Source organism: Brassica napus, chromosome C2 (genome assembly GCF_020379485.1).
Source record: "Brassica napus cultivar Da-Ae chromosome C2, Da-Ae, whole genome shotgun sequence".
NCBI lineage: Eukaryota > Viridiplantae > Streptophyta > Magnoliopsida > Brassicales > Brassicaceae > Brassica > Brassica napus.
In genome coordinates, this window is record NC_063445.1 from 11,767,087 (window position 1) to 11,839,175 (window position 72,089).

A 72,089-nucleotide genomic window follows, 5' to 3' on the forward strand; every position below is an offset into this window, starting at 1 on the left:
ATCCGACGGGCCAAAACCCAATGACTAGTTCCCTGGGGTCTGACCACCAGTAGTAGTCAAACCCGGTTGCTCGCAAGGAAAATTAGATATTCATGTTGCCTGGCCACATGGATAGTAAATCTGAGTTAGCGCGAATTCAAATCCAGGTCCCTTAGGGACACTGAGACGCTATGCGCCACCCGACCACACCCATGTGGTTAGGCGTGGACGTTCGGTTCTTCGGTTCGGCTCGGATCGGTTCTTTGGGTTCTCGGTTCTTTCGGTTCTTGTAGTTTGGTAACCATTAGAGAACCATTAAAATTCCGGGACAGATCGGGTCGGTTCTTTCGGTTCTTGAATTTTGGTAACCATATTAGAACCAGAATAAAACGGTTCCAATTGGGTTCGGTTCTTAATGGTTACTTTACCCAACTTAATCTGATGTACTTGCAAATAATTGAATCAAAACCAATACCAAAATAGCATTCAAACGATTTTCTCATTCAGAAACCACAATCCAAATTGTGAGAATAAATTGATGATCAATAAAAAAAGGTAAAAGCGTAAGAGTATAAAATAAAGTATAAACTATAAAGATATTACGTAAAAGGTAATTATATAAGGGTTTTTATCCGGTTCTATATGGGTATTATTCGGTTCTCGGTTCGGTACGGGTTCGGTTCCGGTTCTTCGGGTATAAAATTTTAATACCCAATTGAATAATTTATAAATTTGGTTCAGTTCGGTTCAGGTTTTTTTCGGGTCTGTTCGGTTCGGTACTTCGGTTCCGGTTTTTTTGCCCACCCCTACATGTGGTTATCTTATAGTTTGAGCCAATCAAAATAATTATGTAATCTAAAAGAGTAATACAGTTCCCTTATTAAACAGACATGAACCTTTTTTTTTGACCCTAAAGACACTACACCATATAATATTCCTGTAAACAAAGGGCTTTAAGTTAATAAAACTAACAATGATCATTGCAAACAAAGCGTAATTAAACGCGCGTCTGGTGTGGTGGTATCATAGTACCCTCCCACGGTACTGACCCGGACTCTTTTCCATAGATGAGCATATTTATGTTGTTTCTATTATTAATCTGTGTGTTTTCATAAAATTCCTTTATATTTTAAACGAGGGCAATTTTTCTAAATAGACTATTTTCAAATTTTTGTCACAAAAATAGATCCAAAGAAGGAAAATGACCAAAAAATTTCATTTAATAAATAAAAAGACTCTAATACCTAGATATTTAAATATAAATTAAAAAAAATTATAGTTTTAGATTTTATGTTTTCAAATTCGAACTTTTTATATATATATTTTTTTTTAATATTTTTTTCGATTTTTTCCAATTTTTTTTTCAATTTTTTTTTTGTAATTCGAAAATACTTTTTGAAACTATTTTTCAAATTTTTATTTTCAAATTTTTAATATTAATTTTTTATTTTATAAAATTTTAAACCTCAATCCCAAATCTTCACCGTTAACTCTAAACTCTAAAGTTTGTATTAGTTAACCCTAAAAGTATAAGTGTATATTTACCTCTTTAATAAAATATTTTGGTCATTTTAATTTTTAGAATCTATATTTGTGACAAAACTTTTTTAGTACTATTTTAGGGTATTTCTCTTTGAACAAAACCACACCACTCTTTAATTAATCCGATATAACATAAAATAAGAACTATATATGTCAATCAAAAAGATGATAATAGTTAATTCACGGTTTAGTTTTTTTTTTTGAAACACACTTCATTTAATAGAAATTAGTTAAAGGTCATTAAAGCCTCACTTACACCCAACAACTGCTTTGCTACTAAATCAACAGCAAATTTTTTTTCTCTAGAAATCCATCTAAAAGAGATAGAATCAAACAAAACAGAGCAAAGTAGAATATCTGCGACTATTCCGTAAAGTTCCGGGACATCGTTGCCGTTTAAGATGCTGTTGATAAGAATTTTCGAGTCTGATTCCACCTGCAAGTTCTTTACTCCCAGTTCCACGCTTTTTTGAATAGCATCCCGTAATGCAAGTCCCTCTGCCATGAGAGGAGAGGGTACATTGTTCTCCAACCGTGAGAAGCCAGTTGACACATCATTCTGTGTTAAGATCCATCCCAGACCAGCTCGCGAAAGTGTTTCACTCCATGCTGCATCAGATCTAAGCATAGCACCTGAGACAGTAGTCACGTCAGCCTTGGTTGCAGACCTCACCTTTGGAGTTACTAATTGTCCTTCTTGCCGTTCCCTTGCCATCACTATAGCTCACGAAAGAGACTCCTCTGCTCTTCCTCTGATGTTTGAAAACACACATCTATTCCTGGATGTCCATAGTTCCCACATTATCCATGGCGCCAACTGACCTGATGAGATACCCGAAGGTGGTAGGCAGGTTTTATTCTTCACTTGGTTCTAGATTTCCCTTAAATCTAGCGTTCCGCTACTATCAACTTCTCTTGCGAAAGGAGATGTTTGCCAGACAGCTTTTGCATAATCACATTGATAGAACAGATGAATGATAGATTCTGGGCTTCCACATCGCTTACATCGAGAATCCACTCTAATATGTCGATCTTCTAGCCTCGTTCCTACAGGTAATGCTCCTCTCAACACTTTCCATATCAACATTTTGAATTTAGGTGCTGTTCTTAGGTTCCAGACTTCTTGATTCCAATTACCAGCTAGTTCTAAGTTCTCCGCATCATTTGTCTCATTGAAAGCAGCATGGTACCCTGATTTGGTTAAATATACTCCATTCTTTGTTCCCAACCAACATAGCTTTTCCAGAGCCCCCGACCTACTAGCTTTAATCTTGAGAATTTGCTCCTCTGCGAAAGGGCATATTTTTCTTATTCTGTCAGTATCCCACTCTGTCGAGTTTGGTATAAACAGGTCGGCCACTTTGACGTTTTAATCACTTTCCCGTGGTGGTCCCATCAGACATTGTTGCTGCTTCACATTAAGCCAGGGATCTTGACAAATATCAATGGTAGTTCCGTCACCCACAAGCCATCCTGAATTTCTCGAGGCCAAGTCTCGGCCAATTAAAATACCCTTCCATCCATGAGACTCAGAAATTCGGCTCTGGCATGTGAGGATGTTCCCGTCTGGGCAGTACTTCCCGGTGAGCACACGGCTAAGTAGGCACTGCGGGTTATTTATCAGCCTCCAGCTTAGATTGCCAAGAAAGGCATCGTTAAAACTTTCAAAATCTCGTAGCCCCAGCCCTCCTTTTTCTTTTGGTTGGGCCATTTTGTCCCACGCCACCCACGCCATCTTCTTATTTCCGTCTCTATCGTCCCACCAGAAACGAGTTACTGCAGATTGGATCCTTTTAATCAGCGAAAGTGGCAGCTTAAAGCATGTCATGGCGTCAATGGAATTGGAGAGAGCACACTCTTCAGCATTACGAGCTTTCCCGCTGTAGATAAGAACCGGTTAGACCACCCACTTGCCTTCTGTTTTATTCTGTGTACAATCCCGGTAAATATATCTCTCTTCCGTCTTCCAAACTGCTCCGGCAGTCCCAAATATTTCCCGGCACCTCCTTCTTTTTGGATCTGCAGATCATTCTTCACAGCCTGTTTCAGAGATAATGGTGCCTTTCGAGAGAATGTTATTTCAGATTTCTCAGCATTAATCAGTTGCCTGGAAGCAGCCTCATATCTAAGCAGAATTCCTTTTAGAGCTTCTCTACTTTTCTTGTCGGTTTTGAGGAAAAACATAGTATCGTCCGCAAATAAGAGATGGTTGATGTAAGGGCTTCCTCGAGCAACTTGGATTCCTTTTAAAGATCCATCTTCTTGTGCTTTGTTACATAATCCCGAGAGCACCTCACTACACATGATGAATAGATAAGGTGAGAGGGGGTCTCCTTGACGGATTTTCCTACTCGGTCGAACTCTTCCTCTAGGCGAGCCGTTGATGAGGAAAGAGTACGTAACAGAAGCGACACACTGCATAATCCAGTTTATCAAAACCGAATGGAACCCCATTCTATGTAGAACTGCACCGATAAAATCCCACTCAAGTCTTTCATAGGCCTTGCTCATATCGGTTTTAACCGCCATTGCACATCTGTAGAGTATGCAACACTTCATGTGTGATTAGCACATTATCCGAGATTGCTCTGCCGGGTACAAAAGCTGATTGGTTTGAGGAGATTATCGAGTCTAAAACTGGCTGCAGTCTCCTGGTAAGAATCTTAGACACGATCTTGTAGTATACATTGCAAAGAGCTATCGGTCTATAATCGGATACACGCTGAGGACTTGCGCCTTTTGGTATGAGTCGGATATTATAATTCATGGTTTAGTATATAGGAGAATTGGGCTGTATAACCTTCAAACAAATTATAATTCATTAGATAACTAAAACTCCTAACTTTCATCTACATTATATGTATTTATGTAATAATGCTATATTACCATTCAATTCAACATGTGTAACCTGCTAAGAATTATTAATTAAAAGAAATATTAAATAAATGATTTAATAGATTGTGGTTATCATTGGTGCACATCTCTTTCTCTTTTTCTTCCTCTTCTCCTCCAATCTCTGTTTCTTTTTCATACATACGAACACAAACCACTTCATCTCAAGACGAAAAAAGAGCATGGATTATGGGCTTGTGGAATTGAGTTTGGAGGAGAAAATGGCACCGTAGAGTATGACGAGGTGACGTCACGATTTTCTTTTTTGAGTTTCTTTAATTTTGTTGATCTTGATTTTTTTGTTGTTATTTAAATTGTTATAGTATGCTGTATTGATATGGTATGGTGAAGAATAATTACTCTGGACCAGTGAATGCGTGTATCACCATGTCTGCAAAAAGAGAAAGATGTGAAGAAGATGTACTCGCCGACTATACTATATGTAGTGAAAGAAAATTATAGTCTAGTACGATTCTTATATTTTTGTACCATTTGCAAGTATCAAACTAAATAGTATGCTACGTTGTTGTATTATTGTACCATCGATTGTTTGATAAATTCATTATTTATCAATTTCTAGTTTACAACTATACGTACTATACTATGTATTTTGTTCTATACTATTTGGGTTTATAGTTTATACTTGGTTTAGGGTTTAGTGATCAAGATTTAGGATTTAGTATTTGGAAGGTGGAGGTTGAGGTTTGAGTTTAGTGACCTTGTTATGTATGTTCCATTTAACGATTAATAAAGAGTGTTCTATTTTGTTCACCAATTTGTACTATACTATGTATTTTGTTCCATTCTATTTGGGTTGAGGTGGAGGTTGAGGTTTTGGTCATACCAATCACCACCCATTTCTCTCAAATCGGCGAGATTCAAACAACAGCGAAGGAGGAATCAGAGTGAAGAAGAAAGACCTAAACTTTCAGTGAAGGGTCACAAGAACGAATCTCCAGAAACAAAAAGGAGCCATCTTTTTTCTTGTTTTCGCCGCTTCACTCAAGACAAGACAGAGGGAGATTAGAAAATGACCAACACAACCAATACTTTTTTTCTCGGTTCGAGTTGGTTCGAATATCTTTTTCAATGTGGTTTTGTTTATGCCTAGCCATATACAGTAAACTATCAGAACCACCCAAACATATTTGAAAATGATCGGTATAATCGAATTCAATATTTTAATTTGGAGTATTTAAATAATTATTAATATAACTATTATTTTAAGTATGCATTTTTATTTTGAATATTAATAATTTTTCTGTTCGGAGGTCTATTTAGATATTATGTTATATTTAGACCATGTTCTTTTTTTGTATTCATCCATTGAATCTAGATGCAAATTAATATTCAAATGTTATTCGTTTGGATACTATTGAATCAGTATCTAGATATCATATCCCAATGCAAATAATAATTGTAAAATGAAAAATGTTTTAGATACGATATAGAAAAATTATATTTATATTTAGATGTTGTATTTAAATGTTCCTCAACGCAAGTTATCATCACTAAGACCAAGCCATTGGTCACTTGTTCGTAGCTCTTAATTTAGCCTCAAACTCTGATTACACAAAGTCTTCTTTATAGCTTTTAGGGCTATGGATTTGTGGATGCTCTCCATCAAGACTAGTTTGTTCTTGAATACATTACCCTTAACACGCATGTGCTTTTCAATTCTACTCTTTGTATTCTTCAGGAGACGCTTTAGAACACGCATCCATAGGACCTTTGTTGCCAACCTAGCCTTTTAACCTTTCAAGACCTGTAAGAACATCCTTAAATTCATCTGCGTTCTCAGCAGAGATAGTGAGATCTTTCTCCAGCTTAAAACTTTGAGCAAGCAAGTGGTCCACACGATAACATGTTCCAGTTTTCATATCCTTGGCCGCAAAAATACTGAATTTATCAACATTCCTTGAGAACAATTTCCGGTGTCACACATGAGGATCTAACTTTCAGTTATTAACTTATGTTTTAATTTATTTAACTTACGACTTGATTAATTTGTCTAATTTAAACATTCCTCAGTAATAAGTTAATAACTTTTTTTTTCTGATCAACCATAAATTCTAACCAAATGTTTTTCATATTTAAATTATCAAGAAGTGATAAGGAAATATAACAGTTGATCTTTGCAATATCACTTTGTTATTGAGCTGAATTGGGCTAAATTTTAATACTGGTTAATTAAGGGTATATTAGTAATTTTAACAAACAGTTTCTTCCCTTTTAACAAACATATTCATCCTTTTAACGTTGTCATTTATCTTCTCCAAACAAGAAAAAAAAAACTAGAGCTATCTCTTAGAAAAAATGATGTTTTTTGTGAAAATTTTCTTTTCCAAGCCTATTTTTGGTGTTGGTGTTGTGTGGGTGTGCTTGGGTCAACGTTTGTTGTCACACAAAACATGTCTTCAAGAGCACAAAAAGATGTGGAGAGGGAGAAAGCAAACACCTTCTTCCTTGCACCTTTTTCCTTGCACCTTCTTCTTTTTAATGTCGTCATTTCTCACTCTCATCTCTCAGAAAAAATGATTTCTTTCATAAAAAATCTTCTTTCCAAATCTAAGAATGTTCTTGTTGGTGTTGGTGTGGAGAACATACAAGAAAGTCTTTTTATTAAATAAATATTATTAAGTGAACTAATAGCATAGATATGTATGTACAGCTTAAGCATGAAAGAATCCTTGTATGGAATTGTTTAGTCAAATCTACACTCTTTGTTTAGCTAGCAAATGTAGCTAAACCTTATGCACAAGTATTGTTCAACAAGTTTTTTTTCTCTTTAACATCTCCATCTTTCTCTCTTAATTTGTTTGTCATCAACAAAAAAAACTCTTGATTTTTATAACATCCAAAATTATTATGGTTGTCAGTTTTAAGTTTTTTTCATAAACAGCCTTAAACATTGTTTAATCATCTAAATAACATATTTTTTTTGTTTATTAGCATATCTTCTGTTTATAATATTGTTTGTCATATTATGTTATTTACTTTTATATGAATTTAGTTAGGAATATATCGATGGAGGCAATACCTCATCTTGATTCACATACAAAAGGATGCTTAAGCAAATGTATGCTTAAAGAGCATCCAAGCAAACAAGAAACGACACCAAATCTCTAACACATTTTGTTCATGTTGCTTCTTATCTTGATAGATTAATCATATCATCGTGTACTAATGTTATGTTATCTTGTTCTTTTGAAATCATATGTCCATTAAATCAATGAGTTTTCATCGGAAGTCTTTGGCACAATAAAATATTTATGTTATTCCATTTAGTCTGTAGCAAGAAATCGTATAATCTCAAATCAAGAGACGGTTTATAATTCGTTAGATCATGTTCAATGCGGGAATGTTGCATTTGAGTTAGTAATATACTACAAGACTTTTGATAAGTTGTCTTTAGAGGAACAAGCCCATTTTTGTTTCCTTACAATATATATACAGCATCAACATAATTATGACACACTTGTTACAAAAAAAAATATACAGTAGTCAGTAGTTGTTGTTCACATCTGAAATTCGGGTGATTGTTAAATGAGCATTGCCCATCAGAACAAGTGTATAGGTCTGATGGGTATGCATACACTTTTCTTTGAGTAACAAGTCAACAAAGTTTGCTTTTCTACGTGAGCAAATGAAAAGGGTGGAAACTTCACCTGAAAACAAATTAATCACGACATAAGTGATGACTGGTATGTGCTTTAGAAGTGCCGTAGAATTTTTCTGCAGGAAATTTTTTTTCTAAACACAAATATTCTTATTCAAAGCAATTATTTCAGGTTGCTTCCAAAAGAAATAATTCCTAATTACGGTGATCATGTCAAACCTTAGCACCCGGCTCTGGTCCAGGCCCAAAACTTCGTTAAGTCCAACGTTTTCTAGGTCCAAGAGACGATAAATATCCTACCTACATGTAAAATATAGTACAATTTACCTCCCCAAAAACTGGTTAGTATGTATGTGCCGTGACGCAAGTGGTTATGCTTTGTGACAAGAAAACTCGAATATCATGATTTTCTTTTATGTTATAAATCTTTGGGAAATGGGGCAAGAATGTTAATTTGATAATATTATGAAACAATTATTATGTTTATTTTAGAAAACAAAAAACTGTTCAAAATTATTTTAAAAACTAATTAACTAAGTTAAAAAAGAAAAATCAAATGAGACAAAGAGTCCCTAAGGCTAATGAGCAGAAGTACAACAAGATGGGATGTAATTATGATCAGACGGTCTAAGCCTAAGAAAAATCAAATGAGACTAAGAGTCCCAAATGTTTAACCGCGTAGTCTATGGCTTGCATCATTGCTGTACTGAATGGTATTGGGGATGACTGAACCACGTAATGAGAGGAAACTGATTTCTCTTTAGCGACTTCGAATTCATCCTGTTTTAAATACGATATTATTTTACCTTCATAGCTTAGCTTAAAATTGGTTTCATCAAACAAAGCAGGAGCCTTCGCATTATCGTTCTCTGTACGAATCACAATTGTTAACTGCATCTGCATGACTCTAACTATGTCATACCTGGTTCAATAAAAGCAAAGAACACAAGAAACCGATCTCTAATGCTCAAGATTTCAAGAAAAAAAAAAGGAGGAAGAGTTGTGGAAACCCGTTACTTTAAGAGGTCGAGGTGAGCATACTCAACACTAATGATGGGAACTCGCGGGTGAATCACCATTAACCAACAAAGATTACATTGCCACCAATTATCACAGCAATAAAGATGATGGCACACCAGATGAAAGGGCTTGTAGCATGGGTAGATGACAATCTGGGCATTATTATGTGGCTCTTGGACTTGGGTTTTGGTTAAGGATTGATGAGACAGCATCAGGGCTGCAACCAACTTCTTAGCTTTTTGGTGAGAGGTTTGAGAAAAGATATAGGTACTTGACATTAATTGTTGGGGAAAGCCTTGGTATCTTTCTTTCCTGGCTTGTACTCTAACAATGTCAATTTCATAGATTTCGATGAATCAGATTTTGTCAGTCTCAGTTCCTCCTATATCTGGAGTAGATCTCCACATTGTTTGGCCCCTTACACATTCCACCTCAAAATATTTCTGAGTCTTGGTTTTGGATTTTGAGTCTGTTTTTCTTTTCTATTACACCACACAAAGTGAGAACAGAGAATAAAGCAAGCAGTTACAATGTTGCTATGCATCATGCAGAACAATGAAGATAGCAGATGGATCATTTACCTCATTTTTTCCTTACCATATTATACATTAAGATTCCTCATACAAATTCTGTTGGGATTATGAAATCTCATGTCCAACTCTTTATTATCCTATTAGTACGATATTGTCCACTTTGGATCTTAGAGGCTGACCCGCATGGATTTACTTTTGGTTTTCTTTCCAAAATACCTCGTACTAATCAGAGTTGGACATCTTTTTATATATTAGATTTGTCTAATTTCCAGTGTGGGATTTAGATTGATATCTCACATTCTTCCCCCCTCCCCCCCCTCCTTAAACTAAGGACCACACTCATACCAATTGTTGGGATTGTAAAATTCTATGTCCAACTCTTTATTATCCGATTATTAGTACGATATTGTCCATTTTGAGCCTTAGAGGTTTGCGCCTGCATGGATTTACTTTTGGTTTCTTTCCCAAAAAATCTCATACTAATTAGAGTTGGACATCTTTTTATATATTAGATTTTTGTTTGTCTAATTTTCAATATGAGACTTAGATTGATATCTCACAAATTCAGTTGGGTAGCTTCAGTCTCGCATATTGTAAAAAAAATGTTCAAGGACCAACACCAATAATTGTCTTGCCCCATAAGGCCGTAACTCAGTATTCTTATCTAGAAACATCCCGCTACTTTCGGATCTTTCGTGCAAATTTCTACTTACTTTCAAGCTTCCTTTGAGATCTTACATGAGCCCTTTTAATGAAACAAGTCACCCATGATTTTCATGTGTTTCTCGTTTTCTTACTTTCAATTGGTTGATTTCCATCAATTTAGGATGATTACCAGCAAACAGGTTGTGCCATATGAGCCCTTTTTTTTTTGGCAAATTTCCAAAATAGCACATTTCTAAGTTTATATCACAAAATAGCACTAAATAACTAAAATGACCAAAATAGCACCTTTCTAAGTTTATCCTTTGAAAATTTTAATTTTTTTATTTTTCAAAATTTGAAATCTTATCCCCAAAACCTCATTTCTCAACTCTAAACCCTAAACTCTAAACCGTAAACCCTAAACTCTAAACCCTAAACCCTAAACCATAAACCCTAAACCCTAAACTCTAAACCCTAAACCCTAAATTCTAAACCCTAAACCCTAAACCCTAAACTCTAAAATCTAAACCCTAAACCTTAAACTCTAAACCCGAAATCCTAAACCCCACCCTTTAACTTTAAACCCTAAGTTTGTGACTTTTGATAAAACATTAAGTGCTATTTTTGTGAGTTTTGACCTTGAGTGGTAGTTTGGGAACAAAAACTTGATTTAGTGATATTTTTGTCTTTTTCTCTTTTTTTTTCTTCGCTTTCATCCCAAGTAACCACGTTTACTTTCCATTTTTGATTTACTCATCCAACGAAATTGATTAAAAAAACATGGACTCTCTCGACTTTTGATTTGAAAAAAAACAACTAAAAAGGCCAAGTTGAGTTATGTATTCGAGGAAAACTACCTACCAAATTGATGGAATTCATATCAGTTTATAACAATTTATAAATTAACCTATGAATTCATATGCCTAGAATCTCATGTCAATACCGAATCAAATCTACGTCTTAGGGTTTCAAATATTCCTGGTTATTTTACAGCGGAAAAATGAATAAAACAAATCGAAGTTTCTTAGCACTCCAAAAGTCGTGCCTCTACCGGTATCCACACGCACACAATCTGAATTAAAATGGGATGCTAGTACCGTTGATATCATATCTCGAAACTCGACGAACACCTTCGTCTATGTTGGATCTCTTTAGTTACTTGGCTAAGAAGAAACTATTTTCTTCTTTACTACGCACACGTTCACTTGTCTCACACAGATGTTATTGTGTGTGCGACCAAGTATATATATATATATATATCCCACTTTGCTTCATTAAGCAAGGCTATATATAAATAAAAGGCACATGACCTAATTCATTTAGGTTTACTAATGGACCGTGTCATTATATTAATAATCTCAACTCGCCCCATTATAATTATAATCTTAATCACATTAAGATAATTCATGTCCAAATAAATATATATACATTAACATATAATATATCTATCATATATATATTATATCTTCCAACATATTTATTATTCAGTTTGCTCAGATGTGTGATCCTATAGGATCATATAATATTAGCAATGAATTCTTAATTCATAGATCATAAGTGGTTTCTAACAAAACATTACAACCACCTAATATTATATGATAGTCGAATCTCGACGTTACGACTTCTACTAGAGTTAGTACAATAGATTTCAGGACATTCCCAACAATCTCCCACTTGTACTGGAATCATCCATTCTCATAATCCCTTTGTATCTATATCTCGATCTCAGCATAAGGCAAGAACTAGTGTCATCCTTATTAAGCTAGATCATGTTTATCGAACTCTGATTTATACTGATAAACAAACGACTGACATTCACCTCGTTTGAGCACGGCCATGCATTTCTCAGTATCAAATCTTTGATAGGCCCATAGATATTTATCTCCCGTTATTTAAGAGGGACAAATCCCATCTTGTTCCATCCATGTTCCTTACAAACTTCATAGAACACCTAATCAATGTCTTTATAATCACCAGTTACGGCTGACGTTTGACAAGGTCAAAGTGAACTAATCTACAAGTAAAGACTCATGACGAACTCAGGTCTAAGGACTATACTCTATAGTCGTAATGAGAAACTCTTATGACACTCATATAACAATCTTATCATAGCAGGTCAGTCCGATACTGTGTTCCCCAACACATATCTATGTGATTGACTTCAATACCACATATTGAATGACTCCATGAAACTTAGTCATCAATCACCTCACATACTAGTCATTTTCGGTTATTAATGTCCCAAGTTAACAACCTTGACTAGGGACCTCAATAATTTATAGCATCTTTCACTTATAAAGTTTCATGATCAAGTCACGTACTTGATGACCTATAAGAATGATATAAATTATTTTGGGACATTTATTTAATTATCCAATAATCAAATAAATCTGAAATAATTTCATTTGTTTGAATACATAATCAAATGTATATCAATATGAACATCATATCATACACATAAAGCCTCCCACTAAAATCAAGATCACAACTTAAGATACTTAATACCCATGGCTGCAGTATGACTCTCATACTTAGGCCATGGAAGAGGCTTGGTCAATGGATCAACAACATTTGCATCCATTGAGACTATCCTATGGTGCTTTGCTTGGAACTCTTCTAACCCACTACTCTACATTAAGACAAAAGATGAAACCAACTTGTGATCGAAAATCATCTTTGTCAGTTTGAAAAACTGGCATCGTTGTAACCACTTACAATAAGCTCATAAATTCTTCCATAGACCAAGAATTTATCCTTAGTATTTCTCAAATACGTGAGGATATTCTTGACTGTTGTCCAGTGACTTTCACCTATCGACTCGTCATGCTCAAAGAACATGCAACATCTGGACGAGTACAAATCTGGCATACATGATAGATCCTTTAGCAGAAGCATATGGGATTTTACTCATGCGTTCTCGCTCATCCTGTGTCGAATGACACTGAGTCTTGCTAAGAGTTATGCCGTGAGACATTCTTGGAATCATGCATTTTGAATCTATGTAAGACCTTATCGATATAAGTATCTTGACATAATCCAATAGTCTTATTTAATCTATCTCTATAGATTCTTATTCCAAGGATATACGTAGTGTTGATATGCCTTGAATCTGGATGTTACATCTAGGCGATGGATGTTACATCACGTATATCATACCGACTCGGTTGCATCAAGAGCGTTGCATCAAGTTATTATGGATGTTACATCTGATCGTGGGCTTAGGCCCATGAGTTCATAAAGTCTAGGGTTTTAGATACAGGATGCTACTATATATATCTTGTATTTGAAGTAACCCTAAAGTTGCACTTTGTGAGCTCAATATCGCCTCCAATAATAAGATCTCTCTTTGCCCGTGGACGTAGCCCTAGGGATGAACCACGTTAAATATATGTGTCGTAGTTACATCACTTTTATTCATCTGTTCCTTCTCACATCCGTTACAACAAACTGGTATCAGAGCTCGGGGTTTGTGATCCGGTGAGAAGATGTCTGGAATAATCGCGAAGATCGACAAGTTTGATGGGAGAAATAGCTTCAGTCTTTGGCAGATCAAGATGCAGGCGTTATGAAGCAACAAGGCATCTGAGGATCATTGTCAGAGAAGAAATCTGAAGCAATTGATTTGGAGGCTCTGAAAGAGAAGTCGTTCTCAACAATTTTGTTGTGTCTAGCAGACGAGATTATCACCGAAGTATCGGATGAAAAAATGGTTGCTAGTTTGTGGCAGAAGTTGGAGAGTTTGTACATGACAAAATCTCTGAAGAACAAGCTACTTCTGAAGCAACGCCTCTTTGCCTTGCGACCATCTTGAGAAGCTAAATTCGATATTACTGGAGCTGCGTAACATCGATGTTAAGGTGGAGGATGAAGACGCGGCACTAATCCTGTTGGCATCTCTGCCGAACTCCTTCGAGAACTTCGTGCAATTGTTCATTGTTGGCAAAGATACAGTGAAACTGGAAGAAGTTGGATCGGCGTTTCATAGTCGGGAATTGCGCCATAAGGCATCCAGCTCCGGGACATACAATCAAGCATCGGGGTTGTTTGTCAGTGGTGTGAAGGGACATGGGAACATAAGGACTTCGAAAGATAGGAAGTCGTTTCCAAGGGGTCCTAAAGCATCTGATATTTGCAACTATTGCATAGAGAAGGGACATTGGAAGTCATAGTGTCCCAAGATGAAAGAGCAACGGTTTGGGTCTGTTGCAGTAGCTGAGGATGAAACCAAGTCTGACGACGACATCGCTCTTGTTGTGCACGGACACACACACTCTTCTGATGTGTGGGTTCTTGATACGGGAGCATCCTACCATATGACACCGAGGAGAGAGTGGTTTTCAGAGTACACAGAGGTACTTGACAACAAGATTAAGATGGCAAACGACTTTGCCTGCAAGATTGTTGGGATCGGCCCAATCAAGCTCAGGACACATGATGGTAGATTCTGCACATTGAACAAGGTTAGGCATGTTCCATCAATGACAAATAATTTGATATCAGTGAGTCTTCTGGACAGCAGAGGGTTCAAGTATTCGGATGGCGATGGAGTTCTGAATGTCTACAGGGGTTCTGATGTGATTCTGAAGGGTTTCATGAACGGTACTCTGTATTTGCTGAAGGGTACAACAGTTACCGGTTCAGCAAATGTTGCATCGCCAGAGATCCCAGAGAAAGATATGACTAAGCTATGGTATATGAGGCTTGGACATATGGGTGAGCGTGGGATGCAACATCTGTCGAAGAAAGATATGCTTCATCCTGATATTGGTTTGGAACTCTGCTCGGAAGAGTTCAAACAGTTTTGTAAGGATGCAACATCTGCCAAGCATCTTACAGACAGGGGAACACCACAGTGGGATGGTGTTACAAAATGGATAAACTAGATAATGCTACAGAGAGCGATGTGCATGCTCTCGAGTGCTGGTTTGGAGAAGCGGTTTTGGGCTGAAGCTGTCAACACGGCTTGCTTCTTGATAAATTTTGGTCCCCACACAGACATCGAGTGCAGGATACCTTCTGAGGTGTGGTCAGGTAGATCTGCTAAATATTCACTTTTAAGAGTGTTTATGGGCTACGGTGATGGAGTCAAGAGATACATGGTCTGGTCTCCATCAGAAAACCGAATGGTTCTAAGCAGGAATAGTGTCTTCGATGAAGCATCTATGGTTAGAAGCTCAGGGTCCAGTTCACAAGCAGAAAAGGGTACCACTGATAAACAGGTGGAGCTGCAAGATGATCATGAAGTGATCGATGTGAAGGCACACACAGAAAATCAAGAGGAGCGTGTAGAAGATGTTCAGTTGGAGTCTACGAAGATTCAACCGCTTGATGTTACAGAGTGTAGCACCGTGAAAGATCGACCAAGAAGGGTTGATGTCAGGCCACCAGAGAGATATCACTTTGATGATATGGTGGGTTATGCACTTCAGGTTGCAGAGGAAGTGGATGCGTCATCCACTTACATGGAAGCTGTTTCTAGTCCCGAATCTGAGAAACGGCATGTTGCAACGAGAGACATGGAGTCTCATCAGAAGAATCATACATGGGATTTGGTCACATTACCATCGGGGAGGAGGGATGTTACATACAAGTGGGTCTTCAAGATAAAGGTTGAAGCATCATCGGCAGAAAGAGTTAAGTATAAAGCTCGGATTGTTGCAAGAGGGTTCAGTCAGAGAGAGGGAGTAGACTACAATGAGATGTTCTCACTTATGGTCAGAGATACTTTCATCAGAGTGTTGCTAGCACTGGTAGCACGTCAGGACTTGGAGCTTAAGCAATTTGACGTGAAGACAGTGTTTTTTCATGGAGAGCTAGAGGAGATATACATGACTCAGCCAGATGGTTGTCGAGTTCCTGGAAAGGATGACTATGTGTGTACGCTTCAGAAGTCACTTTGTGGATTTATGCAGTCTCTCAGACGATGGTACAAGAGATTCGACAGCTATATAATCAAGTTGTGCTACATCAAAAGTCCTTTTGATTGGTGTGTGTACGTGAGTAAGTTTAAGGATGCGACGTTCATCTGTCTGGTACTCGAAGTGGATTACATGATGATAGCTGAGGAGAAGTGTGACATCGAGAAGCTGGAGCTTTTGGGTTCTGAAGTTGAGATGAAGGACTTGGGTGCAGCAAAGAAGATTCTAGGGATGGAGATCTTCAGAGATAGGGAGAAGGAGTTGTTCTTGTCACAGAAGGCCTATATTAATGAGGTGTTGACAAGGTTTGTGATGTCTTCAGGTAAACCTATCAGTACTTTGTGCACTGCAAATGATCATCTCACCATGTATATGGTTTAGCCCGTTAAGGCATTTGGCCCGTTGGGGCATCTGGTCCGCAAAGACATCTGGTCCGTTGGGGCATCTGGTCCGCAAGGACATCTGGTTCGTTGGGGCATCTGGTCCGCAAGGACATCTTGTCCGCAAGGATATCTGGTCCGTTGGGATGTCTGGTCCGTTGGGACATCCGGCCCGTTGGGGCATCTAGTCCGTTGGGACGTCTGGTCCATTGGGACATCTGGCCCGTTGGGGCGTCTGGTCCGTTGGGACATCTGGCCCGTTGGGGCGTCTGGTCCGTTGGGACATCTGGTCTGTTGGGACATCTAGTCCGTTGGGACATCCAGCTGATGACGAACGTCTGGCTCTAGTTGAGCATTTGGCCGTTAAAGGGCGTCTGGTTTGTCATAGCAACACATCTGGTCTTAAGGGACATCTGAGGCAAAGAGAGCGATGGTACATTTGGCGTTAAAGAACGCATCTGGTACATTTGGCGTTAATGGCGCATTTGGCACTTGAAAGTGCATCTTGTACATCTGGCGCTGATGGCGCATCTGGTACATCTGACGCATATAAACGCATCTGGTACATCTGGCACTTGAAGGTGCATCTGGTACATCTGTTATTGGGAGGATTCAAGTCAAGGTTGAGATTTGTTGATATGCCTTGAATCTGGATGTTACATCTAGGCGATGGATGTTACATCACGTATATCATACCGACTCGGTTGCATCAAGAGCGTTGCATCAAGTTATTATGGATTTTACATCTGATCGTGGGCCTAGGCCCATGAGTTCATAAAGTCTAGGGTTTTAGATACGGGATGCTACTTCATATATATCTTGTATTCCAAGTAACCCTAAACTTGCACTTTGTAAGCTCAATATCGCCTCCAATAATAAGATCTCTCTTTGCCCATGGACGTAGCCCTAGGGGTGAACCACGTTAAATATATGTGTCGTAGTTACATCGCTTTTATTCATCTGTTTCCGCATCTGTTCCTTCTCACGTCCGTTACAACACGTAGCTTTTCCCATGTCTTTCATTAAGAAACAACCTCAAAGTATGTCATCTACATACAACACCAAGGAAAACTGCGCTCCCACTAGTCTTCTTGTAAACACAAGGTTCTTCTTTATTTCTAATGAAATCAAACTCTTTGATTGCCTCATTAAAACGAATATTCCAACTCTGAGATGCTTGCTTCAAGCAATATATTGGAGTCAGGGCCCATCATAGCTTCCTCAAAGGACGTAAGTTCATCACTCTCTATTATCAATAGATCATGTTGATCTGTTACCCAAACCTCATATCTATCAGGTTCGTGACTTGTCTTTTCGGACCTACGCACTTCAGGTTCCACGGGTGTAGTTTCTACGATTCTTCGTAAATCTAATTGATCATCTTCCTAAGATGATGAAACCATCTCCTGTGTATCTCGAACTTCTTCGAGTTGTACTTTACTCCCACTGTTCTTCTAAGAAAGAAATTCTCTCAAGAAAAACACCACTATGAGCAACAAACACTTTGTTCTCGGTGGGGTAGTAAAAGTAATAACCTTTAGTTTCTTTAGGACAACCAATGAAGTAGAATTCATCAGATTTAGGTCCAAGCTTATCAGTAAACATACGTTTGACATAAGCATTAGAACCTCAAATTATCAGAAAAGACAGATTTGGAACCTTTCAAGTCCACATCTCATATGGAGTCTTCTCAACTGATTTTGATGGACATCTATTCAGCGTAAACACAGACGTTTCTAGAGCTTATCCCCAAAAAGATGGTGGAAGATCTGCATGACTCATCATAGATCGAACCATATCTAATAAAGTTTGATTTCTCCTCTCGGACACACCATTCCATTGTGGTGTTCCTGGAGGAGTGAGTTGTGAAACAATTCCACATTCTCTCAGATGATCATTAAACGCTTGACTCAAATATTCTCCACCTCGATCAGATCGAAGAGCTTTTATTTTCTTGTCAAGCTGATTTTGTACTTCATTCTGAAATTCTTTGAACTTTTCAAAAGATTCAGACTTATGTTTCATTAGATAAACATAACCATATCTACTGAAGTCGTCAGTAAATGTAATGAAGTACTGATAATTTCCCCTAACATTTATATTCATTGGGCCGCATACATCAGTATGTACAAGTTCCAATAAGTCTTTGGCTCTTTCACTTTGTCCAGTAAAATGAGCCTTAGCCGTTTTACCCAATAAATAAGATTCTCATTTTTCATATGATTCATAATCAAATGAGCTCAAAAGTCCATCACTATGAAGCTTTTGAATGCGTTTCTTATTTATGTTGCCCAAACGACAATGCCAAAGAAAATTCTGATTTGTGTCGTTAGACTTGAATCTTTTGGTACTGATATTATAGACAGGCACGCTTTGGTCTAGAATATAAAGTCCATTCTCTAATGGACCGCTACCATAAAAGATATCATTACGATCAAAGGAACAACACGTGTTTTTTTTGATCGAAAACTGAAATCCTTCCAAATCCAAACAAGGAATGGAAATAATAGTCCTACTTATAGCAGGTACATAGTAGCAATTCTTAAGTTCTAAAACCAAGCCTCAAGGTAAAGATAAGTGAAGTGTTCCCACGGCTAATGCAGCAACTCTTGCTCCAATTCCCACGCGTAGGTCCACTTGTCCTATCTCCAAAATTCTACCATTTCTTAAGCCATTCATACTCGTACAAATATGAGCACCACAGCCGGTATCCAATACCCAAGAAGCAGAACCAGAAGTAGTAACATTTACTTCTATAACATAAATACCCCTAAACGATGTTTCAAAAGTCTTTTTCCTTTTCAGATCTTCCAAGTAGGGTTTAAACTCTTACTTGAGAACAATTCTCGGGTTTCGATACCATTGGAGGAAATTTGATCCATTCAATTTGTCCTTCTTAAGGGCATATTGGAATGAAAATGGGTTGTGAGGAGTTAACATTGCTGGAATAGAAGAATATGAAATATTAATATGATGTTCAGAAATTATAGAAATCTCAACAATTAAGAAAACTCATATTATATTCAAACAATTTCCTCAAATGAATATAATAATCCAAGATCCATATTTCACTAAAATTCGAGTGAGCTTTGGCTCATCGCCCGAATATTTAGCTATTTAAGAAAGCAACACTTTGCTAATTATATCAAATATAATTCTTGGTTGTTAGACGACATCTTATGTCTTATCCAACCTATGTCTCTAAGCCCAAAACCGTTTTGATAGCCTAGTCAAGTAAACCAGTCTTCTATTCATATGGTAACTGTTACCATCTACCTCACTTATGTAATTGCAGACATCTTGCTTTGACAAACCCATCTTACAACGAAACAAGCTTTGATAGTTGATAAAATTGGATAGACATCAAAAGTACTTGAAATTAATTGAGGAACAAATTTTAATTCAATTTTAACTTATATTTAAAATTTATATCTAATATAAATATAAATATAACTAATACATATCTTATGTGTATTTTAATTGAATTATAAATAATTGTATTAATTTAATCTAATTAAAATAATTAATTATTTATATATTTGATTTTAGAATTTAATCTAATTAAAATCTAATCAAACGACCAAACCAATTGGACCAAACCAATTGTATTAAACCAATCAAACCAAACACTTGATTCAATCGGTTTCACATGCAAATTAATTATAGAATCACTTTATGTATTACAATAATACATGATTACCTTATATTATACGATTCACATTGAATGAATATGCATATTAAACTATTCAAAAATCAACGACCAAATATTACTATAATATATGCTGACTTTTAAATCAAATATGCAATCACCTTATGAACATATGCATGCATAATCACTATTACACATATTCAAACTACACTACGAATCACATGCGTATGTAATTATTATTATATGCATGCGGTTAACGTATACGTTGGTATGGGGTAATCGTAATATACAATATCAAAATTAAGATATGAACCTTTCTAAAATACATGTATATCTAATATACCCATATCTTTATTTTGGAAATTGATGAACATTTTCATCAACTTACGATTATCACAGGCTCGGTTGATTAACAATTTAAACAAGATCGAACAAAATTATTTATCTATATCAATATATAAATTAAATAAGATTCAATTTCAGTATTAAACAAGTAGGCTCTGATACCACTGTTGGAATTCATATCAGTTTATAACAATTTATAAATCAACCTATGAATTCATATGCCTAGAATCTCATGTCAATACCGAATCAAATCTACGTCTTAGGGTTTCGAATATACCTGGTTATTTTACAGCGGAAAGATGAATAAAACAAACCGAAATTTCTTAGCACTCCAAATGTCATGCCTCTACCGATATCCACACGCACGCAAACTTAATTAAAATGGGATGCTAGTACCGTTGAGATCATATCTCGAAACTCGACGAACACCTTCGTCTATGTTGGATCTCTTTAGTTACTTGGCTAAGAAGAAACTATTTTCTTCTTTACTACGCACACGTTCACTTGTCTCACACAGATGTTATTGTGTGTGCGGCCACCACTTTGCTTCATCAAGCAAGGCTATATATAAATAAAAGGCACATGACCTAATTCACTTAGGTTTACTAATCGACCGTGTCATTATATTAATAATCTCAACTCGGCCCATTATAATTATAATCTTAATCACATTAAGATAATTCATGTCCAAATAAATATATATACATTAACATATAATATATTATATCTTCCAACATATTTATTATTCAGTTTTCTCAGGTGTGTGACCCTATAGGATCATATAATATTAGTAATGAATTCTTAATTCATAGATCATAATCGGTTTCTAACAAAACATTACAACCACCTAATATTATATGATAGTCGAACCTCGACATTACGACTTCTGCTAGAGTTAGTATAATAGATTTCAGAACATTCCCAACACAAATAAGATGACTTTTTCAACAAAAAGAAAAAGAAAACGAGAAGTAAAGTTAAAAAAAAAGTCTTTGAGATAAAACACACATGAGATCGGGTCGTTAATATCGTACCATTACCATGTAAGTTCCATAGTTCCTGGAGATTAAAAAAATCAAAAAGAAGATAACAGGGGAGACTTTTTTGTTTGTTTTGTTTTTGGTTTTAAAGAGAAAACAGGTTGGTTTCAAAAATTGAAAGAAACCAACCAAACAAAAAAAACAAGGGAAATTAGGCTTTATAACCATAAAAAATCATCAATTAACCAAATGAAATTTCAAAAATTGAAAGAAACCAGCAAAACAAGAAAAAAAAACAAGGGAAATTAGGCTTTATAACCATAAAAAAATCATAAATTAACCATATAAAGCCATAGGTTTTGATGATACACTTTATATAATTATGTAATAGTGTGATATAATGCCCTTTTACACACACACTTATGTATAAACAAATATTTTTCTTTTGTTACAAATATGTTTTCCTCCTTCAACTTTTAATTGTTTTCACTTTTTGTAAACCAATTATTAAACTATATTTTACATATTAAAATATAGATTTTTCTACACATTACAAATTTTTTGAAAATTTCAAAACAAACATATATTTTTATAATTTTATACAATATTTCTGATAAATCTATTTTAAATTTATACTATTTTACACATGTAATATAATTAGATTTTTCTTACAAAAAAATCACAATTTTGTTATGTTTTATTTTATTTTATTAATATATAATAGAAATGTACATCTCTCTTTCTCTTTCTCTCTCCCACTCCCTCCCTCCATCTTCTTATTTGTATCTAAATCTGTTCTAAATGTATAGAAAAATAGAATCGTATGCGACTGAATGTAATATACCCATGTGCATGCCAAAGAAAAAGATCCAAATGCATGTCAAAGTTTCACGTTTTACAATGTATGATTATTTTATTAATTTTGTTTCCATAATAATTATTTCACAAATTAACCTAAAACAAAGAGAGATTCGATCCCAAAAAAAGGAAGAAAGGCATAAAGAGCATGTCCAACGGTGGGTTGGACATAGTATCTTAACTTTTTTTTTAAATGAAAAAATGGCAAAAAAAGGTAAGAAAACGTCAGAACCTATGTTTGCAGAGATGCATGTTTTAACAACTTCATTAGAAACTGTCAAATGTCATACATGATTAGTTAGATTTTTGTTATCAAACAAAACTTAATTCAATAATCTATCTAAATTTAAAATATTATTATTACTATTTTTTACATACCCATTAAGTTTCCAAACCGTTGGGCATGATCAGGTAGCCTTACTACTAAGGCATATTACGGTAGCCTGATGCTGCATGTGTCATGTTCTTTTTTTTCGTAACACCAAACTTATATGAAAGGCTTAAGGAACATAAGAGTTTACAACTGAAGCAGAAGATCTCGGAACCATACTCGACGGTTCAACGAAAATAGAAAGCATTATGAAACACAGATAGATAAAGTCTATAAGAGGCGAGTCAAGCTCAGCAAGACGAAAACCCCCATGGAGAAGTTTCACCTTAATCCCTAAGGCGATTGCTCTTACGAACAATTGATAGTCGACATCAACGTTGATACACCAATAAGAAGCAGTTGAACTGTTACCTGCCAATAGCTTTTAGTGAGAAGCTCCAGGACCTTGGGCAACACCGAGAAGAAGAAGTCCTATATGACTGTATTTGATACTGAATTTGACACGATAAGTTCTAAACTCAACAAAGCTTCTCACTGAGACCAGGTGAATCTCAAAAGCTAGCTTAGCCTTCATAGGGACGCTTAGGACAATGGAGTAAGATGATGGACTGAATGGTTTAGTCGTGTCAAAACCTCGGACCTCAAAATTACCGTGTCGAAGCCAATAGTTTGTAACCGTGATAAACCTGAGCATATTATCATCACACTTGTTCTGGTTGAGCTTGTTTTAGCAAACGTCGGATAAGAGGCAGAGCATTTCAGTACGGTCGAGTCTCCTTGCACAAGACTTTGGAGTGTTCCTTCGATTTGTTGGAATGAGAGCACATAGCAGTGGAGAAGGAGATATCACAAGGAACACCCCATTAGGGGGACGTCTAGGTGAACCGGAGGTACGCAAACAGATAAGTATTAGATGCATTTTGAGGTACAGTACATTCTTGTCCTTGAGAATCATAAGCTGGCCAGACACGCCAATCACAGAAATTGATGCCATCCTGCAGGTTTTGGGCTATGAAGTAATGCAGCTAATGGGCTATGTTGGTGCTGTATAGAGACGGCGGCGTTGGGTTATTGACCACGGAAGGAGGATGTCGACGGTGAGAAAGCTGTAGTGGTCGTTTGGAAGGGATGTACCAGTAACTAGGAGAGGTATGTTGCCAAGGTAGAGGAGCCAGTGAGCAGAGGAGAAGGAAACAGTTTCCTGGGAGTCCTCGATAACTAGATCTGGTTGAGCATAACAGATAAGGTATATGGGTAAGAGTTGAGCATCGACAAAACAAGTCACTCCCGATACTTTGACAATCAGAAGCCAGTCCTCAAGACCTTGATTTGTTGTGTACTGGAAGGAGACTAGCTTGAAACTGATACTGTCTTCAACCCAAAAACTCACTTCTACATCCATATCTTGCACAACTATAGACAAGGCCCTTGCGGCTAGGTTTAGAGATGAAGTTTGGTGTTCAAACTGAGTGTTCTTTGTCGAGAGTGTTTGGAGATGAAGATCAGAGACATCAGAACTCACAGATCTGAAGTTCATCCTCTTCACGTCATGGCTTACAGAGCTGGGACACGGGTTCCTAGCGGAGTAAGAGCAGAGACAGTGGTGAGAGGGAGTGAAGTTGAAGCAGACTGTTTGGGATTCCTTAGCAGCAGCAGAAGAGGAGCAGGCGAGAAGATGTACGGCGGCTACATGGAAGAGAGCAATGTCTGGCGGGTCTGGTGGTTCCGAAGGGATGACAGGAGAGAGAGATTCAAGCGGGGCGTTCAAACACGGTGACGGCAGGGGATCTGGAGGAAGCCGAAGACATGACGGAGGAGTAGTCATCATCATGGCCATGAAGAGGAGCAGAGCTGCTTCAGAGGGAGGAGGAAAGAGCGGCATGGCTGTAGCAGGAGAGATCCATTGGAGGAGTCTTGGGATGCGTGCCTGAGAAAGTTTTCTCTAGGCCAAACTCGTCCACCATGCATGTGGCATGTTCTTCTGGTCATATTCTGGGACAGAGAATGAAAGGGTATGTGTCTGTTGTCTTCTTGTATGTTTCTAAAAGCTGCTTGTTGGAGTATTGTCCTTTTGTTAACTTGAGTATGTTGTAACTTGTAACAGGACTATGCATGGGTTAGAAGGGGCATGATCTTCCCTGATCGCTAGAATCAAGAAGCGATATTCCTCTTTTTTTATAACCATATGTGAATGATTAATTATTAGTCGAGCGATATTCCCCTTTCCTGTTGCATCCACCACTACTCAAACAAACAGAAAGTTTCAGAAATATTATACTAAACCACATGTCAAGACTGTAGCAAGTGAATTAAACTCACATAGCAATCCCTTCCCTTTACCAACGATATATTGATTCCCTTAAATTTGCAATGACTCATCTTACTTGTTTCCCACGGTATTCAAGAACCTGAAAAGAAGTTACATTTCAACACTTGACACAACAGAGGAAAGGATGTTCAGATGGCTCTTCTTACCATTTCTCCTTCTTGAATATTTCTTCTCGCGAAAAGACCCCCATCCGCCTTTCGTCCTCTTGTAGAAAGTATTGTTGTGCAAGATATGGTTGTAGAAGTGAGTTTTTATAGTTGTGCAAGATATGGTTGTGATACCCCCAATAGACACCCATCACACCGCACCTGATTCACCATATGTGATTAAACGCTAAGATTTGCAAGAAAACATTACCTGATTCTTACAAATATAACATGATTCGTATGTGTTTTTTACCCACCGCTGACTATCAGAATGATTCCATGCCTTGGTGTATATAACCACAAACCTGTTTTGGTTTATAAACTACAACCAAAAGTAGTTGAGTTCACTGAGTTCAACAACTGCAACCAGAAGCATTGCAAAAAAATTCACGTACCCTTGACCAAGGTTTACACAGTAACTGATCTCCGGGAATCAGAGCTTTCAGTTTCTTGGATTTATGTATGTCTTCAACATGTCTTGTAGACAAACAAAAAGGAAATGTAAAATTAGGATGAGTAATCTAAACAAAAGAGAAAACTATGATTAACAAATAATCTCAAAAATACCTCATTGTTTGATATAAAAACATAAAGGGAAGTAGGAAAAGGTCTTAATATTTTAAAATCTGAAAAGGAAAACATTTTGCTTAGATTTTATGGTTAACCAGAGAATAAGTTACTAACTTATCAAACAAGGATGTTTAATACAAATTAATCAAGACATAAATTAAACTAAATTCAGTGGTGTAACAGGGAGGAAAATATATTTAATCTTTGTATTTTGGTATTTATATTATTTATGTGTGAAGACAGAATAAATAACAAATATTCAGAGTATTCAAACATTTTAGACATAGCCACTAGAGATGTCATCACCAATGTGGTGCTGCCAAAATCTTATATATTAAAACAGAAGTCACAACCTTGATTTATGTGTGATTTTTTAAAAAAATAGATCTAATAGACCTATTACTAGAAAGTCATGTTACATTTAATCTATAATCTTATCATTATTATAGGTCTAAATAACTCATTTTCTAGATTATAGGAACTAAATAATATGTATATAACACAATATTGCTACATTGTAAAAGCTAAATAACTATCAATCATTTCCAAATAAAAAAACGTGATCTTGATCTTGAAACTCTGTTATCAATTTTTACTTCCATACCATGTACCATCGTATTTGAAAGAGACTGCAAGGAGCATAAATATTTCTCAAGACTTCTATGCCTAATCATGTACATTTTTAAAACTAAACGGATTTCACATTTATTTGTGTTTTGTATATAGCTCATTTAAAAATATAATTAAATTTTTAATTAAATTCTTTATAAAATTTATACACGAAGCTTTAAATTTAGTTTTTGTTATCTTTCTTATTTTGTGGAATGTTTGATTATCCTCGGAGATGATATTGTTTTAATATTTTCCAAATTATATTTCTATTTATTTATTCAATAATGAAATACTAATCTAACAAACAAAAAAATATATAAGAAGAAATAAACACATGTGAAAGTTTGAAACATACTCTAATATTATTATGTTTGAACAACCTTATTATACTTGATAATATGAATCTATGAAGCTAAAAGATTAATTTTTTAATAACTTGTGAAAGTTTGAAACAACCAATTCAATAAAAAAATATACGGTAAAATTATTATGTTTTAAAAAGTGATAAACACACCTCATATATATTATAATATATATACAAAACTAGATTTTGACCTGCGCGCCCGCGCATGTGTACTTTTAAAAAATATGATGCTATTTATTTTTTATGTCACTATTTAGGGTTGGACAAAAAATTCGAATTCGATGAACCAAACCGATACAATCCGAATAAGTAGTACCAAATTCGAACCGAAATTGATTAAATATCCGAATTATTCAAAATTTTGGTATTTGAAGAAGTGAAACCTAATCCGATCTGAACCGAAGTATTTTGGGTATCCAAAATAGATTTATATATATTAATTATTTTTAGATTTACTATATATAAAAACATCCAGAATATATATGATACTTTTGAGTTCGTTTAAATACTTAAAAATATATACAAATAATCAAACGTAAATATCTAAAATAGTTAAAATATACTCAAAACTCCAAAAATACTTAAATAATTATTGATTCTCTATCCAAATATTTAAACCAAACCAATTTATATGTTAAGTTAGGTACTCTGACATATGTTATTCAAATTTATATGTAATATATTCTATTGTTTATAGATTTTTTAAAAATTAAAGCATATAGTAAATTTTAAATTTTTGAAAATAATTTAAATTGGTTATCCAAACCCGAACCGAATCCTCAAAGATCTGAACCGAACACGAAATCCCAAACAGACCTGAAAATGAATCCGAACGCCCACCCCTAATCATTATAATATATCATATATGTGTAATCATAGGTTACAAAAATATGTGTTAGCACATAATTCATCGTATTTTATATGTACCATCAAATAAGTAATCTTATAATTAATAATATTTTATACATACAATCATATAAATAACCACATATATTATATTTTTAAATTTTAATTTGAAATATAAAAACCATAATTTAAGTTGGTGTTTGAAATTAGGCTTTGTATTGTATTTTTCTTATATATATTGAAAATATTTTTATAATGGTTATTGGAAAATATGTTAGTAAAAATCAATTTTTGAATGAATTTTTGATATAAATTAATTTTAAATTATTATTTGATTTGAATATGTATATCAAATAACATAATCTCATTATTTTTTAATATAATGTAATAGACTTCCAATTTTTTTAATAGAATAAGCCCACTACTATTTTTCCTAATTTATTGCTATCCATGTTTTCAAATAGCATTATATTTATTTATTTTACTACTATCAATGTTGCCAAACAAAAATTTAAAGTATTTCTAATTTAATAAGATAGATGTTAAAATAAAATTAAATGAAAACAAACATTCACGCGGTTGCGGGGACCGAAATCTAGTAAAATATTAAATCATTTCAGACATGTGTTCTTTCCCTCGTAATATAATTCATCTCCCTAAGATAGTCTAGACTCTAGACAGAGTTTACTGAACATATAAGTTTTTTTTACTGAATATATAAGTTAATAACCGAAGTATTAATTTCGTTATTTTTTTTGTTTTTATTGGGATAAAGACAAATAAAAGAAAAGAAAATAGAAAAAGGTACCCTTTTCAAAAAAAGAATAGAAAAAAGGGAAGTTAAAGGTACTTGTAGAAAGAAAATATCAAGTTAAGATTCTGTCTGGTCCATTTACTGAAGACGAATACTTGGTGGCCAAGGTTAGTTTCTGTATTAATGGAGAAGATGAAACAATATCAACTCTTCAACTAAATTTCTCTTTTCTCTCTCTTGAGAACATCCATATGTCTCTGCTTCTGAGACGGTTCTCGAGTCTCGGCCTTGGGAAACCTCCTGTGTCCGTGAGATCCTTTCTTCTTCTTCACTCTAAAGCAATCTCAACATCATTGGTGCAAACCCCTCCTTGTAAAATCATCGTGGCTGAGAGTTGTGGAGGGGATCTCGGAAAACTTGTGGTTATGAATTTCAATGAACTAAAGTGCACCGAATTGGAGAAGAAGGTACCTCTGGAGTTAATGAATGATAAAGGCACAAAGATAACGATAGGGGCATCCCATGGCTGGATAGCTACTCTGAAGGAAGATGGGATCCTGCGTCTCCAAGACGATCTCAACCCTGTTGCAACTGATACATATCCGAAACGCATCCCACTGCCTCCTCTTGTGACTCTTCCTCATTGCCAAACCAAGATCATCACCAACGTGTCAATGTCATCATCTTCTCCAGAGAATGATGAGGACTGTGTCGTGGCTGTCAAGTTCTTGGGACCTCAGCTCAGCTTTTGCAAACCAGCAGCCTCTCAAAGTAAACCAGGGTGGACCAACATCAAGATCGAAAACCCCTGCTTCTACTCATCCCGTGTCATGTTTTCTAAGAAAGACAACATGTTTCGCATCCCCGGATCTGGAGGCCATCTCATCGGTTCATGGGATCCCTACAGACCCAATAATAACCCCACGTTTCAGCGATTGCGGTTTACAAACATGCCCAAGCTGACCAAGGCTAAACAGAATCTTATGGATATGTGCTGCAGGAGCGAGCACTTGGTGGAGTCACTACCCACCGGTGAAACTTTCTTGGTCAAGTGGTACAAGAAGACAACCAAGATCGCCAAGGGTGGTATTGCTAGATTGAGAACCAAAGCTTTAATGGTGTTCAAGATAGACGATGAAGGAAATGCTGTTTACACTCATGACATAGGAGATCTCAACATGTTCCTCTCAATGTCTGAACCTTTCTGTGTCTCTGCTACTTCCTTTCCTGGCTTGTATGCTAACTATGTCGAAATCATTGATTTCGACGAATCAGGTTATGTCATTTTGAAGTCTTCCGCAATCAAGAGCCGCTCTTCAAGTTATTTGGCCCCTTACCACATTCCACCACAAAATATTGTCGAGTCTTAGTTTTGGATTCTGAGTCAAGAGAGCAAATGGATCATTTAGCCTTCTTTCCTTACCAAATTATAAAAATTCAGTTGGGTAGCTTCAGTCTCGCAATTGTAAAACAAAATGTTCAAGGGCCAACACCAATAAGGATTACAAGCATAAACTTTCAGTAAGAGAATCAAAAGCTTTCCATAATCAGTAAACTCACCATTTGCCGTGCGAAAGTTTATGCTCGTAAACCTTCAATATACTGAAAGTCTATGTTTATGTTTAATAAAAAAAATTATAAGAACCTTTAATTAAAAAACTACCATTGGAGAACTAAAATTAGGTGTTTCTTAACAAAATTTCTTAACTTAATTTAATACTTAATTATTCACTAAGAAACCACTTAGGGTTGCCCCAATAAACATGCTCTAAGAAAATCTAGTTTCAGAACTCTATTTTAATGTCTCTTCTGCTTTTCTCTTAATATCTTACTTTTTTTCTTTAATTTTGATCTTTAGATATTTACTTAGAAACCTTCCATTAAAGGTGCTCTAAAGTTTAAAAGCTATATAAATTTCTCCACTCCTAACCAAAAGGTCTTTATATTAGTAAAATAAAAATCTATCTCCCCAAAAGACGATAACAAAGGCGACCAAGTAGAAAATTTCGATTGTGCCGACGCCGGAGGTTTCTCCCCCTCCACCTCTCAGTTTTCCTTTGCTTTGCTGTGGATAGGAGCTTTCCTTCAACCGAATCTCTTTTAACATCCACTAGTATTGGCCCTGTTATCATCTTCTCGAAGGCCCGCTTTAGGGCTAGTGATGCCACTCATAGAGTCGGGTCGTGGAGGAAAAGAAGAACGGTTCCGGTTGGATTTGTTGTTAGTTTACTTCTGCCTGCCATGTACATAAGCTTTTCATCCTATGCTAAAAAATCCCTAGTCCTATGGCATGTTTCTTCATCCTCAAGAGACTGTTTTGCACAACTCAACAACCACGACGGGTTCTAAATACTCTTGATCGAGTAAGGGGTTTAGGAGAAGAAACCAATAGATGTGGGTTCATTTAATCGTCATACAAAGGCCAACTTCCAAAAAAGTATGGCCAAGAAAAAATTGCATATAGTTTGTTAGAGAAGCCTGGCTAGTAATAATCCATCGACAAAAGACAAAAATCAAGGGAAAGTTTTTCTGAAGATGCCACGTGGTGGAACCACACAGATGTATTATCTGACTTGTCTTAATAAGAATTGAGGTAAAGTATCTTATTCATATAATATAAAAAGATACTCAAAAAATCAAAATGAACCAAGTCGAAAATCAAATAAACATATCTAGTTGGATGAAACTAGTTTGTTTATTTTTATCTAGGTAAAGAATCTCAAATTTAAGATTCCTACAAATATTTTATTTGAATTTCACACGAGCTAATAAAAGATATTTCAATATAACATTTTTAAATTTTTAATTTTATGCTAGAAAATAACTAAGTAATACTACTGTATATAAAATCATCAATCAGTTGACTAAATTTTAAGATTCCTAAAGTTTTATATGATTTAAACTTCACACGAGCTAATAAAAGATATTTAAAGATTACATTTTCTTCAAAATAAAGTCTTGATTATTGGAAAAAAAAAGATGTAAACAAATAAATTGGCCTGTTAATATTATGTTTTCTAAAAAGTGAAGAGAAGAAAAAAAGTGAAGAGAAGAAGATTGTTTTTTGAGCTAATTGGGTCAAAACCCATAAAGAAGCAGGAAATTGGGTAAATATCTATAACAATAAGTGAAGAAGATTGTTAGAAGAGAAAATTTTGTAAAGGCCCAATTCGAAAAGTGTGATTCAGCACGTGACCACTACAAGCTTGGAGTCTTTGCAAAACGAACATGACTCCGATAAGTCACCTGTGTAGAGTGTAGTGCATACAAAAGATTTGATCATCTTCCTACATTGTAGCCTGTAATGAAGGAGTAAGGAGTAAGGAGTAAGGAGCAAGGAGCAAGGAGCAAGGAGCAAGGAGCAAGGAGCAAGGAGCAAGGAGCAAGGAGCAAGGAGCACATGTGTCGATCTATAATTAGTTGAGCTTGTCTTGGAAAATGGCGTCTTTTATTTTCAACAAAAATAAAAGACTTTGTAGCTGCTCAATTAAAATAGCAACTAAAATTAAAATGAGTATGAGAACTACAAGAGGAAATTTAAAGAGGAAAAAAGAGAATGATAAAAGTAACTAGGTGTAGGTAAAAGAGAATGATAAAAGTAAGGGTGGGTATAGAAACTTAGCTAATATTCCAGTTTATTAGTGTAAGGTAAATGAGTAGGTTGATAAAAAGACTGAAAATTTATTAAAAACAAATATTTTGAATATAAGCATATCAAAACTAAATTTTGATTAAACTAAAAATTATATTATTTTTAAAGAATCAAAAAGAACCAAACGGTGTATACGCATTTAGAACATGATTAACCCGAAGTTTTTAGATTGGGGTTCTTAGCGGAAGTTAAGAAACTGTTTCTTAACTTTTAACTAAAAAGGCTAAGAACCGGTTACATAGGAATTGCCTCGTATAATTAACTACACATATATGAGGCAACTAGTCTGGTTTAAAGTTCCGGTTTAAACGACCAAACCCTTCAAATACGCCCCTGCCAAACCTTTCCGGGAACAATAACCATACTTAACCAATTAAACAATATTTATTTTTGGGTTCAGTTCACCAACCAATAGAATTGTGTTATTTCATATTCGATTTTTTTGAAAAAAAAACAGAATATTGTCAAGTTATATTATGTTTTTAAAATTAAAAAATTAAAAGTAAAAAATAAATAAATAAAAATAGTAGTAGTTACAGAAAAAAAGAATTTAAAAAAAAAATATTTTTTACGTCGTTAGCAAAACATTAAACCCTAAATCCTAAACTCTTGGATAAATTATAAACTCTAAATCAAAAATACTAAACACTAAAACACTAAACCCTAAATCATAAATCTTAAACCCTTGAGTGTTTTAGTGTTTAGTGTTTTTGATTTAGAGTTTAGGATTTATCCAAGGGTTTACAGTTTAGGAATTATGATTTAGTGTTTTGATGACACGTTAAAAAAAATTAATTTTTTTTGTAACAACTACTATTTTTATTGATTTATTTTTTACCTTTTTATTTTAAAAAACATAATATAACTTGACAATATATGTTTCTTTTTTAAAAAGATATCGAATATGAAATAACACAATCTTTTTGATTGGTGAACCCAAGAATAAGTCATTAAACAATAACTAGATTTTAATTTACGCATCCGCGAGTGTTTTTTTTTCATTTTGTAATGAATATTTTAATAACAGTCATTATCTTTTGATATTTTTCCAAAAATTATTGATTTTGTTGTATAGATTTGGTATAAATATATGGGAAATTGCCACAAATACTACATTCGTAGTACCACTTTTCATGTCTACACTAATCATTTTTATCTTCAATTTTAATGAAGGGTACAAAACACTTATATCCATAGAGTTAACTAATCTAAACTTAGGGTTTAGAGTTGAAGGGTGGAGTAAAGTTTTTGCAATATGAAATTTAGGATTCTAACAAATATATAAATAAATACCTAAAAAATATAAAAAGATTTTAAAAATAGTTTCAAATATACTTTTCGATTTTCACAAAAAAAAATTGAAAAAAGTAAAAAAAAAATTGAAAAAAAAATTATAAAAAAGTTCGAATTTGAAAAACTATAATTCGAAAACCTAAAAAATATTTTTTTTATTTAAATAATGATTTATTATATATATATAGAAGACAAGGGTATAAGAGTCTTTTGCCACTTAATGAAGATGATATTTTTGAAAATGTACCTTTAGTGGTGGTAAAGATGAAAATTTGTATCAGAAAAGTGGTAAACATGAAATTTCCCCTAAATATATATTATGATAAATTTATGATATACATTTCTAAACAATTTAGGTAATACCTTTCGATTCGGTTTAAAATTTTGATAAATTATTTTATACATAGTGTATGTTACATAATTGCATAATTCAGAATATTGGTATGGATTATTATTATTCCATAAAAAAAGTTGCATAAAAATAATATAAAACAAAATATTTTCTACAAATGACACCATGTTTCAATTTATATTCTATAGTAACAAACGTGACTATAAATGGATTATGGATACAATTCACAATTTTTGTTAGTCGAACATATGTGGACTTACAAATACAGATTAGATACTAGTATTTTTACGGTCACTATTTTGAGGAGAAATATACCCATACAACCTAATTTACCTCATGTGATGAAAATGTAGACATGTTTGTGGTACTGATGTAAGTACTTATATTTAGTTCCCATGTTTTTCTTGTAGTGATCTTGGCAATATCTTCTCCACAAAGTTATCTAACATCAAAAACAGAAAGATATACGAAGAACTTGAAATTTGTATATTCTGGTCATAAAGGAGACTTGAAACTCCAATCAACACAACTATCAAAGAAGTGGAGAGGAAAACAATTTGTTTATAAACCCAAAGCATTTTCAAGAAAGAAAATAGTAATTTAGCAAAAAGAAAAAGAAAGAAAGGAAAGAGCATCACACCTTGAAACAAAGAGATAAAACTGTGAGAGAACCAAGATAAGAAACAAAACCTGTCTTGAAACAAAGAGATGAAGTTGGTTTTGTCCCAATGTCATGGTTAATTGGACATATCTCAACATTGCGAATCAAGCCAACAAACGAAGCCATCCTATAATCATACATTTAATTATAGTTAATAAACTTCACTAAATCAGTCAAGATGTTCTGGTTTAACCGTAGATACAAGAAAACATATCACATTTTGACCACATTTCTGACCAAAAAAAGGATCAAAAATAATTATGACCATATTGTGACAACTTTATGATGAATACAAAATATGGTCAAGAAATGGTTAGAATATTTTAACCAAAACATATGGTAAAAAAATGGTCAGTGTTATAAATCATGGAGTGGATTGCCATTAACCAGACCTGGTCCAAGACCGGTCCAATACCTAGAAGATGGAGAGACGGCCGAAGCCCTAGAGAGAGGAGAGAGAGAGAGCCGACTTCAGGAGAGAGAGACGGCCACAAAGCTTGGAGAAAAGGAAACTATTTCCTTTCTAGTAGATGTAATCTTTCCATTATTATGTATTAGTAGTTTTCCTAATCCTAGTGAGTTTAGGTTTTGGATACTTTCCATTTATCTTTATCTTGTAATCCTTATACAAAGGAACCTCTATTGATCATTAATAACACAGAAATATTCAGTCTCTAAAACTCTCTAATTACAACACGTTATCAGCACGATAGACTCCAAAACCTTGAGACAAAACCTAACCTAAAATCCGTCACACATAAACACTAAATCAGGCGCAACTTAAAATCGATCTATCTCTCAAACCCTGAGGAACCAGACGACGAGCCACTTATCAAATTTAAGTTCTTGACGAGACGAATCCATCATCGCAAACTGTTTGTCGATCTGATCTCAGACGCGCCCTCAATCGTAGAAACAATACGCGGCGCCGTCTTGGTCTTTTAGAACCCTAATCCCGAAGAACCCTAAATTGTTTTTAATTGCGTTCCTGCTCGTCAGCATCCGATCAGCTCCAGCCCTAAGGTGTTCATGATCCTACACAACCTCAGTTTCCAGTTCGCATCACAGCCAGCTTTAGTTCCCAATCAACCAGCTCGAGACTCGATAGGAAGAAGACAGCTCGCGTCCGCGTCGCAGCTCGTGTCCGAGGTTCATCCGTTCACCTTGGAGGTCCGGTTTCTACAACCGGCAAAACAAAGGTAATCCTAAATTCTGAGAACATGAATCGAACCTACCGGCAAAACAAAGGTAATCCTAAATTCTGAGAACATGAATCGAACCTGGTTGTTTTGTAAAGATTGAAACCCTAAAATCAGAACTCTAAAGATGAAAGCAATAGGAAAAATAGATCAAATCCTAAAGAGTAAATCGGAGCTCGAATAAGTCTGATCTCCTAAACCATAATTCGAGATTGATCCATTGATCAATTAAAATCAAAGTCTTAATGATTTTGAATCTCAAATCAAATTCCTTTGATCAAAGATCAAAGTTTCGAAAACCCTAAAACCCTAAATTGGAAAATCGGTTTTAATTGTTTGATTTGAAACTTGATTGTTTTATTTGATCGCCTAGAAAGATTGCTAGGATTGTTTAAACTCGAATCTGAATTGTTTGACTTGTTTAAACTAAAAAACTTGATAAGCCCTTGATTATATCATCTCGTGGCCATGTGGCCTTATTGCCTTCATACTCGAACTTGATCACTACCGATTGATTGCAATTGAACTTAGATCTAATTCCAGGGATGATGAATTGAACTAAAATAGCCGTGTGGCTCATCTTGGCCGTAAGGCATTGCTTGAATGTTTAAAATGTTTAAAAACACTTAATCTCGATTTATATTCCTAAAGGCTTTGAAACCTTAATCTTAAAATCGAATCCTACTAATGTTTAAACCGAAACCCTAGAATTGATTAAGATTATTTGCATACATATGAATCTGAATATGGATTGCATTCATACTGTTTAAAAGGAATCGACCAGCATGTAGTTTATAAAATCTTGAAACCGTTTGCATTAAGTAGAACTACATGGCCGTGTGGCTTAATGATTGTTTCGCACCATGGTCGATTAGATTGCTTGATTTTCATAAATGCGTAAGACATGTTTGTGGCCGAGCTTGTCGATTATCTTGCGGCCACATGATCACATTGTGAGACTTAATTTTGAATGATGATGTGATTCAGATGTCGAAAATCTCAAATAGAGACTATGCAGCCCTTAATCTCTCCAGAGATAACTACTTGCAGTGGGCGCCAGATACAAAGATCAGTCTAAGGTCAAAGGGACTTGGTGATACTATCATCAAGGGCAACAATGAGATCGATAAGAATCGGTACATGGCTATAAGTATTATACGCCATCACCTCATTGAAGGTTTAAAAGATCAGTACATCACGATGGAAAATCCACTAGAACTTTGGGATGCTTTACAGCATAGATATGATCACCAGAAAACAATGTTACTTCCAAAGGCTAGAAACGACTGGAAGAATCTTAGATTCTTGGATTATAAGTCGGTGGATGAGTACAATTCAGTCTTATTTAAGACGGTCTCGATGCTGAGACTTTGTGGTGAAGTAGTAACCGAAGAAGAGTTACTTGAGAAGACTTACTCTACATTCCATTCATCGAATGTGATACTGTAACAACAGTACAAAATGAAAGGCTTCGCCACATATACTGATCTGATCTCGTGCCTGCTTCTGGCCGAGGCAAACAATGAGCTCCTGATGAAGAACAGTGAAGCTAGACTTGTTGGAACAGCACCATTACCGGAAGCTAATGAGGTTGAAAAGAAAGAACCCAACGAGTGCAATTACATCCAAAACAATAAGAGATCACACGGCAATGGCCGTGGTGGTTACAAGGGGCATGGCAGTGACAATTACCCGAACAGCCGAGACAACTACTCGACCGGCCGGAAAGGAAACCACAATAACCGTGGTCGTGGTTCCAATTATGGCCGTGGCCGGGGTAGTTATGGCCGTGGTCAAGGCGGCATATCCAAACCGTCTTACTCGACCAAATCCGTTTGTCACAGATGTGGAATGGGAAACCATTGGGCCAAGAACTGTAGAACCCCTAAGCACTTATGTGAGCTCTACCAAGAAAGTCTGAAGAACAAGAACCCGGAGGCTCACATGGTTCACGATTCCGGATATGAGGCCAATAATGATTCCGACATTGCTAAAGATGACCAGATGGACTTTGAGACTTCTGATTGTCTCAAGGACTAAATTTCGATACGACTTGTCTTATTTCTTTATGTTTTGCTTTGATGTTTCACGATTATATATATATATATATAATAAGAATTGATTTTGAATTCATTATCTTGTCTGATCTTACTTGAACATATAAATGATTTTAAAGAGTTGCCTAAAGGGCATAAAACCAAGTAAGAAATCATGAATGGGTATAGTAAGCATAGTAAAGAAACTATGGCTAAGGCATTGCCTTAAAAGGCATTATACACACCCAAAAGAACATGTGACCCATTGAAGTTATAATGTATGGTTTCCAAGTAGAAACAATGGGTAAGGAAGGAAACAAGTTCCTTTAGATCTTAACAAGAAAAACGCCTAAATACCTTAAGAGAAAGTGGTCGAGACTATACCTATGATCTCTACTGATCAAAACTATGCTACAGATCAGTATGATAAAGAGGCAAGAGATGTGGTAACCATATTGAGATAACACCACGAAATTTTACACTATATGGCATGATAGGATTAGCCATCCTAAAGTCTAAACCTGATGCAAAGATTGAAAAGGCAAAGAGTTATCCCGTAAAAGATCTCACGTTGTGAAACATGTACACAAAAGGAAACTCATTAGGCTTAATTGTCCCAAGCACCACGACCTTATAGTATGGTCATGAGGGGGAGAGAGGATAAACCCATGATCAATACTACAAGTTCGTGTACCACTATGGTCTAAGACCATGTTATAAATGGCTCGGTCATTACTCGTCCATAAAGGACCATTCCTTGGCCGTAGAGGCCATGATACAAACGGCCAAACCAAAGAGGCCATTACTCGGCCGAAGAGACCATGTTATGGTCGGCCGCAAAGACCATCACCTATAAACGGCTTGGCCACGACTTGGCCATGACTTGGCTGTATAGTGCAGGCTTGGCCGCATATAAGCCATTACCTATAAAAGGTTCGGCCATGTAAGCCATTATCTATAAGACTAAGATTCTAAAGTCTATAAGCTTGGAGACATTATGTTTTACATGTATAGAATGATAATATGATCATATGCATCAGGCCATATAAGTGAGCATAGATATTCCCATCTCAGATTATATACGGGTCATAAAACCAGACATACACCATCTTAAGAGATTTTGAATAAACCACCACATACATATATGTGCCGTCTAAGATGGAACCTCAGAAGAGGATTGGGAATATATGTTGGATAAGAATAGGACTTTCTCCACGAATTCAAAGAGACCGTGAGCCAAAACATGGGTGATCAAATAGTGGCCAGGTACGGATTGCATGACCAAATGAATCCATCTATCCAACATCATAAGGAGAAAGCTATAAGCTGGTATAAAGAGCAAAGAAAGAATTATAAAAGAATGATAAGAATGGTTTTAACCATCATTGTCTTGGCAAAGATCTACGGACTAGGGATTATAATTTAAGACGTCCAAAGAAAGATTATATAAAGCTAGCTATTGAGAAGCTAATCGAAATGCCAGACACTGACCCGAGAAATGACTAACCAGCTTAGCACCAAATGAATGTCCTAGAAGAGACATAATCAAGTTGCTATAGAGTCTATACAAGATAGACCAAGTGTTCCATAAGATAAAGGAATCTCGGATAGAAAAATGGTGCATAGAATACAGATCCGAGATTATAAGAGAAACCATACCAGACATTGAGAAAAGGCTGCGCATCTACACATCTAAGGTACCAAACCATGTAGTCTTGGGACGCCAAGCTACTAGGTAATAAAGGTCCTGAATAATAAGATCTCAAATCTATAGATCATGTCTGAAACATAATGGAACCACATGAAAGTGTCGACACACACACACATTTGTATAAAGATACATAATGTTATAGCACTTGAACATAAAGAGATAAACGAGGATCATGAACCCACGAAAGAGTACTCATACAATCATAAAAGATCATAGAGATTAGAAAAGATAAAACGTGGAGGTTCAAAGTATCTAAAAGAGAGATGGGTGTATTGGCCATATACATATACAGAAACACCATCTGATCAACCAGTGAAATAGATGGATCTTGTGAGATAAAGAAACCGTGAGAGAAGGCACATGATCACGAGGCCTAAGAGTGTTCATGTCTTCCTACTTAACAGCATTATATCATAGCTTGTTACACAAGGTACTCACAGAGATCAAAGGAACAGATTATAAGGAGATGAACTCCTATGTGGTGGTTGCTACTACAGTTTTCAAAATTGAAAATGGTCTGGTCATAAGAAAGAAATTAGATACAAATGATGTAGTAAGCAGCATATGGATCACTGGATAAGATGAAAGAACGGCTTCGTTTCTAAGCTGATTCATGGACTGAAACATAAAGCAGCTGCATATAGTATGTAAAAGAAATTGATCACACATGATCATTGATCTTGGAGTTGTATAAAAGACAATCCAATACAGTCCATATATTTGAAATTCCTTGTGATTGTACTAAACCTAAAAGAGGTTAGTAGGCATAGAATAAATCTATGTGGGTGTCCGACCAAAAGCGTCCGGCCCCGGCCCTTCAAATTAAAGATGTCCGACTCTGTCCGTCTAAGGGTGTCCGACTCTTCAGCAAAGAACGTCTGGCTATCCTACTAGATGCGTCCGGCTTTTAAGACTAAAAGGCGTCTAGCCCTTCTTCTTGATCACGGGCTAGTAGAGACAAAGGATCAACCGGATACAAATGTATTGTAGTCCATAAGCTTGTGAAAGCCGAGATTCATGACCTAATAATATATACTTAGCGTGTGATATGATCCACAGCAACTAAGGTCATGAGACGCCATCATTAAGATAGGAATGCAAAATGAATACGGCATTACCTAAGGCAAAGAAATCGATGTCCACATCCATGAGAGTGTTCGGCCGCAGAGCCATAATAAGAGATTATAAACTCACATCAATGATCATTGACCTTGAACACTCATGAGATGGACATGTATAGACGAGGTCTATGAGCCAGACATGGATCGGCCAGATCGAGACATAGGTTCATGATAACCATGTCTAGTACATTGTCCATAAGTACTTATTTTGTCCGACCAAAGTAAAGAGTTAACAGTAGACGATCACGTCTAGACTATGGACACATGCAAACACGATTTGCAAAGACCCAATAGTGATCCCCGAGAAAAATATGGTTCACATTATTTAGCACACAATGCTTTACCGGGACACTCGATGTCAAGAGACATGAGAAACGACCTAAAAGGTCAAAGTGGTCTAGATACGGCTTAGTAATAAACTTGGCCGATTACTCCCATCCTATACATACAGGAAATATCACGCACCAAGATGCGTAGAATGTAGAACCTACACTGAGGTTCACATCAGGGGGAGTAGTGCGTGTTGTACTCTTTTTCCTTCATCATGGTTTTGTCCCATTGGGTTTTCATGATAAGGTTTTAATGAGGCAACATGAAGCGTAATACAAATCATGTATGGTTATGTCTTCCAAGGGGGAGTGTTATAAATCATGGAGTGGATTGCCATTAACCAGGCCCGGTCCACGACCGGCCCAATACCTAGAAGATGGAGAGACGGCCGAAGCCCTAGAGAGAGGAGAGAGAGAGAGAGCCGACTTCAGGAGAGAGAGAGACGGCCACAAAGCTTGGAGAAAAGGAAACCATTTCCTTTTCCTAGTAGATGTAATCTTTTCATTATTATGTATTAATAGTTTTCCTAATCCTAGTGAGTTTAGGTTTTGGATACTTTCCATTTATCTTTATCTTATAATCCTTATACAAAGGAACATCTATTGATCATTAATAACACAGAAATATTCAGTCTCTAAAACTCTCTAATTACAACAGTCAGAAAATATATTGCATTTTAACCACATTTCCGACCACTAAAAATGGTCAAAACAATTATGACCAAATTCTAACCACTTTGTGAATGAATAAGTAAAATGGTCAAAAAATTATTAGAATTTTGTAACCAAAACATATGGTCAATGTTATGAACCAGATTGTGAACGGTTCATAACCAAGAGATTATGATTTGTAATCTTTCCATTTATCTATGACAGTGTAATCTCCTATATAAGGAAACTCTATGTTATGAATAAAGATAGACTTTTCCATTACTTTTATAACACGTTATCAGCACGAAACTCTAAATTCCTAAGCTAATACCCAAATCGAAAAATCCTAAAACCCTAACCCTAGCCGGCGATCCGACCAACCCTAAAACCCGATCGCGTCTCTTGTTCCCGCATCTGTTCCAGCTCGCGTCCCCGATCAGCTTCAGCCCAAGGCGTTCCTGATCCTCGCTCAGACGTTCGCGACCCGAGAGCAGCTCCAGCATGCGACCTCTTCCTCGTTCGCGACAGCATCAGACAGCTCGCGTCAGACGATCGCGACCCGAGAGCAGCTCTAACGTCTGCGACCCGATAGAAGCGACTCGATCCATTCCAGCTCGCGTCCCGTTCGTGTCCAGCTCGCGGCTCAACTCCTTTGGTGGTCCGATTCAACAATCATCTAAGGTTAAAAGGTAATTCAAAACCTAAGAACCCATAATCGAACATGGATTGATTGATAAAGAATGAAACCCTAAAACCCTAATCTTTATGAATCAAAACCATAGGGTAATAGATCAAAAATCCTAATTGAGTAAATCGAAGCTCTAAAAGTTCGATACCCCAAACCCTAAATCATGTTCCTACATGATTAAAACCCCAAATCGGTTTTTACAAGTTAAAATCCGATAGATCCTAACCCTATATCTATAAACCCTAAATAATATAAGTCTCAGAATTAATTATACTATAATTATCAAATCAGATATTAAAACCCCAATCGAATATTTTGAAATCAAAACTGTTTTCGGTTTTGATCATTGAGGTTTTAAATCTAATTGAATCTGATGTTATGTTGCTAGAATTGTTTGACCATTAAATTGATAGATTGATTGAGGTTTACTTGTTTAAAATCCGAATGATCTGATTGCATGATTCTTGAGGTTTAATATCATCTGCTAGGATTGATAGTTTTGTAATCTGATCAGTTTTAAACAGAAACCCTAAATAATCCGTATGATAGGTTATATTGATCTGATTTGGATGTCTTTGAGAATTGAGAATCCGTATGCTAGGTTGATTCGGATACTAGATAAATTATTTACACATGGTTTATGCTAAATACCAATCAGCCTTGAAACTGATTCATTGAAATTCATGCTTGAAATCTATATTCTAGTATTGCTAAAATCAGCCTTGAAACAGATTGAGTGATTAATAATTTTTTTTACTAGTCTTGCTGAAATCCATTGATTGTTAAACCCTAATTGCATGATTAATTGAATTCGTTTTTGCTAGTCTTGATAAACCATAATATTATGAGCACATATAAATAATATTGCTGAGACTTGCTAGAAATTGACTGATTGATTAAATGTCTTTAAGATTGATAGTCTCATTGTCCTCACAAGATTGAAATCCGAATTGATTGTTTTTAAGAGTAAGGCCGCATGAAAAATATACCTAAATATTGATTGATATATGATTTGAGATGTCAAAAATCAACCTGGATTTTGCTGCCCTAAATCTCTCTGGAGATAATTATTTACGGTGGACATTGGATACAAAGATTATCCTAAAATCAAAAAAAAAAGACTTGGTGAATGTATCATAGAAGGCAATAATGCCAATGAGAAAGATTGATACAGGGCAATATTAATTATTAGCCATCATCTTATTAAGAATCTCAAAGATCAGTATCTGACTATAGAGAATCCTCTATACCTTTGGACAGAGTTAAAAATCAAGATATGATCACTAAAGAACGGTGTTATTACCAAAGGCCTTATTTGATTGGAGGAATCCCAGAATCCAGGATTATAAGTCTGTGGATGAGTCTATTGCTAGCTGGAAAAAATAATAGATTACTGATGAAAAACAGTGAATTGAGACCTCCTGGATTAACCCCATTACCTGATACCAATAAGGCCGCAGAAGAAAAAAAAAAGGTAACCACGTCCAGAATGATAGACCACACGGTCATGGTCGTGGAGGGTGGAAAGGACGTGGCCATGACCACTATAACACATTTGCCGTGGGAATCACTATGACAGAGGCCGTGGGTATCAACCCAATTTGAGCCATGGTCAAGGCAGTGGCCGTGGTATATCCTTTAAACCACAAAGCTCGACCAACTTAGTGTGCCATAGATGTGGAATGGGGAACCATTGGGCTAAGATATGAAGGACTCCCAAACATTTTTGTGACCTCTATCAAAGAGAGTCTGAAATGGAAGAATCCTGAAACCCACTTGGTCTATAAAAATGGTGAAAATAATTTCGAACATGATCAAGATGATCTTATGGAATATGAGACTTATGATTGCCTAAAAGAATCAAGTTGATAATCTGATTTCGACATGAAACTTGTGTGATTGCTTTGCTTCTATGTTTTCTATGATTTTTATCTCCTTGAATTTATTTCTATTACATTGTCTGCTTAGATTAAATAAACGAATGATTTTTCTATATGAGTACACTGAAAAACGCCAATATAAGTACTAAAGCAGGTATCGCCAGTCTGAAAGAAGACTATGGCTAGGCTAATATATTATTGCCTAAGGGTATGCATCTAGAAATCAGTGATGCCTTATATTCACTCAGCTCTAAGAGCAAGAGCAGCCTATTGAGTTTTAAAGATATAAGAATAAATGGTTTCCATATTGAAACAATGGGCGAAGGAAACAAAGAGTTCCTTCAGATATATGTATAAAATCCACCAAGGACATAGTAAGTCCTAAAGACTATACATGCATTCTCTACTGACCTAGACTATCCATACATCAGTATGATAGAGGCTAAAAGCCTACGAAAATATACACTTTATGGCACGACCGGATTGGCCATCCTGGTCCAAATATGATGCGAAAATTGATATTCAAAAGGCACACATTAAAAGATAAGAAGAGTTATCCCAAAGAATCTCAAGTGTGTAGCATGTACACAAGGGAAACTCATTAGGCCATCACCAGTAAAACGGCTACGAGCCCCTTTTTCATAAATAAAGACTATATGTCTAGATAATACTGGTGAATACATGTCCCAAGCGTTTAAATGATTATGGTATGTCCATGGGGGTAAGTGTGGACAATTCTGTGATACATGTCCATATCAAGAACAGCTTGGCCGAAATCTTTTAAAACGCAAATAGCTGATTGATAGACCATAACTTATGAGGTCAAAACTCTCATTCACAGTTTGGGCCACACGAAATTTACATGCACCTAAGTTAATACGCATCATGCCATTTAATGAGCATATATATCTTCTATCACAATTATTAACGGGTCAAGAGCCAGACATACCCCATCATAAGACATTTGGATTTGCTGTCTATGTACTAATTACTCCACCACAGAGAACTAAGATGGGATCTCAAAAAGGGGATGGGGATATACGTTGGATATGATTCTCCCATAATAATAAAGTACTTTGAGCCAACTATGGGTGATTATATATGAGGCCAGGTACACGGATTATTTTAAGACCAAGAGGAGAAAAAAATAATAAAGGTGGTAAAAGAATGGTAAAAGAAATAGATTGGAATCAACCATCAATGTCTTGGCAAGATCCTCGGACTAAAGAATGTGAAATAGACGTCCAAAGATTATACATTTACAAAACTAGCTAATCAAATGTCAGACACATTTGCTGACCCGAAAAAGAATGACTAAGTCATATATAAACCAGCTTGTAAAGCACCAACGAATTTGATGTCCAAGAAGAGACACAATCAAGTTGCTACAGAGTCTAGACAATGTATGAAACGTGGTAGACCAAATAGGTTTCAAAAGATAAGAATCCTCGGAAACAAAAGAAAGGTGCAGAGAATGATAATCAAAATCCAAATCCGAGGTTACTAAGGAAACCATCCCAGACATGGAGATAAGGTCGGCCGGCTCTAAGGTACAGGTACCAAACAATGTAGCTTGGGATGCCAAGCTGCAAAGTATTAAAGGTCCTGATAATAATAAATCTCAATCGATTATATCATGTCTGGAACATAATGGAACCAATAAGGAATGTCGACATAAGATGATTTATTTGCATACAAGGTAGCACTTGAATTTATGAATATAAGCGAGGATCATGAACCCACGTCAATATAAGAGTGTGCACTCGTAGAACAGATTGGATTGAATGGAAACGTGGGGTTAAATGGTTTAAGGAAGAAAGACGTATTTGGCCATATGATTAAGACGCCATATGATGTTAAAACCAGTGGATATAAATGGGTCTTGTGAGGAATAAAAATCGTGAGATATAAAGCTGATGTTGCACAAGGATTCTCACAAAGACCAGTAATATATTATGAAGAGACATACTCCCATGTGGTGGATGCAACTACTTTTAGATTTCTCATAAGTCTGACTATATAAGAGAGAAAATTAGACTTGCTGCAAGTTGATGTAGTGACTGCATATTTATATGGTCCACTGGATAATGAAAGTACTAGAGGGTATTGAACTGAAAGTACAACAAGTTCTCGAGAACAATATTGATAATCATCAAAGTATATGATCTGAATATCCTAGAAACCTCTGGATACAATTTCCCAAACAGTTGAATATCTCGAGAAAGAGTTTGAGATGAAAGATCTTGGAAAACAAAGTTTTGTTTGGGATTACAGCTTGAGTACATTAACAATGAAATCCTTGTGCATCAAATAGTATATACAGAAAAGGGTACTCAAGAGATTTAATATGGACCAGTCTCACTCATTATCTAGTACATGGGCGTGAGATCACTTGTTTTGGACACTGATCCATTCAGTCCAAAGGTGGACGATAAAGAAGTCCATTTAGTCCTGAGATGGACGATGCATAAGTCTTGTTTTAGACACTGATCTGATTGGTCCATAAAAATGACGATGAAGAAGCCTTTGATTTTGGTTTATTTTATACTAACCAGCCCAAAAAGGGGTTATTTGGTTTTGTTGATTTGTTTTCAGACAGGTTATGTTTTACACATGGTGGTACACGAATATCACAGCAACATATCCAAGATTTCGTGTGTGTGTATTTGAGGTCGATGACTCAATATGTTCGATCAGATTGTGGCATGGCCGATGGTAAAGAAAAACCAACTATCATGTTCGAGGACGAAGCATATTCTGCCCAAGATCTTCATCACCCACGGATTGCAGAAAATTGGAGAGGTCCAAGGAACCTTCAGTAATGTCCAAATCAGGGGGAGTAACGTGTGTTGTACTCTTTTTCCTTCACCATGGTTTTGTCCCAATTGGATTTTCCTGGTAAGGTTTTAATGAGGCAACATTAAAGCACACTATAAGCTCTAAATGGTTATGGCATCCAAGGGAGAGTATTATGAACCAGATTGTGGATAACTCATAACCAAGAGATTATGATTTATAATCTTTTCATTTATCTATGACGGTGTAATCTTCTATATAAGGAACCTCTATGTTATGAACAAAGATAGACTTTTTCATTACTTTTATAACATTGACCACAATCTTACCATTTTCTAACCATATCTTTGTTTAAACTAGATCTCAAAAGTTTTTTCTCATTTTTAATTACAGAGCTTTCTCCTTAAGCGGAGCCATCCTCTTTCCATTTATTTCTCTGCTGTTTTTCTCTTAATTTAAAAGACTTTTTCATCCTTTTTCTGTTTTTCTGCGTTTTTTTTTTTCTCTGCTACTCCATCATCAAGACCTCTATTTCCTTCATTGCAAGTCACATTGGAGAAGTTTCAGTGTTGCTGATATCACTATCATCTCAGCTTTGCTTCTGCCATGTTCCTCTACTCATTGCAAGGTTAGATCCATGTTTTGTGTCATACTTTATAAAAGAATATAGATCTGAACAGGGCCGGGCCTGAATAGAAGCTCATCAAGCATGTGCTTTGGGGCCCAAAGAAAATATATATGTTTTAAGGGCCAATAATAAACAAAGAGATCATGTAGCTCTACTGGTAACTTTACTCTCAGTGCGGAAATGGATCCGGGATCAAATCTCCCAACCGTTTTTGCATTATTTTCATTGTTTTTATGAAATAAAAGGGCCAAAAATAATTTTTTGCTCGTGGGTCAATATTTTCCAGGCCCGGCCCTGGATCTGAACTTAATCAATATTCCAAAATCTGGATAACAATGGTTTGGGCTTTGTTTTCTGTTTTATAGTTTTTTTTCTAATCTTACTTTAGTTGATTTAATTCTTTTAACTGGAGTAGTTCGAGGCTGATTTTTTTTAAGTGTGGCTTTTTAATCTAATTTTAGTTTATCTTATCATTTGTTGTCAAAATACAACTAGGACAGATCCAGATACGTTGAGACCATGGAGGAAGACAAGACTAAACAAAGGAATTAAGTAATGGTGGACAGAGTGAATGAACTCTATTTCATTTTTGTTTTCTTTTTGAGTTTAATGTATGTATTTTTATGTTGTTAAATTTCAATTTCAATTCTTTTGTTTCAAATAAAATTTATTCATATTTATTCATTTTCATTATATTTTACTATTTTCATGTTGCTATTAAATGTACTATTTATTTAAATTAAATAATTTGATCAATTTTTAAATAAATAATAAAAAAAAATCAACACAAAAGAGTAGTCAGACTATTTTTGACCATTTTCTGACTATTTATTTATGACCTTTTAATATGGTCAATAAATTTTGACCAATTTCTGACTAAAATTAATTTCTGACGGAGTTTTTTGACGATTTTATTTGGTCAAAAATTTGTCAAAATAGAATATTTCTGACCATTTTTATTAGAAAATGAAGGTCAAAAATTAAACTATTTCTTATAGTTACCAAGAGATTGGTGTGCACGTTAATCACCAACGCTCGTGTGCACGTTGCAATACTACGTGTTTGCTCTCTTAAACCTTGCGTTCGTTGTAAAGTTACGTTTGAGTTAATGAACAAACTAAAACTAGAACTATATCTATATAAAGAGTTATCTTATAAACGCAAACGCTAAATTTGGATTTTTCTTAACGTAGTATAAGTGGGTTTGTGGATAAATGTGGTAGAAGCGAATTTAGCTAAGTGAGGGTGTTTGTTGAGATCTTATTGAGTTGCGCTCGTTATAAGATCATGTTGCCTTCGTAGTTCTTGAGTTGAATTTCGTTACCCATTTGTTGACACTTTTCAGGCACATGTGTCTGTACTTCGACTTTACTCCGTGGTAGGATATAGCCCAATGGGTATGAAATATTACGTTCATCAATCCTAATTTGTGTACCGTGTCCGCATGTGTTAGCTACTCAAATATAGTATTAGGTTAGCTAAATATCATTTGGTTATTTTATTAGGTAAGAATACCTTAATTAAATAGGATTGGTGAAGACTGAAAAACTCAAGATACAAACTTTTTTTTATATAGGCAAAAACTTGTCCGTAGATTTTGAAAATTATAGTATATTCATATGGTATGTTATTTCTCTATGTACAAAGATGAATATCCATGCATGTCTTAGATAATAGAAAAAGAGAGAGAGACTCTCTTTCTCTAGAAAAGTAGCTTTCCTCAGATTTTGTTGTTCCACTCCCCCATCTCTAGGAAATAATGATAATATTTTTTCATTGAAGATTCTATTAAAAACCTAAACAAACACAAATATAAATAAAGACAAATTTAAACATGGGACAAATTATATAATTTCTTGTTTTAGCGTGATATATCAACAGTTCACATATGGTGACGTACTTGTTTAAAGCAATTATTTTTCCATGTACAAGATTAAAAAACATATCATTTGTAGCAATAAAATAAAAATGTTTTTTTCCATATACAAGATAAAAACATATCATTTGTAGCAAGAATACTAAAAATGCATATTTTGAAAAAAAATTTCAAAAGTATATTCCATGAGTCCATCACTAGTAGCAATAAAATAAAAATGACATATTAATATAATATATAGTTTTACAAAATAGAGACTCTCTCTCTCAAAAAATAAGTTATAGTTGTGTTGTGCTTTGATTTCAAAACTGTATGCATGGCAAACTAATATTTTACGTAATATATAGAAATATATCATAACTTATTAATATGTTACTACATGATTTAATGATTTATTTCAAAAAAATGATTTAGTGATTTACGACACAGTATCAATATCTTGACAAAGGAGTAATACTGAGACTCAATAAACCATACAATTAGTTTACAAAAAAAAAAAAAAAAAAAAAAAAAAAGTAAAAGTATGGGTTTGGGCCGGGCTAGACCGGACCAACTCGAATTGACTTTTCTTATACGATGCTCTCGAGAAGATTTTTTCCTGTAAAGAATTAGTAAGCGCATCTGGTTTATTAATCAATGTAGAATCACATGATACATATCCTATACTTATCTTGACTTTACAAGGAATAATAAACCATACAATTAGTTTACAAAAAGAAAAAGTAATACTGAGACTCGAAACCAAAAACAAAGATCTGAAGCCGATATTGTACAGTACTATGCTAAAACGCCTCTCTCTGCACGTGTCAAACTGGAGAGAGACTCTCTCTCTCTCACACAGGTCGCTTTCTTTTCGATTCTTTTTTGTCCCCCCCCCCCTTCTCACGAGTCACGATGCATTTGAGGTATGACTGCATGGTCGCGTTCGTATTACATATTTTTTTTTTTTTTCTTTTTCTTTTGTAATCTAACAAAATTGTGCAAATTTGCTCATTAACTTATATATTTAAGGTCGTTAGGCTTTTAACGATCCAACATACTATCCGCAAGAAGTTAATTTATAGTACTAGTTTTAAATTTAAGGTTTTTTCAAGTATCATAAATAATTTTGGCAAAAAAGTATCATAAATAAAGATAACAAATATATATATTCAAATATGCCAATTATTCCTTGATGTGAATACCACATCCGAAAGAACAATGATTAAAACATATGATTAGATTGTTGTGTGTTTAGAGATAAATAATAACGAGGATTAAAGGAGTCGGAATTTCCCAATGTAAAGAACAATAATGTGGATTATTATAATAAATGAAGAGTGGGAGAAAGGGACACCAAGATGCCTAGAGAACAAACCAAAGTTTTCAGATGGTGCGAAGCGCGTTTTAGTTATTTGTCAGATTCCAGTTTTGCAGAAATTACATAAATGGCATCTATCTTTGACTGAAGTATTTTCTAACATATGGGTATGAATGCTTGTGTAACAAATATAAAAGGTTAATTTACAATTTTGACGTATATATACATTGTTTTCTAAAAAAGAATTATAGACTCTTAGTAGTCATGATAGTCTGGTTTCTGGCCTTACCTACTTTAATTTGTTATATCTGTGGGAGGAAAACTTGGGTGTCACGTGAGAGTTGACAGAGGAGGACATTTTTTTCTTTTTTCTTTCAATTTACTTATAAGTTTTATGTAGTTAAGATAGAGAAAATGAATAAGTGAAAGAAAAAAAATACTTTCTTTATATTTTTGGAAGCAACCAAGAAAACTAGGAAGTGCATATGTTTTTTTGAAAATAATAAATTTCAAAAGTATATTTCACGAGTCCATCACTAGTAGCAATAAAATGAAAATGGCATATTAAGATACGATAATAAAGAAAAAATATCACTTGCAAAATAATTTTTGTTCACTTCGCCCCCCTCCCCCCCCCCCCCCGCCGAAAAAAAAATATAGTTGTATTTTTTTTTTTGAAACTTGTGTTGTGCTTTGATTTTAAAAATGTATGCATGGCAAACTATTATTTTACGTAATATAGAAATATGTCATAACTTATTAATATGTTACTACATGATATACTGATTTACAAGACAATATCAATATCTTCTTTCAAAAAAAAAAAACACAATATCAATATCTTGACAAAGGGGTAATACTGGTTCCCGAAACCAGAAACAATTATCTGACGCCGATATTGTACAGTACTATGCCAAAACGCCTCTCACTCACAATGCTATAGTAATCATGATTGCACATACATTTAAGATAAAATTATATAAATTTGCTCATACTATAGACTTAAAAAAACTCTTTCTCTCCAAAAATTTAAACTACTAGGTTTTTCATCCATAAGAATGGAAACAACACAATATCACAAAATCATTCGAATACTAGAAACTGATATACGAATTACAAATATATATTATGCTCATACCAAACTTGTATTTTACAAAATTGATTGGAACTACTCAGAAGAACCAAAAAGCTACTTTAAACTTAAATGATACACTAAGGTGTATTAGAAAAAACTACGATATTAAACTAACTAATTGATTTTGTTTATGAATATCCACATGCACGTGAGAGAATAAAAAAAATAGAGAGACAATTATTTTCTATGAACAAAGATTAAAAACATATGATACGATTGTTGTGTGTTTAGAGATAAATAATAACGATCGAGGATTAAAACTGATACTATAGGTTAAACTTCAAACTGTTTTTAAATATAGAGATAAACACTGAGATAATAAGTTAAAAAGGGAAATGCTGGAATGATGAAACCACCAGACACAGTCTCTGCTGAGACGCGGCATATTGTACGTACATATCTTTACGATTCGATCACTTATTAATAATTACTAGGTTAAGATCCGCGCCTTGCGCGGAATCAACATTATATATATAAATTATTTTATGTATTAAATATTTTTACATATTATAAAATAATAAATATATATTAAATAATTAAAAGTCAGTAACTATAAAAAATATAATTAAATTGGTGCAAACATATAAATCAATTGTATTAATCCAAAATTTTTTTTGATTTGATAGGATATGTTATTAAATTTAAATGATACTAACATAGATAATATATTTTAGTATATTTTTAATATTAATGTCTATTAAATACTGATTTATACTCATATAGTTTTTTGATCATTTGTATCTTTTATAGTAAAAAATTTAAATTACTGATAACAAAATTTTCATTGTGGGATTAATAGTTTTAGTAATTTATAATTAAAAAAAAAATAAGTTGTCAATGATCGTTCAAAAAAATTGTTCAAAGCAAATTTTGAAACTAAAATATTGTATTTTATAAGGTTTATAGTTTAATTTAAAACGATATATATATTAATCTTATTAATTAATTAAATTAGTCTTTTTACTTATATAATTTTTGTAATCGTTTGTATTTTGTCATAACAAAAATTTTAAACTATGGATCATAAAATTTGAATGTAAGACTTTTAACAGTTTTAGTAATTTATACCCGTTTGTAAAAATTCAAAATATAACATATACATAAAAATCTATATTTTTATTATATGGTTATTGTGGTTATTTAATTTATTTAATAGCTTAAAATTAAACAAATATGATAGAAGATACACTATTTTTTATCAAATCTTTATTATTCAAAATCATTAATTGCCATATATAATTTAGCCACATTAGGAAATTCCGTAAATTTTATTTAAGGAAATAATAAAGTACATTAATGATGAATTTATTGTTAGTTTAATAAAAAGTTTATTATATAATTAGATGGACCAACATATTTCTCTAATGATTGTAAGAATCATTCTAGTGATGACACGTGGCTACAAAAAGAAGTTGTAATGCTTCTCAAATAATATACAGGCGATTTAGTAAAAAAAGACCTTTGTCTGTTCTTCACATCGTAGGAGTGTCTGTCGCCGCCGGAATCATCGCCTGAGTCACCGTCGAAGTCGCTGCGGGAGCCTCTTCCTCCTTCATCGCCACCGCCGGAGCCTTTTCCTCCGCCTCCTTCAAATGTGTCAATTTAAATGAAAGATGTTTTAGAAACAGAAAATGCATAATATTCTTTAAAGAATATGAGATTAAACTATTATATTTCATGATCCTCTTCACTATATAAGAAATTTAAAAGAAAAGAGAGATAAATTTCAAACCTCTTTCTTCACCACCAAGGGATCAGCCACAGCCGGAGCCTCTTCCTCCACCTCCTCCTTCTTTGTCGCCACCGGAATCACCGCCTGAGCCTCTTCTTCCGCCTCCTTCAAATGTGTCAAATGAAAGATATTTTAGAAACAGAAAATGCATAATATTCTTTAAATAATATGAGATTTAAAATATTATATTTCATGAATCCTCCTCACTATATATGAAATGTAAAAGAAAAGAGAGATAAACTTTAAACCTCCTTCGTCGCCACCGGAATCACCGTCGGAGCCACTTCCTCCGCTTCCTTCTTCTTCCTCTCACTCTCTTCCTCCGCCTCTTTCCTCTTCTTTTCCTCCGCCTCCTTCTTCCTCCTCTCCGGCTCCTTCTTACTCCTCTCCTCCTCCTTTTTCTTCCTCTCCTCCTCCCACGCCTCCTTGGCCTTCTTCTTCTCATCCGCCTTAATCTTCTTCTCCTCCGCGTCCCTCCTCTTCTCATCCTCCCTCTGCTCCTTCCAGATCTCATCCATTCTCCGGCTGAACTCAAAGCCTTTGATCTCCTCCTGATGTTTAGTTTCCTTGTTTTCAGCCTTTGCAGCGTTTGCCTTCTGGGTTGCCTCTTTCCTTTGGGCCCTTGTCATCTTGTTTCGCACACGTTGGTAAAGTGAAAAACCAACAGCACCAAGAGCAAAAGTAGAGGTAGCTGCGATGGTGGTTCCAACCACAAGAGAGGTGGTGGGTTTGGAAAGGAACTTCACGAGGAACATTTTCCCAGGTTTTTTTTTTTTGTTTGATGTTTAGTGAAGATGAGAAATGATGGATTGGAGAAGAATAACTTTCTTTTTTTATAAAGAGGGTAAAATACATAAATTCCGTTATTATCCTTGATTACAGGCCCAGTTAGGCCCAGTTAAATTAACTCTACTTATAAAATGAGCAACTAGGTGTTAGTAAAAAAATTTAAAATAATTATATTTTAAAATAAAATTTTATTAATATTGTAAATTTTCTTTTTCGTATACATATTTTAATATAAATTTAATTTAATTAAACATAAAAATTATATTTAAGAATATGCATGTATATATTTGAAATTATAATCTTAGATAGATTTTTCTATCTATTTATTTTAATTAAATATATTAAATAGATTTTTAAAAGATGCATAATTACCAAAAATTAAAATTAAATAATATTTATAAAATTTGTAGATATATAAGAAAATAATGATTGTGCGATTAAATTTTTATAATTTTCTAAAAAAATTGTATACATTTTTGAAAATTTTAGTAATAAAATTGTGTAATTTAAAAATATATAATTAAATTATATTTCGAAATTTATAATGTCATATTTGAATATATTTATTTTAATGATGATTTATGAGTTATTTCCATATTCTAAAAAAAATTCCAAAAATATAAATTGACATTAAATGTAATATATGAGTTAGTACCATATTTTAAAAAGTTTACCAAAAATATAAATTAACATTAAATGCAATTTTCCATGTCATATTAAGCTATAAGACATGTCATCAATTTCAGTAGTCATGTCATATTTGTTTTGTGAAATTGATTGTAGAAATGACATGTGCCAAAATCACTTCGCAAATATAGTCTAGGGGATATCATCCCACAGTCCCAACAATTGCTTATCACTCAATATACTGGAAATATTCATATATAACTATATCATAAATAAAAACGTTTATTAAAAAATAATAATAACTTGTATTTATATTATTTGGTATTTTTAGAAATATTTGGCCATGTTTATTGTTTTGCTAAATAGACTATGTTTTTTTGAATAAAAGGCTTTCGAACTAAAAACATAAACTATTACGAGATAAGGATAAAGTTTGCATGAAACAAGCTTCATGAATCATTGAATCTCAACCTATGAAACGGCAAAGGTAAAGACTAGAATAACCAATAAAGCAATGAAAGACAATATCAAGTGATAAGAACCACAGCCACGGCGACCACGTTTTCCTCTCCCTCGAATAGTCTTCCATTCCATATCTTGGTATTTAATAGGAAGTTTTGTCTCTCTCCCACCTCTCGTCAAGCTAAGCGAGCTAGATGGCTCTGTCACAACTTCATCTACATCACTTAACACTTCGAACCGAGAAGGATTCTCAAATGCGCAAGGGTTAGATGATGTGGTTAAGGGATCAACAACTAAAGTTTCACAAACCTTAGTGTTGGTAATGATTGATGGAGGAGACTCCATAATAGGTGTTGTAATGGGAGTAGATTGTGAATCTACTAATATGGGTAAAGTGGTGACAAAGTTTGGCGAAGCAGTGGAGTTCTCCTGCTCTAAAGTAGGTTGCAAAGCCGGAGTGATTCCTAGTTCATATACGAGACCTTCAATCTCTGTAATATGCTTCTAAGGCTCAAAGGCACTACAATCTGGAGTTGGAAGAGAGAGCTTTGCATTGGGATGTATTTCTTTTTGATGGATAGCTGCTGAAGATGAGTCAACATTATCCTTTTGCTGAAGGATATCAATATCCACTACAGGGACCTCAGAACATGTGTCTATAGAAGGGGCAGCGACCTGAGCAGTTGTAGAAGGTAGGAGACATCTCTTCGCTTTGTGCCCTAGATTACCACACCTCTCACACATAGATGGAATCCATGTATACTCAACATTAACAAGAAAGATGTTACCTTGTTTATCATCTGGAAATAAGCTTTGGAAAGTCTCTATCCAGCTCCATCTCAACTAAAACCTTTGCTTCACCCATACTAGTAGGATCAAGCCGGGGTTTATGCGTAAAAATAGGTTCTCCAAGTCCTGAAGCAACATGACTTATTCCTAATCTTGAGTAGCAACAATCATGAACATTCTTCAAGTTGGCCAAACCGGAAGCGTAGAGATTTCAGGGATATTCCTAAATAGACTATGTTATATGAGTTTTTTCTTCATTCGAGTGAATACAATTCTAGTTAACAAAATTTCTCGTTTATGATTTTAAACATTAAATTTGAAAATAAATATGTCATTTATTAATGGACAATTCTATTAGATAGTTTTTTAAAGTTTTTGTCACAAAAATAGATCTTAAAAAAAAATGACCAAAATAACTATTTTTTTATTTTGAAAATTTTAATTTTAATTTTTTTTTAAAAAATTTGAAACACTATCCCCAAAACCCCACCCCTTAACTTTAAACCCTAAGTCTAGATTAGTCAACCCTAGGATAAAAACACATTTTTACTTTTTAATAAAACTTATTTTGGTCATTTTCTTTATTGATGGATATTTTTGTGACAAAAAAATAAAAAAAGACTATGCTAGAGAATTTCTATTTATTAATCTTCATAAAATATTATTAATATATATATATATAAAAATCCAATTGATTTAAATCTATTATAAAAATAATTTTTATTGTAACTAATAAAATTTATGAACGTAAATTAAAGTACTAATGTTATTTAATCTCTTTTGATTGGCCATATAAGTGACTTTCGACAGCAAACATATATGGTTTTATTTTTAGCATTGCACCATTTCAGGTTCAGCAATATTGGATAGTATAACTTGCACATCATCTCCTATAAGCTTACAGATAATATGGCAAAACCTCGTTTGCTGGTAATCATCCTATATCAAATCTGACAGAGAAAATAGCATTAACTTCTGATGAATTGTCAAAGAAAGATATCAAAACTTATGATTTTAGGACAATGCAGATCTAGTTAGGAAACAGAAAAAGGGAAGATAAGGTACTTGGGTGGAAAGAAAATAATCCAGTTAAGATTGTCTGGTCCACATATTGAAGCTTAATTAAGATCCCTAGTGTTACACTTGGTGGCCAAGGCTAGTCCTCTGCATTAATAAGAACTCGTGTCAACTATTCAACTCGTCGTCCATGTCTAAGCCTAATATCTCTTCAACTAGATTCCTCTTCTCTCTCTCTCTCTCTCTCTATAGGCTTTCAGACAGCCATGTCCATGCTTCTGAGACGGCTCTCGAGTCTCGGACTTGGGAAACATGTGTCCGTGAGATCCTCTCTTCTTCTATTTTTCTCCAAAGGATTCTCAACTACATTGCTGCAAACCCCTCCTTGTGAAATCATGTTTGCTGAGCCTTGTGGAGGGGATCTCGGAAAACTTGTGGTTATGAATTTCAATGAACTCGAGTGCACCGAATTGGAGAAGAAGGTACCTCTGGAGTTAGTGAATGATAAAGGCACAAAGATAACGATAGGGGCATCCCATGGCTGGATAGCTACTCTGAAGGAAGATGGAATCCTGCGTCTACAGGACGATCTAATCCCAGTTGAATCTAATTCAGGTCCGAGACGCATCCCACTGCCTCCTCTTGTAACTCTGCCTCATTGCCAAACTCAAATCATCACCAACGTGTCAATGTCATCATCTTCGCCAGAGGATGATGAGGACTGTGTCGTGGCTGTCAAGTTCTTGGGTCCCCAGCTCAGCTTTTGCAAACCCGCCGCTAAGAGTAGTAAACCAGGGTGGACCAACATCAAGATCGAAAACCCCTGCTTCTACTCATCCCGTGTCATGTTTTCCAAGAAAGACAACATGTTTCGCATCCCCGGATCTGGAGGCCATCTCATCGGTTCATGGGATCCCTACAGACCCAATAATAACCCCACGTTTCAGAGCTTGCGGTTTACAAACATGCCCAAGCTGACCAAGGCTAAACAGAATCTTATGGATATGTGCTGCAGGAGCGAGCACTTGGTGGAGTCACTACCCACCGGTGAAACTTTCTTGGTCAAGTGGTACAAGAAGACAACCAAGATCGCCAAGGGTGGTATTGCTAGATTGAGAACCAAAGCTTTAATGGTGTTCAAGATAGACGATGAAGGAAATGCTGTTTACACTCATGACATAGGAGATCTCAACATGTTCCTCTCAATGTCTGAACCTTTCTGTGTCTCTGCTACTTCCTTTCCTGGCTTGTATGCTAACTATGTCGCAATCATTGATTTCGACGAATCAGGTTATGTCATTTTGGAGTCCTGCGCTATCAAGAGCAGCTCTTCACGTTGTTGGGCCCCTTACCACATTCCACCACAAAATATTGTCGAGTCTTAGTTTTGGATTCTGAGTCTGTTTTTTTTTTCTGTTACACCATATCTATTCCTCTGTATAATTGGTATTGGATTTGCTCTTAGAGAAAAAAAGTGATATCATCTATCAAGAGAGCAATGCAACAATGAAGATACACAAAGTGAGAATAAAGCAAGCAGGTACATTGTTGCAATGCATCATGCAGTACAATGAAGATAGCAAATGGATCATTTAGCCTTCTTTCCTTATACCATATTATACATTAAGATTCCTCATACAAATTCACTTGGGTAGCTTCAGTTGCCGTGGAACTCAATATCTTTCTTTGACAATTTATGAGAAGGTAATGCTACATCCTCAAGTCCCCATTCTTGTCCCGCTACTTTCAGATCTTTCATGCAAAATATCTACTTACACATTCAAGCTTTCCTTTGAGATCTTACATGAGGCCTTTTTAATGAAACAAGTCCTCCACGATTTTTCATGTCTTTCTCGTTTTCTTACTTTAAATTGGTTCATTAGCAGAATCAGGGTGTGCCATATGCGTATTGAAAAGAGCTTACAGGATATATATGATCTGTAAGATACATTATCCAATATTCCTGAAATAGTGAAATGCTAAAAACCAAACCATATTATGTTTTAAGTCTATTTTCTACATGAATCGGCCATATCAATCTATCTATCTTGACCTATTTTCTGGTAAAATCTTGACCTACATTTAACATTCCGGATCCTGAACTACATAAATTCAGTAAGCACCAAGAAGCCACCACCGTTTAAATTTGCTATGGTCTTGTCCAAACTCAAGCGACTTAAATCCAGGATGCACAAATTTATGCGAGTATTTTCTTTGTAGAGCAACCTCATTGGTAAGTTTCTCATTTTAAGGTTCTTAAAATTTTTTATTATTATTATTTAAATTTAATAAAAGTAACTGATTAATTTTAATTGTCTTAAATAAAAAATAGTTTCTGAAGTGGACTAAGAAGTTCTAATGAGATACTAAAAACATCTTATATAATTAACTACACATATATGAGGCAAGTAGTTCTGGACCAAACCCTTAAATACGCCGCCGCCAGACCTTCCCCGGAACAATAACCATATTTAACCAATTGAACAATAACTAGATTTTAAGTTACGCATCTGTGAGTATTTTTTTTTTCATTTTGTAATGAATATTCTAATAACAGTCATTATCTTTTATTATTTTTCAAAAATTATTCATTTTTTTTGTATAGATTTGGTGTAAATATATATTATGATAAACTTATGATATATATTTTCAAACAATTTAGTTAATACCGTTCGATTCGGTTTAAAATTTGACAAATGATTTTATACATTAGTGTATGTTACATAATTGCATGATTCAGAATATTAGTATGGATTATTATTATTCCATAAAAAAGTTGCGTACAAGTAATATAAAACAAAATATTTACTACAAATGACACCATATTCAATTTATCTATTAATAATAGCAATCTCAATTAATTTCATAGGCTGTGAATCTCTACTAAGTTGAAAGGCTGTGTTTTCATCATAAAAGTTGTCAATTTATATATGTGTGTTTCCAATATGCAACTTAAAAAGTTTAAGAATTGTATTTTTTTTATCTAAAATGATATATTAATTTTGAAATGTTGTTAGATATTTCAAAAAGTATTTTTGTAAATTATTTGTTTCAAGATTTGTACATTACTTAGTGTAAAGAATCATGTTTTTCCATTGTAAAAGAAAAAATAGTTTTTTTTTTAAATTACTAAGTTTTCTTTTTATAATAAAGTTGGTTTTTTTTAAATCATGTGTCTATATAAAAATTATTTAAACTGTTAAGGTGTCTTTTTATTATTAAAATGTTTAATTTGAAATGATGTGTTTATTCAAAATATATTCTAATAGTATCATTTTAAAATAAATATCCTTGAATTGAAAAATTATGACTATTCATATAAGCATCATTTCAAAATAATTATTATTAAAATAAATAGATGTGACTATTTAAATTGAAAAAATGCGACTATTCAATGTTAAAGGTTGTGTTTTTTCAGCATGTAACCATTGAAAATAATTATCAAAGTATTTAGATGTTATTTCATAATAAAAATTTATTTATAATTTCAATTAATGTAAAAGCTGTATTTTTCTAGTATGTAACTATTACAAATGGTTATGAAAAATGTTAAGATGTGTATTTTCATCATAAAAATATATTTTTATATCCAAATAATGTGTTTTCATTATTTAAAATCTAAAGAATCATGTCTTTCCATTGTAAAAGACAAATTAGTTTTTTAATTAATTAGTTTAAAGAATCATGCCATTTATTAATCTTCATAAAATATTATTAATATATATATATATATATATATATAATATTCAATCGATTTAAATCTATTATAAAAATAATTTGTATTTTAACGAATAAAATTTATGAACGTAAATTAAAGTACTAATGTTATTTAATCTTTTTAGATTGGCCATATAAGTGACTTTCGAGTTTCGACTACAAACATATATGGTTTTAATTTTAGCATTGCACCATTTCAGGTTCAGCAATATCGGATAGTATAACTTGCACATCATCTCCTATAAGCTTGCAGATAATATGGCACAACCTCGTTTGCTGGTAATCATCCTATATCAAATCTGACAGAGAAAATAGCATGAACTTCTGATGAATTGTCAAAGAAAGATATTGAGTTCCGTTGATTGCTTCTTCAGCAAGACAATTATTGGTGTTAGAGTCCTTTTGACATTTTGTTTTACAATATGAGAGATTGAAGCTACCAAGTGACTTTTTATGAAGAATCTGAATATATAATATTGGAAGGACAAAAAGGTCAAATGATCCATTATCTTCATTGTACTGTATGCTGCATATCAACTATGTAACTGCTTGCTTTATTCTCTGTTTTCACTTTATGTTTATAAAGTAATTAGCTGGAAGATAGATGATATCAAAATTTTCTCCAAGAGCATATCCAAAATCAGTTATACAGAAGAATAGATATGATGTAACCGAAAAAAAAAACTGAGAATCCAAAACTAAGACTTGACAATATTTTGTGGTGGAATGTGGTAAGGGGCCAAGCAATGTGAAGATCTGCTCCGGATATAGGAGGAATTCAGTCAGACAAAGGCTAATTCGTCGAAATCATTGATTTCGACATAGTTAGGATACAAGCCAGGAAAGGAAGTAGCAGGGACACAGAAAGGTTCAGAGTTTGAGAGGAACATGACGAGATCTCCCATGTCTTGAGTGTAAACAGCGTTCCCTTCATCGTCTAATTTGAACACCATTAAAGCTTTGGTTCTCATTCTAGCAATACCACCCTTGGCGATCTTGGTTGTCTTCTTGTACCGCTTGACCAAGAAAGTTTCACCGGTGGGTCGTGACTCCACCTAGTGCTCGCTCCTGATGCACGAATACTTGTTTCCCAAGGCTGAGCCTCCTGATCCTTCTAAGAAGCAGATACATATGGATGTTCTTAACCTAAAAGCCTATAGAGAGACAAAAGAGGAATCTAGTTGAAGAGTTGATGTTAGGTTCATATTCTCCATTAATACAGAGGCATTGCCTTGGCCGCCAAGCAGATGTTCGTCTTCAGTAAATGCACGAGACACAACATTGACTGAGAATTTTCTTTCCACCCAAGTAACTTTAATCTTACGTTTTTCTGTTTCCTAACTGGATCCGTATACCGTATTGTCCTAAGATCAAAAGAGAAAGCTAATTCAATTCATACAGAATACACTAACGGTTTCTTTATTTCGAATTTTGGTAGTCCCTAGTTACTCTGTTCCAGACAAGCCTTACTGCAACCAAACCAGTTATTATTATTAGCAAAAGAACATCAATCACTTTTTCATTTCACATATATATATATATATATATATATATATATATTGTAAACTTAAGGATTTAGAACGGTAAGTTTCTGTATATTATTAATGAATAAGTATTCCATTTATATATGAGTTACAAGAGAGATAAATGGAAATACAATAATAGGAAAGATTACAAATCATAAACATAAACATAAACGAATTAGGAAATATGCAAGTTGTAGCCGCCTCTCACTCCTCTCCAAGTCTCGCGGCCGCCTCTCTCTCTCTAGGGTTGGACCGTCTCTCTCTCTAGGTGTATGAGCCGGTTATGGACCAGGCCGGTTATGGACATCCACCAATTGATTTATAACACTCCCCTTTGGATGCCATAACCATACAAGGATTGTAATACACTTAATGTTGTCTCATTAAAACCTTATCAGGAAAACCCTGTGGGACAAAACCCTGATGAAGGAAAAAGAGTACAACACGTACTACTCCCCCTGATGTGAACCTCAGTGGAGGTCCTTCAGCCTACGCATCCCAATCTGATGCGTGAGCTTCCTGAACGTGCAGGTAGGAAGTGCCTTGGTGAATAGGTCAGCTGAATTGTCACTGGATCGTACTTGGACGACCTGGACCTCACCGGCTTTCTGAAGCTCGTGAGTAAAAAAGAACTTAGGCAATATGTGTTTCGTCCTATCACCTTTTATGTAACCATCCTTGAGCTGAGTAATGCACGCAGCATTGTCCTCATACATCACGGTTGGCTTTTTGCACTCGGCCATCCCGCAATCATCTCGGACGTGTTGGGTCATCGACCTCAACCAAACACACTCGCGGCTGGCCACATGTATGGCCAAGATTTCCGAGTGATTAGATGAAGTGGCCGCGATGGTTTGTTTCATGGAATGCCATGATATGGCCGTACCTCCATGTGTAAAGACATATCTTGTCTGTGATCGAGCTTGATGTGGATCTGATAAATAACCAGCATCAGCAAAGCCAACTAAATCATCTTTTTTATGGTTAGTATAATATAGACCCAAGTCATTCGTTCCTTGCAGGTAACGAAGAACATGTTTGATCCCATTCCAATGCCTCTGGGTCGGACATGAGCTAAACCTAGATAGTAGGTTCACGGCAAAGCTTATATCAGGCCGTGTGTGAGTTGCCAAGTACATTAAAGCTCCTATGGCACTGAGATATGACATTTCGGGACCTAGGTCATCTTCATCGTCCATCTTGGGACGGAATGGGTCAGTGTCCAGGCCGAGAGACCTCACGACCATGGGACTGGTCAGAGAATGGCAATCAGCCATATTGAATTTCTTGAGTACCTTTTCAGTGTATGCCATCTGATGCACAAGGATCCCATCATTTATGTACTCAAGTTATAATCCCAAACAAAATTTTGTTTTCCTGAGATCTTTCATCTCGAATTCTTTCTTAAGGTATTCAACCGTTTGGGAAATTGTATCCAGAGGTTTCTAGGATATTCAGATCATATATTTCGATGATTATCAATATTGTTCTCGAGAACTTGCTGTACATTCAGCTCAATACCCTCTAGTACTTTCATTTTCCAGTGGACCATATAAATATGCAGTCACTACATCAGTTTGCTGCAAGCCTAATTTTCTCTCTTATATAGCCAGACTTATGAGAAATCTTAAAAGTAGTTGCATCCACCACATGAGAGTATATCTCCTCATAATCTATTACTGGTCTTTGTGAGAATCCTTGTGCAACATTAGCTTTATATCTCACGACTTCTATTCCTCACAAGACTCATTTATATCCACTGGTTTTAACATCATAAGGTGTCTTAATCATATGGCCAAATACGTCTTTCTTCTTTAAACTATTTAACCCAACGTTTCCATTCAATCTGTTCTACGAGGGCGCACTCTTATATTGACGTGGGTTCATGATCCTCGCTTATATTCATAAATTCAAGTGCTTCCTTGTATCATCTTATGTCGACATTCCTTATTGTGTTCCATTATGTTCCAGACATGATATTCCATTATGTTCCAGACATGATATAATCGATTGAGATTCATTATTATCAGGACCTTTAATACTTTGCAGCTTGGCGTCCCAAGCTACATTGTTTGGTACCTGTACCTTAGAGCCGGCCGGCCTTATCTCTATGTCTGGGATGGTTTCCTTAACCTCGGATTTGTTTTATCATTCTATGCACATTTCTCTTTTGTTTCCGAGGATTCTTATCTTTTGGAACTTATTGGTCTATCTTGTATAGACTCTGTAGCAACTTGACTGTGTCTCTCTTGGACATCAATTTAGTTGGTGCTTTACAAGCTGGTTTATATATGACTTAGTCATTCTTTTTTCGGGTCAGCAAATGTGTCTGGCATTTGATTAGCTAGCTTTGTAAATGTATAATCTTTGGACGTCTATTTCACGTTCTTTAGTCCGAGGAACTTGCCAAGACAATGATGGCCGATGCCATTATGTTTCTCTTACCAGCTTATTATTTTCTCCCCCTAATGTTGGATAGTCGGATCCATTAAACTTTGCAATCCGTGTTCTTGACCACTAAATAGATCACCCATATTTGGCTCAAGGTACTTCATTATTTGTGGGAGATTCATATCCAACATATATCTTCATCCTCATCCTCTTCTAAGGATCCATCTTAGACGGCACATATATTTGTGGTGGCTTATCCAAATATCTCAAGAAGTTATATGTCTGGCTCATGACCCGTAATAAATTTGAGATGGGAATATCTATTCTCACTTAATGGTCTGATGCTTATTAGTTAAGATGCATGTAAATTCGTGTGTCCCCAAGCCTTGGACTGAGAGTTTGGACCTATGGGTAATGGCCAATACATATTTATAAAAGGATTCAGCCAAGCTATATATAGTATGGACATGTGCGGATTTTTCCTCACTGCCCCCTCATGGACATACTATAATCTTTAAGTGCTTTGGGACATCATGGCCTAATGAGTTTCCCTTGTGTTCATGCTACACACGTGAGATTCTATGGGATAACTCTTTGTGCCCTTTCCAATATCAATTTCGCATCATGTTTTGGACCAGGATGGCCAATCCGGTCATACCATAAAGTGTATAATTTCGTGGGTAAACCATTCTGGTTACCATGACTATTGCCTCTATCATACTGATCTTGGCATAGTCTAAATCAATAGAGAATGCAAGTATAGTTTGTTTTTTTTTTTTTTTCATAATCCATAAGATCGTCCTTCTCATGATTGAAGTCGTTTTCATCATCTTGGTAAGTCATATGGGTTTCATGATTTTTCCCTTTCAAGCTCTTTTGATAGAGGTCAACTAGATGCTTGGGAGTCCTACAAGTCTTAACCCAATGATTGCTCATTCCACATCTATGGCACACGTATTTCTCTGATTTAGTCGAGTGTAGGGGTTTGAAAGAAGATCCACGACCATGGCCTCGTCAAAATGAGCCACGGTCCCGTCCATGGTCTCGACCATTTCCTCGTCCGCGGCCAAAGGATCTTCGACCGCGGCCACGTCCGTTCGATTTGTCTCGACCACGGCCATGCTGGCCGTTTCCTTGGACGTGGTTGGACTCTTTATTGTCCTCTGTAGCGTGCGCATCAGGTAGTGGAGCTGATCCAAGTGGTCTCATCTGACTGTTTGTCATTAGTAATTCATTGTTCTGCTCAGCGAGCAAGAGACAAGAAATAAGATTAGCATAGGTTTTAAAACCTTTCTCTCGGTACTGTTGTTGTAACAGCACATTGCTTGCATGGAAAGTGGAAAAGGTTTTCTTAAGCATATCCTGTTTCGTGATACTTTCACCACACAGTTTCATTTTAGAAACAATCTTAAACAGTGCAGAGTTATATTCGTCCACAGAATTATAGTCTTGGATCCTCAGATTCGTCCAATCAAACCGAGCTTTTGGTAAGATCACCGTTCTCTGGTGATTATATCTCGATTTCAATTCATTCCAAAGATCTAGTGGATTCTCAATGGTTAGGTATTGATCCTTGAGACTCTCAGCTAGATGATGACGAATAATCAAGATGGCTCTATAACGATCATTTTCATTGGCATTATTGTTCTCGGTGATACACTCACCGAGTCCCTTGGATTTCAGGATGATCTTAGCATCGAGCGCCCACTAAAAGTAATTGTCTTCAGATAGATTTAGGGCAGCGAAATCAAGGTTGTTGATTTTTGACATCTGAAGTTATAGATTAATATTTTTAGATCTTTTAGGAATAGTTTTTAATGTTTAAACGATTAGGGTTTTATGTTCAAACAATCAAACAAGCCTTCACAACCAAGATCTATGCCTCACGGCCAATGAGCAAGCCGCACGGCCATGGATGCAAACTAGTTCGTTTTTATGCATTTAATTTGTCGTGTAATTGCAATCATAACATGGTTTGTTTCTATCAGTTCATGATGCAATCAAAACAAGCAAACCTATCGATCAAGCAAAGATCAAGCCACACGGCTATTTGATTCAATTCAACACCATTCCTAGAATAAGTTCTAAGTATAATTGCAATCAATCAATGTGATTAAGTTATGGTATGAATGCAACAACGCCACACGGCCACGAGTATGATCAAGTCTAGAACAGTTTAACCTAATATGTAGTTTCAGATTTCGATTTTAAAAATAATCTAAACTAGGTCATTAGGGTTTTAGTTTAAACAAGCCAAACAATCAGATTTGAGTTTGAACAATCCTAACAATAGTTCTAGGTGATCAAATCAACCAATCAATGTTCAATTTCAAACAATCAAAATCGATTTTCAGAATTAGGGTTTTAGTGTTTCAATTTTATTAACAAGCAATTTCAATTTCAGGATGATCAAATTCAATCTTAATCAAGCAATCAATCAATCAGTTTTAATTAATCAATAGTTTTCGAATTAGGTTTAGGGATTTCAAAAATTTGATCTTAGATCAAATGGATTTGATTTGAGATTCAAAACCTTTAAGGTTCTGATTTTAATTGATCAATGGATCAATCTCGATTTTTAGGGTTTGGGGATCGAACTTATAGAGCTTCGATTTACTCGCTTAGGGATTGATCTATTATCCTATGGCTTTCATCTTAGAGATTATATTTTAGGGTTTCATTCTCTACAATCAACCAAATTCGATTCATTATGTTCTTAGAATTTGAAATACCTTTAGTTTAGTTGTTTGTAGAAACCGGACCACCAAGAATGAACCTCGAGCTTAGTCACGATCGGGACGCGAGCTGGCTGGGACGCGAGCTGTTTCTATCGGATCGCGAGCGGCTCTGATGCGAACGGGAGCTGTTGTTGTCAGATCGCGAGCTGTCTTTGATGTAGGATGGAGCTGAGTTCGTCTAGGATCAGGAACGCCTTGGGGCTGAAGCTGATCAGGTGGACACGAGCTGGAACGGAGCCGCGAACAGATTAGGGTTCGTTGGTATCGTCGGGTTCGGATTAGGGTTCCAAAGCAAATCGGCGCGCACTGTATCTGTGCGTGAGGGCGCGTCGGTGGTCAGATCGATAAGCGGTTTGTACTGACTGATTCGTCTCGGCCAGGGCTTCGATTTGATATGTTGATCGTTTTCTGGGTCCTCACGGTTTGGGAGAACGGCCTCTTCGAAGTTCCGAGGCAGATTCCTTTTCATTTAGGGTTTTAGCGATTTTGTTTTAGGCTCAGGGTGTTAGAGGCTATCGTGCTGATAACGTGTTGTAAACTTAAGGATTTAGAACGGTAAGTTTCTGTATATTATTAATGAATAAGTGTTCCCTTTATATAGGGGTTACAAGAGAGATAAATGGAAATACAATAATAGGAAAGATTACAAATCATAAACATAAACGAATTAGGAAATAGACAAGTTGTAGCCGCCTCTCTCTTCTCTCCAAGTCTCGCGGCCGCCTCTCTGTCTCTAGGGTTGGACCGTCTCTCTCTAAGTGTATGAGCCGGTTATGGACCGGAACGGTTATGGACATCCACCAATTGATTTATAACAATATATATAATAAATATATAGAATTTTACACATACATACTTTTTTACAAATTTCACCTCCATTACATGACACTTCTGTAGCTACATTTCTTTCCATAAAAAGCTTATTCAGAGAAACCATTTATATACAACAAAAAAAGAACTAACTAAAGGCTTATAACATTTTAATTCTATACATGTATTACATATTAACAAAACTAGTTTCTAATGCAGGAGAGGCTTTATCTCCTTATGTTTTCAAGTTCTTCCTTTTGCCTCAGCCCCATTCATTTGAAACCATTTTACTTCCTCTCCTCTGTTTTCGCAAACCTTCCTCGGATCCTCGGTTGGTTATCTGCAAGAGCTTTCCTACAAGCATACTGAAACCAAACCAAATCAAACAATTTTGACTAACTTTGAACCAAAAAAAGATTACTTCTCAAGTCATCTATAGGGTTTTGCGTTGTATACCTTGATTTTACGCCCGAAATTTCGCCTGCTCTTCTTGTTCCTGTATCGAGATAGCTTCTCACGTCGATCCTCCGAAGTACAGCTCACAATAATCATATCCAATGGAGATTGAAAATGACCAGTCCCTAGTTTCTACTCAAAAAAAAACAGAAAACTCTAGTCAACATTGTTTTTTTCATATTGATTTAACAAACAAATGTTTCACAAATACTCAAACCTGTATGTCGCCTTCACTAAAGGCTCGTCGCATCCCATAATCAGAACCAAAATCCAACTGAGCAAAATCAGGGAACTTCGGAACCACAACAGCCTCTTGCTGTGCATTTGACCAATCGATAGAGGTCAAGTTCCCCGAGCTCACGGTCTTCTGCGTATCCTGGCTCTCATCGATCCCCGTTGTCACGAGAGAGATGTTCTTTACGTCTAAAACATCAGCGAGTGGAGACTCCATCATGGCTGATTTCATCATGAGACTTTGCTCGCATTCATAAAAGGCTTTGTCAAGAAGCTGCTGACCACTCTGAAACGACCCAAGATCGAGATCAGGAAGATCACAAAGCCCTTGGGAAGAGTCTTCCCCGCAAGATATCATCGTAAAGGCAGCTGAGAGTGGATCAACGGCTAAGATTGACTCTTCAAGAATTGAATCAGGAGCTTTGAATAGATCTCCTTCTTCTCCAGTATCATACTCAGGGATGTTTGATGGCCCAGCAAAAGCGTTTCTCTGCAAAAAAAAAAATAAATCACATGAGAATCAGAGACCACAAACAAAACAGAACATAGTTCGAGACATTTAAGACACTAAAAGTACAGACCACAGATCTTTAAGAATACGAGTAGATACGTTCAAGAATCTTGAGTGAAGGATTAACTTGTGAGATGAAAGAGCCAATAAAACAAGACAAATCCATTAAGTAGTGAATAAATGGAAAAAAACAAGTCTTGAAGAGAATCTCATGTTCCAGAATTCGCGGAATCTCATGTTGAAAAGAAACGTTTGGCTTTTTTTCTGAAGTAGAAGATTCTGTTTTTCTTATAAAAGAAAAAAGAATTATATTTTTTCCTACTCAACTTTCTCAGCAACCAAAAAACTCTTGTGGTCAGGTCAGTGGAACAAAAATATCTCATCAAGTGGCCACTTAAAACAGTTCACACCACTAGTTAATCAACTTCACTAGTAGACAATTTGGCTTTTCTCATCTAAACACTCCCCCAACCTTTAACTCCATAAACCAAAATAGAGGAAGAAAGAATATTAGTTTCATCAAAAGACAAAAACCCTATCAGAATCTTCCAAGGGAAACCTATAACATAGAAAATCAGTGACCAAAACAGGAAGAAGAATCATCACAAGTAATTATAAAAAGGAAAATATGATCTTCAAATATTCGAATGCAGTGAGATAAAGAGTGAAAATGAAAAGAAGAAGAGACATTCAAACCATTTCATCATCTGAGAGCTTGTATGATTTGAAGAGGTCTTCAAATTGGTGAATATCTGGAGAACAGGTTTGCATGTAACGGAGCATTAACCCTGAATCTGCATACATTTTTTGTTCGTCCTCTTTGTGAGAGAAAAGTTTGGAAGTATGAAATGGAGGAATGGAGGAGAAAGTGGACATAGAAGAAAGCAAACAATAATACAGAGGCCAAGTTGTGAATTTGAGAGGAAAAAGTTTGGTACTTTGCTCCTCCTCTTGCCCTTTTTATGACAGAGAGACGCTTTGTTATGTTTATTTATTTATTGGTGCTACTGTGGACACGAGAGAAAAAAAGCCATTACTAAAAAATTGATAAAAATAATTTATTTTTCAGCATAATATAAAACAAAAGGGTATTTAATAGTTGTATATTCATATATATATATATATAATGTTCAGAACCTTTTGTATTTTAGTGTTGTATCTCAATTACTTTTAAGTTTTACCTTTTTTATTATAAAGAATAAGTAACTTGGTCAGTAGTAAACAATGGTTTATGTAACGTTTTTATTTATTTATTTTCTCATCCAAAGCTTTATTTCAAACTTAAACCGGTCGTATCGTACTAGCCTCATGAGTTAGCAGAACAGGAACCATACTGTCAACAAACGTGTAGTGTAAGTCACGTGATCGGGCCTCTTTCGCAAGAGCGTCCACACGGAAGTTCAAAAAACGTGATATAAATCTCAACAAGAAAGATGTAAAAGATGTTCTCAGTGCTTCAATGGCATCAACCTCTGGATCAAGTGCTGGCCATTTTTTAGAGTAGTTGATGATGTGTACCAGCTGTTGACAGTCCGATTCCAAGCACACCTGCTGGAACCCGCGACTACTAAGCTCCTCCATAGCCCAAACTAAGCTCTCCGCTTCTGCATGTAGTGGGGATGGGACGTTGATTTGTTTCCTTTGCCCCCGCATTACCTCCATGTTGCCATCAAACAAGATAAAACTCAGACCCACTCCAGTATCCTCTAGGACCCAAGACGCATGGAGCTGGCATCTCCATCGTCCCCACGTTTCTTGTTCTTCCACTTCCGCTATCCTCTCATTCCCATCGTCTTCTTCCAAGATGTCTGGCAAGATTTGTGCTAGTTTTCATGTTGTAGCTTTTGAGACCGCTAGTTGCAGGGTATCCAAAGGCGATGTATCCTTGTTATTAAAACATTTATCGTTTTGTGCCTTCCATAAGTACCCGATCAACCATGGAAAGAAGAACGTGCTCTCTGTGCTGCTAGGGTCTTTTTGCATATGAAGAAGCATATCAAAATTGACAAAAATGGAGGAACTCGGGAACACCCCCGGAGACGTCGGAACTGTCAATAGCGCCCAACATTGGACCGCCGACGGGCACTCAAAAATGATATGATTAATTGTTTCACTCTCCGCACCGCAGCGTTGACAGACCGAGTCGTTTCCACAATGTCTCTCTTTTAGCTTACTCGCTGCGGCTACATATCCAGACAAAGCTTGCCAAAGAAAATGCTTGATTTTCCGCGGAGCTTTGAGTCTCCAAACCTTCTTTTTTAAACTATTGCAGCTCGGTCCAAAGCTCATGTTCCCACGCAGCTTCTTTCATTGTTCGACTGCAATAGCGAACCCAGACTTCACCGTGTAACATCCCGACTTTGTGTGCTTCCAACTGTAGCCATCTTTGCATCCCGTTTTGCTGATCCTAAGCGTTAGAATACGAGGTACATCGTCAGCAACAATAAATTCGTCTATAACTCTGATATTCCATTCTTCCTTGTCGACATCAATAAGATGATGGACTCTAAGATCTGTATCCATGATCACTGTCTTTGGTTTCGCCGCACGGGAAGGTTCCGTAGGGATCCATGCATCTTCCCAAACTTTCGTGTCTGCCCCTGTTCCAATCGTCCTCTTGATTCCACCGATGAGAATCGGTTTTGCTGCCATCAGACTGTTCCACCCAAA

General features: G+C 35.4%; 6 protein-coding genes and 1 pseudogene across 8 annotated transcripts; 3 read left to right on the forward strand and 4 right to left on the reverse strand.

Annotated features, from left to right (window-relative positions):
• Window positions 1-1,747: 1,747 nt before the first annotated feature.
• On the reverse strand, window positions 1,748-2,236 carry LOC106403396. Its single transcript, XM_013844230.2, has one exon. The coding sequence runs from the start codon at window positions 2,234-2,236 to the stop codon at window positions 1,748-1,750; it is 489 nt and encodes a 162-aa protein (XP_013699684.2).
• A 6,429-nt stretch (window positions 2,237-8,665) lies between these two features.
• LOC125582186 lies at window positions 8,666-10,501 on the reverse strand (annotated as a pseudogene).
• A 17,903-nt stretch (window positions 10,502-28,404) lies between these two features.
• LOC125581915 lies at window positions 28,405-29,966 on the forward strand. Its single transcript, XM_048748119.1, has one exon. It carries the CDS (start codon window positions 28,564-28,566, stop codon window positions 29,680-29,682), a length of 1,119 nt encoding a protein of 372 aa, XP_048604076.1. The 5' UTR covers window positions 28,405-28,563; the 3' UTR covers window positions 29,683-29,966.
• A 6,178-nt stretch (window positions 29,967-36,144) lies between these two features.
• On the forward strand, window positions 36,145-37,509 carry LOC125581571. The gene is made up of 2 exons (XM_048747243.1): window positions 36,145-36,906; window positions 36,985-37,509. Exons 1-2 carry the CDS (start codon window positions 36,457-36,459, stop codon window positions 37,507-37,509), a joined length of 975 nt encoding a protein of 324 aa, XP_048603200.1. The 5' UTR covers window positions 36,145-36,456.
• Window positions 37,510-57,089: 19,580 nt separating this feature from the next.
• On the forward strand, window positions 57,090-58,496 carry LOC125582059. Its single transcript, XM_048748526.1, has one exon. It carries the CDS (start codon window positions 57,303-57,305, stop codon window positions 58,419-58,421), a length of 1,119 nt encoding a protein of 372 aa, XP_048604483.1. The 5' UTR covers window positions 57,090-57,302; the 3' UTR covers window positions 58,422-58,496.
• A 9,716-nt stretch (window positions 58,497-68,212) lies between these two features.
• LOC106429844 (zinc finger protein HD1-like) lies at window positions 68,213-70,392 on the reverse strand. Of its 3 annotated transcripts, none has more exons than XM_013870613.3 (4): window positions 70,116-70,392; window positions 68,892-69,398; window positions 68,675-68,806; window positions 68,213-68,583 (listed from the first exon to the last, which is right to left on the reverse strand). In XM_013870613.3, exons 1-4 carry the CDS (start codon window positions 70,293-70,295, stop codon window positions 68,506-68,508), a joined length of 897 nt encoding a protein of 298 aa, XP_013726067.1. In that variant the 5' UTR covers window positions 70,296-70,392; the 3' UTR covers window positions 68,213-68,505. The 3 variants fall into 3 exon arrangements, with proteins under 3 accessions (XP_013726067.1, XP_048604145.1, XP_013726068.1); XM_048748188.1 differs by lacking the exon at window positions 70,116-70,392 and adding an exon at window positions 69,547-70,037; XM_013870614.3 differs by lacking the exon at window positions 70,116-70,392 and adding an exon at window positions 69,490-70,026.
• A 308-nt stretch (window positions 70,393-70,700) lies between these two features.
• LOC125582187 lies at window positions 70,701-71,081 on the reverse strand. The gene has a single exon (XM_048748745.1). The coding sequence runs from the start codon at window positions 71,079-71,081 to the stop codon at window positions 70,701-70,703; it is 381 nt and encodes a 126-aa protein (XP_048604702.1).
• Window positions 71,082-72,089: the final 1,008 nt, after the last annotated feature.

What these genes read in the sequence shown, in the direction of transcription:
- LOC125582059 (XM_048748526.1), top strand. Translation starts at nt 57,303, where the DNA reads ATGTCCATGCTTCTGAGACGGCTCTCGAGTCTCGGACTTGGGAAACAT.
- LOC125581571 (XM_048747243.1), top strand. Translation starts at nt 36,457, where the DNA reads ATGTCGAAAATCTCAAATAGAGACTATGCAGCCCTTAATCTCTCCAGA. An exon ending in CTACATTCCATTCATCGAAT is followed by an intron (nt 36,907 to 36,984) that starts GTGATACTGTAA and finishes CTTCTGGCCGAG; the next exon opens with GCAAACAATGAGCTCCTGAT.
- LOC125582187 (XM_048748745.1), bottom strand. Translation starts at nt 71,081, where the DNA reads ATGGAGGTAATGCGGGGGCAAAGGAAACAAATCAACGTCCCATCCCCA.
- LOC106429844 (XM_013870613.3), bottom strand. Translation starts at nt 70,295, where the DNA reads ATGTCCACTTTCTCCTCCATTCCTCCATTTCATACTTCCAAACTTTTC. An exon ending in TTAGTGAAGGCGACATACAG is followed by an intron (nt 68,807 to 68,891) that starts GTTTGAGTATTT and finishes TTTTTTGAGTAG; the next exon opens with AAACTAGGGACTGGTCATTT. An exon ending in ATTTCGGGCGTAAAATCAAG is followed by an intron (nt 68,584 to 68,674) that starts GTATACAACGCA and finishes GTTTGGTTTCAG; the next exon opens with TATGCTTGTAGGAAAGCTCT.
- LOC106403396 (XM_013844230.2), bottom strand. Translation starts at nt 2,236, where the DNA reads ATGGCAAGGGAACGGCAAGAAGGACAATTAGTAACTCCAAAGGTGAGG.
- LOC125581915 (XM_048748119.1), top strand. Translation starts at nt 28,564, where the DNA reads ATGTCTCTGCTTCTGAGACGGTTCTCGAGTCTCGGCCTTGGGAAACCT.